Below are 72,089 nucleotides of genomic sequence, written 5' to 3'. Positions count from 1 at the left end.
GTTGGAAAGAAACAACCTGTTAGGTTAACGTTTCCATTTACTTTTTCTGGAAGTGAAAGAACAGATGGTTTTACAATGATCATTGTTATTTGCCAATATAGTAACTTGAATAAAGGGTCTGGTGTGTGTGTGTGTGTGTGTGTGTGTGTGTGTGTGTGTGTGTGTGTGTGTTTAGTCCGTTCAGGCTACTATAATAAAAATACCCATAGACTGAATGGCTTGACTAGAAAATATTTATTTCTCATAATTTTGAAGACTGGAAGTCGAAGACAGAGGCACTAGCAGATTCAGTGTCTGACGAGGGCCTGGTTTCTGGCTCACACCTGGCTTTCTTCTTGCAGTGTCCTCACGTGGCAGAAAGGAGTAAGAGCTCTCTGGGATCCCTTTTATAAGGGCACTAATCCCATACATGAGGCTTCACCCTCATGACCTAATCACCTTTCAAGAGCCTCACTTCCTAATACCATGACCTTGGAGGTTAGAATTTCAACACATGAATTTGGGGACAACATAAACATTCAGTCTATAACTGTATGTGTGTGTGAGGGGGTGGGTTTGTGTTTGTGTAGGCCAGGGGTTAGCCTCTTTGTCAATGAGAAGTTGGTGGGGATATAAGAACTATTGATCACTGAGAAGTTTATCTGTTGGTACCTAAATATACTCTGTCTGTGAAAAAAGTTTGGATCCCAAGGACTCTTCTCAGTAACTGGGGTACACAGGTCAGTTGAAAAGAGGATGGTGATCGGGATAGGTTGTTACTATTATATTAAAAACTGGATGTTTTCATCCTAAGACAGAAATATACAGTCATCAGAAATTTTGGAATCACTCAACAGGAATGTTTATGTTTAGTCTGCTGCTTACTAGATATGGGACCTGGGACGATTTACTTAATATCTCTGGGCCTCAAAAATCCCATCTGGAAAATAGGGATAATAACAGTCCTGATGACATAGAGTTGTGAAAAAATTAAATTACAACAGTATATGACACATTGAAATGAATAATTATGTATTATGTTCATCTGGAAATACAGTTCACCTACTAAGAATGACTCTGACTTTATAATGTAAGAGAGATTCTTAATTGTTTTTATAATAGTGATTTTTTAGCAATTTAACATCCCTTAAATAATTTTAGTCTAGAAATCTTTATCAATGTAATAAATATAACATTTGAATTATGTTATTTTTTCTACTACATAAAGACAATTATACTTTTTTAAAGAAATAATTCCCCTTCCCCCTCTTTTAAGTTCAAGTTCATCTTCTGGCACAGTATTTGCATCAAAATCATGCAAAAATAGTGCAGTCTAGTAATCAATAGTTTAGGCTTTAGAATAATAGTAATATTTATTACAATGCTGTGGTTTGCTCATTAGCTTGGTGATCTCAGATATTAAACTTTCTGTGACTCAAATTCCTTATATACAAGTTAAGATAAAAAGTGGCCACCTTATATAACAGTTTTGAGGATTAAATGAAATAATATCTGTAAAAAACTATACATCTTACTTTGAGCATAGAAAAAACACAAAAAATGATGGTTTTGAAATCATTAATAGGGACCAGCCCCACTGTAGTATTCACATTACTGTAAAATACCTGGATAAAGTAGACATGCAAATATACATTAACTACTTTGGGGTACTATGAGAGTTTTAGTCTAGGAGGGAGGATATGGCTCTTGCCCTGAAAAGAAAGGTATTAAAAATTTATAATATGCAACTCTCTCATTTGAATTACTTCATATTCTTCATGTCAACATGTTCCATCTCTAATAAACTATATAAAGGTTACATTAAATCAATAACAGAGAAGACTGTGTGGAGCATATTTCAGACTTTGTAAAGAGTTTTATCCAACTGTAACCTTTGCAGTAGTGATATCTAAAGTGTCAAATGAATTGAACAAGATATAAAAATGTAGACATTGAACAACTACTTTAACAGAGCTAGATTAATTTAATTCCGAACTTCACGTAAAATAAAGCATTCTTGTGCAGTTTGCCTGTCAGCACATTGACATTGCAATCCTGGTTTATTTCTATGCATGCCTGTGTGTGTGTGTGTGTGTGTGTGTGTGTGTGTGTGTGTGTGTATTATGTTTCTTAAAGATGATCAATATTACTAGATAAAATTTAAAAACTGGGACTGCTAAATATAAAAGTAAATGCATTGGCAGGGCGCAGTGGCTCATGCCTGTAATTCCAGCACTTTGGGAGGCTGATATGGGTGGATCACTTGAGGTCAGGAGTTTGAGACCAGCCTGGTCAATATGGTGAAAACCTGTGTCTACTAAAAGTACAAAAATTAGCCAGGTGTGATGGCAGATGCCTGTAATCACAGTTACTTGGGAGGTTGAGCCATGAGAATCGCAGAGGTCGCAGTGAGCTGAGATTATGCCACTGCACTCTATCCTGCGTAACAGAGAAAGACTCCATCATAAAAAAAAATAAGGGAGGCCGAGGTGGGCAGATCATGAGGTCAGGAGAGCAAGACCATCCTGGCTAACACAGTGAAACCCCGTCTCTACTAAAAATACAAAAAAAAAGTAAATAGTATTAAAATATGTATATATTTAGAAGGTGTAATCACACAGTAGAGATAGTATAAATACATACAAATAAGCAAGATGGTGCTTTTCTTCTATGTGTTTATGAATGGCGTGGTCTAAATGTATCCCCTCTATATTTATCCATTGAAACCTAATCCCCAATGTGATAGTCTTAGAAAGTGGGGCCCCTCAAAGATGATTATGTCACAAGGTCTCTGCCCTCATGAATGTGATTAGTGCTCTTATAAAAAAGGGCCCAGAGAGCAAGCTAGCCCTTTCTACTGCATGGAGGTTCATGGAGAACGTGTGGTGTATGAAGAAGCAGGCCCTCACCAGACACCTATCAGGCTCCAGAACAGTGAGAAATAAATTTCTGTTGTTTATAAGTAACCCAGAATTTTCTATGGCAGCCCAAAGAAACTGAGAAACCTATAATTATACTTTTTATGATAATGAATTATGTGTCTTAATGAGAGTTTCTATCATATTAAAGAAAACAAATCTAATTTAAAAATTAAATTTACCTAAAATGTGTGAATTTATCTAAAATGAAAATCAGATGTATTTACTTACCTATTTATTTAGTTTCGTATCTATACACACATTCAACCAGAAGGAATTAAGCTGTTAAAAAGTTTTATTTAATTAATGTACAAATTAGAAATAAATTTCAATCACACATCAAGAAATATTTGCTATAATATTAATTGAAAATTTTTTTATGCATTGTACTGCAAAACTTTAAGATTCTATAACCCCTCGTTGGACCTGAAGTTATTAAGAGGTAAAACCCAGGCAATCACAATCAAAGAGAGTGTTAAATAGAACTATATAAGAAAAGTAGTGGCATGCAGTTATAAATATCTTAAATTTAATGTATAAAGCTTCTTTCCAGAAGAGTTAGTTATATAACCTCAGAGGACTTTCAGAATATGAGATTAGAAGCAGCAACATCACGCAGGGAGTTGACAAGCCTGCAGTCAGTCATTTGTCTGATTCCACTTTCTAACTTCACTTTTTCTACACAAACCAGTTTGATCTGGATTTTTTTTCCCCAAGACAGCAAAAAATATATACCTTATTAAAGTGCCAGTGATCTGTATTTTGCCAAAGTCAATGGTTGCTATCTGTTGGACACAACCAACTCCTTGGAAACCTTACTTCTCTAGGATACTGTGATACTACCTTAGCTGGTTATGCCACACCAATCAGACTCCACTACTGGTGGCTCTCCTTTACTGCAGATTCAGTTTCCGATCTGCCAATCCTCTAAATATAGGAGACTTCTTCCCCTCATCTCTTCTCTTTTCTCTCATTAGGTGCTTTCATTTACATCTCACTTAAATCATTCTAGAAATAATTTTACATGCTAATCAAGTCTATATTTTTGCCCATTACCTGTCATTTAAGTGCAAACCATCATTATCCCTAAACTTTTGCTCCCTTATAATCTACTTTCTGCAAATCAACCAGACTAATATTTCTAAAGCTTTAAATTATTATTACTCTCCTGCTTAAAACCCCTGCAAGTTATTCCTATCGCAATGAGAATAAAATCTGTCTCAGATCAAATATCTCCTTCAGAAAGATATACAGCACCCCATCCACCCACCTGTGCACACATCGGGGTAAATAAGCATGTGTAAATGCTTTCTAAACTGGAAATTATCTTCGTTGTGTTAGCAGTGGTGGTGGTATCAATGATGATAAAGATAATCATGACACAATGCCCTAATTAGAAACTTTGCCCCAGGGACACCACCAAACCAAAAAGACTAAACAATGTGACACAAAACTTCTACCCAGAACTAAATAACACTGTATTCTTTCCACAGTGGCCTTTGTCTGTAAGAGATAATGTGCCTAAAAATTCTAGGTTCTATTAAACACTGTATAAAATATTTATAAGTACTAAATGCATATGGATTTATCACCAATATATAGTGTATTGGATGATTTTGGAAACTTGATTTAAATAAGCAAAATTAATACTCATTTGTGCTTTGCTATTTTCCCGGGCCGTTTGTGCAGGATGTGATTTAGATAGGTTGCCCAGCGAGGTATCTGTCTTCCTTTCCTTTCACCAGTTTCTCTTCTTAGTTTATTTTTCCCCCCTAAATAATGGCAATTTAATCTGGAAACTTAATTACTACAAATTTAATAGTAGAAGTTAAAAAATCCTAATTTGATCTCCAACCAGTTATTATTATATACTCCTTAAAGGTACTACATCTAACTCATGGTAATGTTTCAAGTAGTAGAGATATTTAGCAGTCCCCACTGAGAAGGTACAGGCTGGCTTTCCAGTTTCTTCCTACTATATCTGGTAATATGCATCCATCCTAGGAGAACCTAATATTGCTGTAATAACCCCATTTAACATGGAAGTATAATACATGGTGAATGGAATGAGATACAGCTGGTTTTGAACATTGGCTGTGACTCTTTGTTGTAGGGAAAAAAAATAGCTCTATGTGACATACTTTTTTTTTTTGTAAAAAAAACTCTTATCTGCATTTTCTCAAACTCATTTTTTATTTGTAAAATAAGAATAATTGATTTTTTCATTGGCTTATTATGGGTGTTGTTGTAATATTTTATGTGCCACTGTAAGAACTGGTACAGGTAGTTAATTTTACTCTTATATTGACTAAAGTAGATTATTGAACTTTAGCTCTATCTTGAAATATACTTAGTCATAGCAATTGTTGAAAATGTGTCTGGGTTTACATTGATAGGCTTGTCTAACTATTATAAAGTACCACTCTCCCCATAAAATACAAGCAAAATGAGAGAAAGCCCTTGAGACCTGATGAGTAGCCCAGTTCTATTCTGATGCTCTCATACTTCAAAATTGGGGCTCAGCCCAGGAGGGTTCTTGACTTTGCTCAGGAAAGAACTCAAGAGTGAGCTGACAGTGAAAGAAAGCAAGTTTATTAGATCAAAATGTACAGCAAAATGGCTGCTCCACAGACAGAGCAGGACTGTCTCATAGGCAGAGTCACCCAGAGCAGCACTGGTGGCAGCAGTTACAGCAGAGTGGCTGCTCCACAGGCAGAGCAGGGCTATCCTATAGGCAGAATCACCTAGGGCAGCAGCAGCAGTCTAGAGCAGCAGTGGCATGCTGGCTAGGTATATTTATACCTAGTTTTATTTATATGCTAATTAAGAAGCAGATTATTCAGAATTTTCTAGAAAAGGGGCAAGGAAGTTATTGTAACTTCTGGGTTATTGCCATGGCATTTGTAAACTGTCATGGCACTGGTGGGAGTGTCTTTATGCTAGTGAGCAGTGAAGGCAACTAGAGGTCACTTTCCTCTATCTACTGGTTTTGGTGGCAGGTTTTTCTACTAGGTTCTGTTTTGATCAGCAGGATTGTGATCAGAAAAGAAGTCCTGCTGATCTCCTATCTCAATTCCATTCAGTTCTATTCCATTCTATTTTTCTACCCTTGCTTAGTTGACATTTGTTTTTTATATATTTTGATGATTGCCATCATGTTTTGGTCACTCTGTGCCCTCATGTTTTTCTAGAAAATTTATATATATATATATATATATATATATATACACACACACACATACATATATATACACACATACACATATACATATATATGCAAACCTGTATACATACATACACACGTAGACATATACAGATATAGATACTAATAATTTTCCCTTTGGAAATTTTTGTAAAAAATTGATTTTTAAAAAGAGTTTAAAAGGTATAGCATATTGTATAAAGATTTGAGTTTGGTCGATTTCTTTTTAAAAAGCTGTTGTAAGGCCGGGCGCGGTGTCTCACGCCTGTATTCCCAGCACTTTGAGAGGCCGAGGTGGGCGGATCACAAGGTTAGGAGATCGAGACCACGGTGAAACTCACTCTCTACTAAAAATACAAAAAAATAATTAGCCGGGCATGGTGGCGGGGGCCTATAGTCCCAGCTGCTCGGGAGGCTGAGGCGGGAGAATGGCGTGAACCCGGAAGGCGGAGCTTGCAGTGAGCCGAGATCGCGCTACTGCACTCCAGCCTGGGTGACAGAGCGAGACTCCGTCTCAAAAAAAAAAAAAAAAAAGCTGTTGTAAATAAAGCTGAGGTGGAACTTACAGGTCCATATTCCCTTTCATTATCTCAACCTTGCTTCCTCTGTCTACACGAAGACCTCAACAGCTGTAGTCATAAACAGATTCTATACTTTGGCGAAGGTCAACTTCTCCTACTGCTGTTCTGGATTGACATGATAATTGGAATCCTGTTATTAGGCAGACGAAGCTTGCAAAAGATACTTTTCATATTCATAGCCCATTTAATGTCAACATTGTCCTGATAAGATTATCATCTTTTCCCATTTCCTCTGAATGGCCCTGCAGTTTTGCAGAAGTTGATAACCATATGTATATTTCTGTGGAAAATTTTATACCTAAAAAATTCAAAAGAGTAATATCTTGCGCACTTGTTTTTCTATCACCTGCTTAAAAATAAAATATTTCAATTCCTTTTAAATCTCTTCGAAACAACAATCACTATGTTTAATTTGATATTCTTATATTTTGGCAGATATTACATTTTATAATGTATATATTTTATCCCTAAAGTACATATTATATTTTATTATATTAAGGTTTATTCAAATGTTATGTTGCCTACATTGTTTTGCAAATTGCTTATTTTTGTTCAATATATTTTTGAGAATAATACACCTTGGAAATATATAGCTAGTATGCATTCATTTCCCAGCTATTAAATAAATACAATATATGTATCTGCTTTTCACTTTGTGAAAATTTAGTTTGCTGATAAATTTTCTTTATTATAAGTGGTTCTGTGTATGTATCTTTATGTATTCATGTTTGTGTACGATTGCCTCCCTAGAGAAAAACTGCTGGGTCTTACAGTATGTATATCTTCAGTTTATTTAGCTTGCCAATTTACTCTTCGAATTGGTTGTAACTAAATTCCCACTAGCAGGTTATAAAAAATATTTTGCTCCACATCCTTGTCAAAACATGTTATCGTCAGATTTAAATGTTGCCAGTCTCTGAGTGTGAAGTAGTTTCTTTAACTTACATTCCTCTTATTGCTAGAGTAAACCTTTTTACACACAAGTCACATTTCTTTGAATTTTCCATTGCTGTATTTTTTCCACTTCGTTGGAGTGTTTTTATTTATTTTCCTCCCTCTCTGCCTCCTTTCTTCCCTCTTTCCTTCCTTTCTTTCTTTTTTTCTTTTTCTCCAGGTACCATAGTTTATTTTATATTTAACATACTGCTTCTTTGCATGTCTTATGCCATGGAGGTACATCTCCAAGTCTCTGGATTGTGTGTCTGTGTGTTTGTGTGTGTAATTTAATGCAAGTACTTTTACAAAGTATATTTTATGGTTTGTACTTTTAAGGAAAGACACTCTTATTCTGAGGTCACGTTTAGGATACAATATATTTATTATTTATTTATATTTATATCAAAATATAACATTTGCTTTTCAGATTAAAGTCCTTGTGTGAAGACTTGATTTTCTTTGTATGAGTGATGACTTTTTCCAGTACCTTTAGTTATTAATAAATATGCCATCGTTTCATCTATCATCAGCAATGGCACCTATTTAAAATCTTTCCATATATTGGTGGATCTATTACTAAACACTTTGTTATCAAATTCTATTCTATTCTCTTCTATTCTATTCTATTCCATTTCATTCCATTCCATTCCATTCTATTCTTGCCTATCATATCACATCTTACCCTATCTTCATCTATCCTAGCATATCTTATCTGATCTTTTACTGTATACCAGTGTACCCTTACTTATCCCATTCTGTGATAGCCTAGTCATCTGTCACTGAGCCAATACTTTCTAAACTATTTCTAAATTACTATATCTTTATAATAATTTAAATTTCTGTTGTTTTTATCTACTAGAATCACCTGTAGTATTCTTGGTCTCTTCTATATTCTTTTTTTTTTTTTTTTTGAGTCAGAGTCTGGCTCTGTCCCCCAGGCTGGAGTGCAGTGGCACCATCTCGGCTCACTGCAAGCTCCACCTCCCGGGTTCATGCCATTCTCCTGCCTCAGCCTCCCGAGTAGCTGGGACTACAGGCGCCCGCCACCACGCCCAGCTAATTTTTTTGTATTTTTAGTAGAGACAGGGGTTCACTATGTTGGCCAGGATGGTCTCGAACTCCTGACCTCGTGATCCGCCCACCTCGGCCTCCCAAAGTGCAGGATTACAGGCTTGAGCCACCGCGCCCGGCCTCTTCTATATTCTTGATCTCTCCTTGGTCTCTTGTTTTTAGCCACCTTTCTCAGTTTCTTAAAACACTGTGCTAATTGACATTGCATTTAATTTAAAATATTAATTTGGAGAAAAGTGACATTTTTAATACTTTGAGCTTTCTTATTTCTAAAATCTTCATGTATTATGTCTTCCTTTAATTAATTCTTTATTAATGTCTTTCAATGTAAAATTTATTTTTTTCTAGAGTTTTTATCCACATTCGGTAGACATAGTTCTATGTATATTTTATAAGGGGCTAAAATGAAAATTGTCTTTAAAATTATATTTTCTAATAGACATAAAATATAAAAATGATATCCAGAAATTTTATTGTACAGTCTTATTTACTCATAACTGTTCTGTGGAGTCTATTGGTGCCCTGTGTAATTGTACCATTTTCATTTCTTTTTTCCAAATCTTTGTATGTATTTCCTTCTTTATTTTTAGGCAGGTACTTATTATTTCATGTGTATATATTGAACATAAACCAGGATAATTATTATCTGTATTTACTTTCCAATTTAAAAAAGTGGATTATAATTTTCATCATGGAGTTTTATTTATACCATTATGTTGTTGCTGTTGTTTGTTTTGGGTTTTTAGGTATCGTATATCAGGTTAATGAAAAAGGAAAGCTCCTCATTTACTTACTTTTCTTATTTATTTATTGTGCATTCATATTGAGCTTTATGAAGTTCCCAGGCTGAACCTGACTTTCACTTCTTACTTTTAATTCCCTAATAAACTCAGTTTGAGAATATTTTGCTTTGGACACATACCTCTATATTCATGAGAGTGGTTGGAATTTTTCTTTTCTAATCTTGTCCTATTTTGGTTTATAGAACAAAAATACATAATGTGTGATGTGTGAACTGATGCCAGTTTTGAACTGTTTGTTACTGGAGCACACACACACACACACACACACACACACACACACACACACGCAGACTTTTTGAGCCAGAATTTAGAGAGAATTTAGACTTTGAGCTGCCATCATAGCTCACTGCAGTGTCAAACTCCTGGGCTCAAGTGATCCTCCGACCTCAGCACACAAGTAGCTAGGACTACAGGTGTGCAACCACCATGCCCAGGTATTTATTATTATTATTATTATTTTGTGTAGAGACAGCATCTTGCTATGTTGCTTAGGCTGGTCTTGAACTCCTGGCCTCAAGCAATCCTCCTGCCTTGGCCTTCTAAAGTGGGGTATTACAGATGTGAGCTACCATGCCGTGCCTGCAGTTGATATTTTTGGAAGCAAGACTTTCTCAGTGAAGGAAACAGCAAACTGATTTACATTCTAGTGCAAACTACTTATCTCATTGCTGATCAATAACAAATAGCTGATTGACTACTTTGAGTAGCACTATTCTATATCATACTATCCACAAAATGAGTTCGGTAACAATCTTCTACTTTCAATAGAGTTCTATTAAGTTTCTCATTATCAGTTTTTTGAAAGTTTTGACAATTAAAATTTTAAATTTTCATTTTTTTCTAGTTGTTGTGTAAGTATATATGTGTGTTGAGGATAGATTTTAAGCTTCTGATGGAATATTTTAATAGTTATTGTTGTATTAAAATTTTCTTCTTGAGTTAGTGTTGTTCAATTACACAAATCATATAACTTTTACATTCATTTGAATAAAAAGTTACTGTATTTTAATATTATTTTAAATCGTTTTTATACTCCTAGTGTCATGGCTAATTTTGTGTCAACTTGACTGGATTATGGAATGCCCAAATAGCTAATAAAGCATTATTTCTGAGTGTGTCTGTGAGGGTGTTTCCAGAAGAGATTGACATTTAAGTTAATTGAGTAAAGAATATCTTCCTCAATAAAGTGGGTCATCATCCAAAGTGTTGAGGTCTCAGTTGGCACTAAAAGGTCAAAGAGAGGTAAATTTTCTCTTTGTTTTCTTGATGAAACACCCATCTCCTCCTGTGCTTGGACATCGGCGCTCCTGTTCTCAGGCCTTCTGACTCGGGGACTTCATCAGCAGCCCCCTGGTTCTCAGGACTCCTCATTCTGCCTGATTTCAACACTGGCTTTCCTGGTCTCCAGCTTACAAATGGCATATTTATGGGGCTTCTTGGTTTTCATTGTCTTGTGAGCCAATTCCCACGATAAATATCCTCATATATCTCTTTATATATCCCATTGGCTTTGTTTCTCTAGAGAACCTTTACTAACACCTAGCAATATTTCCTTTTTCTGGGCCCAATTATATTCAATAGCAACATTTTTTTTCTATAATAGTCTTGCTAGAAGTTTATCTCTTCTATTGAATTTTACAAATACCTTACCTTTGAATTTGTCCTATTAAAAAAATATGTATATTAATTACCTTCCACTCTTTTTATTTTTATTTTCATTATTTCAGCGTATTTTGTTGTTTTCATTTCTTAAGTTGACTACTTATGTATTTAATTTTAAAAACTTCTCATTTACGACATAAATTTAATCTATGATTTTTTCATACAATTCCTAACATTTCACATAGATAATAAGACACAATGTAAAATAAATACCTATACCTTCCAACAAAACTATACAAGAATCTTAAAGCATTTAAAATTATTTATTCATTTTTGTTGCCCAGCATTTTAGATTTCTCTTATATTTACATTCAAATTGACTATTATTTTTGTTATTTTTAAATCTAAATTTTATATTTTTAGCTACATGTTTACTAATTTTCTTGGTGTTATTATTTCTTGTATTTTATCTTTATCCTTCCAAACATAATTTCCTTTGTCCTGAAAGACATCTTTGAGATTTCTCTGAGGCTTGAGTTTTGCCTCTCAGAAAATGTCTGAATATGATTTTGTCCTAAAACAATACCTTAGCTATGTATAAAATTATGGTTTTTAAATTTTTTCTCATAATTTGAAAGATATTATTTAGTTTTCTTCTGAAAATGACTCTTCAGAAGCCTGCTATTACTTCTAGTAATCTTCCCTTTCTCTCTAGCTGCATTTAAAATCTCCTTGATATCTTTTGTGTTCTATAGTTTCAGAATTATGTGTTGAAGGGTGGGGTTTTCTCTGTCTTTATTTGGCATCTTTTGGAATCTTTGTGGTTCCCCCTTGAATGGAATTACTTTAATGACTTGTAATCTTGGTTACATATTTAAAGTTTGTTTATTCTGTTTTATTCAGCTTATTTTGGTGCCTTTATTGAGAATATTTTCAGGACATCTAATTTGTGTTATTGGCAGAAACTAAAGTTTCAATCTGATCAAAACCTAGAAATTCTTTTGTTTGTAAAACGTATCTAAAACTGTAATATAACAAAGGCAACCAAGGAAAGGTTATGCTACAAAATCTAAAACAGAGAAGAAACAATATATGTTTTACAATAGGCAGCTGAGAAAGCAAGTGTTATGTCATCTCCAAGAAGACAGTATCTTCAATTGGACATTAAGCAATTCAGAAAGACAATTTGATAAGTTTTACTTTCATTTTGTGAGAAATAAGTAGAAACATATTTGATTTTCTTTTGCAATAAAAGGAAAATTATTAACTATTGAATAGGATATGAATATAGCATAATCTTTTGTTATTCAAAAGTAAACATCTGCCTTTAAACTGAAAGAGAAAGCAGAATGCCTCTTTACAGTTAAGGTTTCCTGGAAGCTTTTCTGGGTCAGAAAACAAGGAAATTAGACTAGGGAACAAAAAACTTATCACCGTGCCAAGGCTGTAATACATACTATTTAGTTTTCCAAAGATAGTAAATCCTTTTAGTCTATTATTAATTGCTGTACTAATTGGAGGATAAATACCTAAGCACATTTCAAATATTTTTTGTAACAAAAAACGCCTTTTTTGGTGTTAACATTTCCCTTTCTGAAGGCATTTAGTGAGCATTATGTTATAGATTTCCTGTGCTGAGGTACCATGCTGATTCACACAGGTGGAGACAAAGTATCACACCAGGAGGTGTGAGCCTCTGGGATTTGAGAAGACAGTATTTTAACAAGACATATCAATGAATTTTTTTTTAGTGTAAAAATCTCTTTTATTATTTTTTTCTATATGACTCTTCTGAAAAGTATATGCCAAAAGCACCACTGAAAAATTTACACCTGGGGTGCAAAAGTGAACAGTCCAGATGAAAATAGATATATTTGATCAGTATGTGTTGGAAAATTTATATCATTCCTTTTTTTGAAAGATTTTAAGTATACGTATAAACTCTAATTTTAAAACTGATATATCTTCACAAAAATTATTTAATATTATGTTTATTATCAAAAGTGAGTAAATCAGGATTTTGTAAGTATTTTATATTAAAAATGCAATACTATTGTGGAAAGGGCAGAAAGATTAATTGTGAAGCTTGAATTTTAATAATAGAATTAAGAAACTAAGAATAATCAAGGAGAGAGGAAAGGGAATGGGGTGGTATAAGGGAACTGAATTAGTATCTCACAGCTGAATGTTAGAAAAATCTCAACAGAAAATAATCAAATTGTATTGGTATCTAATGAATATAAATTATGAAGGTACAGTACAAACTTGATACAGAGGATTTGGAAGTAAACATAAGAAGACTTGAAAAATGAAACAGTGTGTTTGCCTCTTAGAAGAACTATGGCTGAGGCAACAGCCAGACGGATGATTCTCATTAAAATCTTTTATATGGAACCATTTTTCCTTTCCTTTTGTTGAAAACCATGTTTCTACATCATATGGGAAACTACCAATAGGGTGTTATCTGTTGGCGATTTCTACCTTAGAGCCCTGCTAAGTGTATAAGATAGCATTTATTACTTTGGGGTTTTGAGGAAGAAATTAAGTAGGAAATTTTTAGTCAAGCCATCACTTTTCTATTTTCAATATTAACCTAATTGAAGATTTTGTTGTTGTTGTTGTTTCTTTGGTATGAGAGGTAAGTAATTATTTCTGTGTTAAAGTATGTGCTACATAAAGCGTTTTGGGTCTTTTCAAGACAGAGTTCTTTCAGGGACATTATTTACCTGGTTTTGTCTATTGTGATCATTACAAGCTTTACTGTAATAAACTGGTAAATTTTATTCAATGTAGTTGTTCTACATAGAATAATAAGTGGAAGTTTTCTTTAACTTAGTACTTTTATATATAAATATATATTATACATTCCCTATATAGGGATATATGTATGTGTTTATACATATACATATTTACATATATACATGTATACCTATTCATTTTTATATTTTTTATAGCAACGCAAGCAGAAATATAGAATTTCAATAAAGTTACACCATACGCTTCTAATATGCACATGCCCCATGTCTGTTTTATTGTCATTTTTCTTTCTGATTTTTCTAGGGGTCTCCAATGACATCTTTGTACATCCTATTTTGGGCCTAAATTGTCAATTCTAGATAAGGCTGCAAAGTATTTTTTGACACTTAGAGGCTACCACGCATCTGGTTAGACATCAAACACTTGGGTTAACATTAGGTGAATATGATGATATTTTCTGTTATTGATTGCTGTGTAAAAAAACTATCTCCAAAGTTAAATAGCTTAAAACAGCAATCCTTTAATACAGTTCGTTAAGAATTGGGGGAGAGTTCAGCTTGCTATTTCTTCTGTTTCTCATGGTGTCATGCAATGATACTCAGCTAGGGTAGGGCTGGTATGTAGGGTCCTATGTGGTCCAATGATACTCAGCTAGGGTAGGCCTGGTATGTAGGGTCCTATATGTCACATGTCTGGCACCTGATGAGGATAGCTTAAAAGCTGGACGTAGCTCACACTGTTGACCTACCTGTGTTCCCTCCAATGTGGTGGTCTCAAGGTAGCTAAACTTCTTACATGGTTGTGGGCTTGGCCCAGAGCATGCATTACAAGAGGTCTTGATGGAAGCTAAACGCCCTCTTTGCTGTGGAAATCCCAGAATATCACTTTGCCATGTTCCATTTGCCAAGCTAATTAATTAGTCCAATCTTCATGCAAAGGGGGGTAAATTTTCCCTGTACCTCTCAATGGGAGGAACAACAAAGAATTTTCAGCCATCTTTAATCTAGTACAATCATGTTGCAAAATTCTTTTTTCATATAACTATCCTATGGAGGGACTGTGGTCAATGTATATCTGATAAATCATAAAAGCCATTAAAACTAGTGCTTCTAAATTTTTGAATTTTGTAATATAAAAATGAAACAAAGCAGCTACTTCCTCATCATCTTCCACCCACCCTTTCAGTTTTTCAACTTGTATCCCTGTTAAAAGCATGTACTTATTAAACTTGAAAATGTAAAGCTGTGAATATGTATTTCACACTTTTATTTTTATTCTGACATTCTAAACATTTTCCTACAGAAAGTTTAAGAATTGATCTTACAAAAAAAACATTAAAAATAAGTAAATCCAAATAAACATCTGTGTGAAAGATGCTGAAGGACTGAAAATTTTCCACTGGATGTATCAAAACCTTAGCCCCCAATTGTTCTTCTCTACCCCATTTGATAAACCCAAACTGACCAAAAAATAGCAGCTAAACTGGACCCCCAGGCTTGCTGTCTCTGTATTCCATCCTGTGGCAAACAACATTGGTTTCTTCACACCTTCTGAGTATTTTACCACTGAATGACACTGAGCTAGGTACTTTTTCATGCATGCGTCATGTAATCTTTACAAACCTTATTTTCTATTTTGCCATCAAAACTATGTGTGAATTTAGTAGTGGAATTATGTAAATAAGATAACAATTTATACCTGGAAACAATCTTAGAGCTATTCTTTCTTGGCATTCTTATTTTTCAGATATTGAAACAAAAGGCTAGAGAACAGGGAACATTGAAACAACAGCATGTAACCATATTATGTAATAGAAAATGGTTTTTGCCCTAAAGAATTAGAATTAGGTGATTCTAAAGTAAAATATTATTATATTAATTATTATATTATTTATTGCTGCATAACAAGTTGTCCATGATTTCGCAGCTTAAAATATCACACATGTATTTTTTCACAGGTTCTGTGGATCAGGAATCTGGGTGTGACATACTTGCATGGGTCTTTGGTTTCAGGGTCACCCACAAGGCTGCAATCAAGATTTTGGCTGCCACAGTCATCTCAAAATTCTATAGGGGCAGGATCAGCTTTCAAGCTCTCTGGGTGGTTGTTGATAGGATTGTTATCTTGCAGGCTGTTGGACTGAGTTCCTTGCTGGCCACTGATGGAAGCTTTTCTCATTTACTTGCCACTTGGGCCTCTTCATAGGACAGCCCAAAACATGGCAGCTGGCTTCATCATAATGAGCAAGAGAAGCTCCAACAAGATAGAAGTCATAGTCTTTTATAATCTAATATGAGAAGTGGCATCACAACACTTCTGCAGTATTCTGTTTATTAGACGCAAGACACTAGGTGTATTAGTCCATTTTCACATTGCTCTAAAGAACTACCTGAGACTGTCTAGTTTATAAAGAAAAGAGGTTAAATTGCCTCACCGTTCCACATGGCTGTAGAGGCCTCAGGAAAGTTACAGTTACAGCAGAAGGGGAAGAGGCACGTCTTACGTGGTGGCAGGAGAGAGAGAAAGCGAAGGGGGAAGAGCCACACACTTAAACCATCAGATCTTGTGAGAACTCACTCAGTATTACGAGAACAGCATAGGGGAAAACCGCCCCCATGATCCAGTCACCTCCCACCAGGTCCCTTCCCTAACTCATGGGGATTACAATTCCACATGAGATTTGGGTGGGGATACAGAGCCAAACCATATCACTAGGTCCAGCCCATACTCAACTAGTGATTACCCAAGGGTACACTCAGAGGCAGGGATCACTGGGAGCCATTTGAGTAGCCTTCCATCACAATTATATACATATTTAAAATTTAAAAATTATTTATCTATCTCTAAATATAATGTATTGTCAACTTTTGCAAGTTTGACCTGTCAACAATTCTGACCTCATTGAACTATGATCAATATTACAATGGGTAACTGTAAGGGTGTGGTTTCTGTTTTGGTTTTATTTCGTTTGGGTTGTTTTGCACCTCACAAACACCAGAGCTAGCTGAATCATACCTTCTGCATTATGATCAGTGTATATCAAATTGCAAAACCACTTGGAAAATATTTTTTAAATTTATCCCAAATCAGGTGAAATAGAAGTGTTCCTTTGCATCCTAAACTTGCTTGCATTTGTATAACAGAATATACAGCAGTTCTTTAGATATATCAAGTGTCATTTATGGCAAGAATGAAAAACATATAAATATTAATATGATTCCAGAGCAGGATACACATATGAACACTTAAGTTGAAGCATATGAAAAGCAAATTCTATAATATGACTGCTTCATTTAGTAAAATTTTTATGAGAAAGGTGTAAAATAGAAGTTATAACTTTTAGTAATTATATGAAATTTAAATTTGTGCTTCTATTAATTATTAAATTTCTGCATTTTACTAATTCCATAAAATATGCTGCTGACAATATAGTATTACATAAATTAGAGAAAAAAATAGGATATATATATATATATATGTATATATATACACATACACACATATATATGTGATGATTTTTTTTTTTTTTTTTTGAGACGGAGTCTCGCTCTGTCACCCAGGCTGGAGTGCAGTGGCACAATCTCGGCTCACTGCAAGCTCCGCCTCCCAGGTTCACGCCATTCTCCTGCCTCAGCCTCTCCGAGTAGCTGGGACTACAGGCGCCCGCCACCACGCCCGGCTAATTTTTTTTTGTATTTTTAGTAGAGACGGGGTTTCACCATGGTCTCGATCTCCTGACCTTGTGATCCGCCCGCCTCGGCCTCCCAAAGTGCTGGGATTACAAGCGTGAGCCACCGCGCCCGGCCTTATGTGATGAATTTTTTTAAAACAGAGATTGACATGGCTGGCTGTCTTATTGGCACTTTAAATAATGTTTCAATTGTTAGGTTTTCCACCATTCCTTTACTTCTCAAAAACAAATCATATGGTCTTCTTTAATAACCATATAGAGGATATTAGGTTATATGAAGCCTAATGGAAAGTTTTGAATTTAAATATTTTGAAATATTCGTGTATATATTTAATAGTTTAGACATTTCTATTGATTTACATATATATAAACCTTATATGCTTTAGAAATCTACAGATTTTTATGAAAAGCATGATTGATTTTGCCCTTTTTCTCTTTTGACATTGTTTTAATCATTCTTGGCTTTCAGGGGTTTGCCACCTTTCCTAGGGGATAGTGTTCCTATATTTCCACCACATCCCAGGGAAACAGAAATGCTCTTGAAAGGATACAATTGCTGATGAAATTGTTCATGGCAATTGGGAATGAAAAGATTATATGGAGAACAAGAAAAATGCCAAAGGTCTACATGTAAATTCATTAGCCAGTAAGAACATTATCATAAGACTTCTAAAGTTGATGTCCTTCATTATATAAGTCTATTTTATGTCATGCTACATTAAAAAGGTAAACACTAGAAAAAAATTGTATTAAAAATAATCACAGTCTTTTTCTTGTTTACAATCCTTTGGCTTTCATTATGCTTTTACTAAGATGTAAGTTGCAATATTTTATTAATGTACTGCATCATCCTTAGTTAGACTCTACTTATAACTTTGATTTTTAAAAAAGCTCAATCAAATCAAAACATCAGATTACTACTCAAAGGATTCTATGTCTACAACTGTAACAGCTAAATGAACTTACTGTATCAATATCAGTTTTGGTTTTCTTTTTATAGGTATGTAGGTAGCATGACCCATACTACCAGCCTGCCATACAAATACTGTAATAACTTTGATTTCTCTAGTTAACTGTTGTTGTCACCATTGCTCCAACTGATCAGGAAATCTTGTACCTTCTTCTTCAAGCATCCTTCCTGATCCATAACTTAACCTCTGTTAAAGACTGAATGTTTGCGTTCACTCAAAATCAAGGTGTTGAACTATTTGGTACCTGATCCAGATCTGTGAGAAAATAAACCTCTTTGTTTAAGCCACCCAGTCTATGGTATTTTGTTATGGCAGCCCTAGCACATGAAAGCAGCCCCTGCCATTTCACTTAGTACACAGGCATGCCCTCAACTTCCTAACTAGAGAATCCAAAACTAGAGAGGGAAATAAGTTACTTTTCTCTTTCCTTCTTTACTGCCATTGAATTCCTTATTGGAGCTGGTACAATAAGGACAACCTTATTGGTAAGTCTAAATTGGTAAGTCTAGTTTAGTGGTTGAGTGTAGGACAGCTCTCGGTTCACAGCTATCATGATGACCTGGGTAGCAATGCCCTAAAGATTGCAGTGGTGGGCCATGCCCAGTGGCTCATGCCTATAATCCCAGCACCTTGGGAGGCTGAGGCGGGTGGATCACGTAGTCAAGAGATCGAGGCCATCCTGGCCAACATGGTGAAACTCTGTCTCTACTAAACATATAAAAATTAGCTGGGTGTGGTGGCGCGTGCCTGTAGTCCCAGCTACTCAGGAGGCTGAGGCAGGAGAATCGCTTGAAACTGGGAGGCAGAGGTTGCAGTGAGCTGAGATCACACCACTGCACTCTAGTCTGGTGACAGAGCAAGACTCTGTCTCAAAATAATAATAATAATAATAAGAAGAAGATTGCGGTGGTGGTGACCCACACTTAAACCCCAAGGTATGGTAGCTCTAGTATTTTAGAGATGCATTTTCAGCAATTTTTCTTATTCTGTAACTGCTGCACTGGGGTATCTGAGACAGGAGGGTTCTTTGAAAAGGGAATTAGCACTACTAAATGAACAATTAAGTCTTGGTAGTATTGCACACAGGTCACTAGTCCAGACCCTCTCCTTTTCCCCATGCATTTCTTTTCATTGTTTTTTCTACCTGACAGTCATGGTGAGAAGTATAAAGAAGAATAAAGCATACCTGTTGTTAAAAAATGGAACTTAAATTTTTTTTTAGAAAAAGAATTTTTTCTGTTGTTCACACTGGAGTGCAGTAGCATGATTATAGCTCACTGTAGCCTCAATTTCTGGCTCAAGTGATACTTCTGCCTCAGCCTCTGGAATTGCTGGGACTACAGGTGTGAACCACCATGCCCACCCTGAATTTATTTATATTTTCAATGAGATAATCAGTGACCCATGCTCAGATAATTTTTGAAAACATGCAAAATATGTGTGTATGAGTATATATGTGTTCTATATGTACATATAGTTAAAATACATGTAAATTTTACAACACTCAGTAATCATAGAATGGCTGGATATTTTTGGAGGTAAGGGAAGATTTCGTGACAGTGATTTAAATGAATCTACTTCCTAGGTAGATACTTGATTGCATTAAAAGGATTTTAAAGATGTAGGTCTACCAAATTACTCAAGAGATACACTTCAGAGAACAATCAATGGAGAAGTAAAACTATTAGGGAGGTGGAGTATACTAAAACAATGCGCACAATAATTATTTCTTGAATGAAAATGAATTTGACTTATACCTTTCTGGGAATATCCTATCACTACCAAGTTAAATAATACTTAATAGTGTGTTTGAAGAACTATGACTTCTTAATTTCTAATTCTGGTCTATCTGGCCTAGACTAAAATATAAATGGCAATCAGAAAATGGAGTGAGAAAATGATGTGGAAATTCACATGTCATTTGATATCAGTGAACACAGAATTACCACTGTGAGGAATTTAAATAAACCAAGCTGGACATTCAAAGATTGAATGAGCCTAGAAGTCATATTCATATTTCATTACATTTGTGTTTTATTTTAGCAAGTGGATAGATTTTTACAGGATTATCTTCAAAGCAGCTCTGCATGCGGACTTCTGAGCCTTACTGATCTTTATAAAGATCCAACTTCTATAATTTTTCACAGTGAAATTGGGGTAAAAATTTTTAATCTATCAATTTACTCAGCTGTGAAATGGGAGTTTTGTATGGATGTCTCAGAATTATGTTGAGCATTATGTAGCATAAGTTTATGCCTTAGTAGAATCCTAGAAAACAAGAATTGTTAGTTGATATCAGGAATACTAGCTTATTGAGTCTGATGTTTGTTTCTGAAATAAAGAGACACACGTTAATGCTTCAAGTCAGTATGTGACTGTTCCCTCACTCATTCTCTTGACTCTGGAGCACCCCTTTGGTTTGTACCTTCACACTATATGTTTTTTCAAGGCCTGGCTGCCATTCGACCCTGTCTTTCATGGCTGAACTGGTAGTCTAATTTAGAGGTTGAGTATTAGATAGTCCATTTTTGCATTGAATTATACCATCTCCTCCAATTAAGGGTTTGTCACTAATCATGGTATTTTAATCTTTATTTTCCTGTTGTCTTGATCTTTTAATCACTTCCACACTGATTTGTGATAAAGGTGCTAATTTTGGGGCCCTTCAAACACCAACTTTAATGCTAATACTAATACAGTCATGCACCATATAATGGCGTTTTGGTCAATGAGGAACCATGACTATTCTCTCATAAGATTATAATGGCTATACCATATAGTCCAGATGTGTAGTAGGCTATACCATCTAGATCTGTGTAAATATACTCTATGTTTGCACAACCACGAAATTGCTTAAAAACACGTTTCTTTGAATGTATGCCTGTCATTAAGTGATGCATGAGTATACTTGTATTCTTTCTTCTTATATAGATTAAGGAACAGAGGATACAAATCAATACCTAAACACACAAACACATGTTTGTGTGCATATTTTCTCCTTGTTATTGATAGATTCTCTGTTTGTGAATTCTGATACTCAATAAAATTTATTTGTAACCCAAAAATCAATACTCACAGTGATTTTATGTTATTCACTAACATGCATATAGAGTAGTAAAAATTTTGAGTGAGTTGCCTAAGGAATATATTCCCAGCTGAGGTTGAGCAAGGTGATGCTCTGTCTTTCATATCAGCTCTTGTACTGATATAAAAGTGTGTCTTTTTATAATCTATTTAGTGCCACATTTTGCAGGTTTTTTCTTTTTTTGGTGGTTTTGTTTAATGCGACCCCCAAGCACAGTGTTGAAGTTTTGTCTAGTGTTCCTAAGTGCAAGAAGCCTTTGATGTTCCCTGTGGAAAAAATACACATGCTTCCCGGGTCACAGTGGTTTAATTTACAATGGGTTTATCAGGATATTAAATGCAATTTCCACTTACAATTTTGACTTACCATGGCTTTATCTGGACATAACTCCTTTACAAGGTGAGGGGCATTTATATATATGTTAAATAAGGTTCGTCAGGCATGAGTTATAGCGCTGTTTGCTGTAAATTCAATGTTAATGAATTAACAATATATATTAAATAAGGTGTCTTTAAGTAGTAATACACACAAAACAAAGTTATTGGTTTGTTGATAAAATGTTGTGGCAAGATGCTTATGGGAACCTCATCATGTATTTCTGCCAGGAGTAATGATTCAGTATTCCCTAATTCAGTATTTGCATTGATTTTATAAAGTATAATTACCATGAATAATGAGAATCAACTGTATATGCATATAAAACAAAATTTGAGACAGCTTTCTACTTTCATATCAAAAACAGCCAGATTTCAAATCCAATGCTGCTACTTACCAGGTGTTTAATTTTTAGAAGTTAATTTATCTCCCTTTCCTTTATTTCTATTATATTTAAAATGGTGCAATAATACCTTCTAAGTTTCTGTGGATATATTCAAGGTGCACCAGAATATACAAAATACTAGAACACTATATCCACATCCTTGACCCTTTGAATAAGTAGAGATTCATCATTCTTTATAGACTGACCATGTGATATTTCTAATGCTTCTAAATGATTCAGAACTAAATGGGAATTCTTTCCAACTAAGGGAAAATAGAGTTCAATTCTCTTGAAAAGAGCAGGGAGGTGCCAGCCCTGTGCAACCAACGTAGGTTTAAGGAATACATATCCCAGAAGAATATAGACTCATATGGAAGATGAATCTGATGTCCTTTTTCCTTTCTTCTCAGGGGCTATGAAGTTTAGCTCTCAGTTAATTAAGTAAAATGAAAATATCTCCAAATTCCTTGTCTTAAGTGAAAAACATTGTGATTTCTCTAAATGAAACTATAGAAGAACAGTGTAACAATTTAACTTATATAGATCTGACCAAGACAATTTACTTCCCAACATCTAGCTGGCTTTATTAATCTCTCTGAGATACCCTTTTCTGTAGTTGCTGGGTCTGGGTCTGGGTTTTCCTGTCACTCATAAATGTAGTCAGATAAAAGTATAGAATGGTCAGAGCTCTTGATAATGAGATAATGTGCCTGACAATGGTTTGCAACAGAATGACTCTAAAATAGATTTTGTAAAGTCACATTTTACAGTTCATGATCACTTATCCACCTGGACAGAAAATCATTCTTATTTGGTGGGATCTTGACAGATCTCAGAAACATCACAGATAGGAACCAGGATTATTACAAACTAAAAATGTTTATTTTGGACTTCGCAAAATCACCAAGGGGACATAAGGACGCTTAGTTGGATGGCAAAGGTGCTAGGAGATAATTTCACATGCAAAAACACAGAGAAAAGCATCTTAGGATAAAAGATGAGCCTTTGTCTTCCATTGAAAAGTAAGTCTCCTTCTACCTTTGATGACAAGAACCAAAACTAGTTTCTACGATAAAATGTACCTTTTATGCCACTGTGTCTCTATAAAAAGGGAGCAATACATTTTGCTTATAAGTGTATTTTATTTGAACTGTCATAACTCTAGTTTTGTATTGTTTTTCAAGAAACACATAGAATTTCAGTTTAGGAAGGACTTAAGCTCTTGTGCATTACTGGTGGAAATGAAATATATCAACTCTACAGCAACATTACATTTGCATTTGGCTTTGACCTAGGGGTTCTACTTCTGGGAACACATCATGTACATATACATGACTATGGGAGATGATTTATAAACACTCAAATATTCACTGCAACGTTGTTACAGCAAACAGTTAAGGGGAAAAACAAAACAAAAAAACCCTAAGTATCCATTTATCAGAGATTGGTTAAATAAACACTTTGAAATACTATGCAGCTATAGAAAAAAATGGCAAACCATTACATTTCTAGGTCATTTTTAATTGAAAATTTCAAGGTAAAATACAGTTTATATAGTATGAGGCCTCATATTAAAAAAGGAGTGTGTATTCATATTTGCTTGCTTTACATATAAGAATTGCATGGAAACCTATAAAAGAAACTAATAAATGGTGTTACCTACACATTTTTAAGAAAATTCCCACTTCTTTATAATTTTATTGTTATTGTTCAAGTATAGACCTTTAAAAAATAAATTTAAATGAAAGAGAAAGGGAAAGGCAAAAAAGGGAGCTGATGCATTGGCTAGACTAGCTTCATATTTACAACGAATGAAATTGAGGACCAACACAGATAATTTATATGAGTGTGCATCTCCTTCATCCCGATTGAAATTCTGAGCCCTTTAGAGAAAGATTATATTCATTTGTCTTTATATTTCTAGTGGTCTTTAATTCAGTGCTTTTATTCAATAAACAATAGTTGATTGATTGTCATTTAAAAATATGCTGACTGCTTATTTCAATTGTTCATATCTTAAAATATTCTAACACATTAAATATCTCTGTAAAATGTCTTTTAATGATTGACAAGCATTCTTAATCAATACTGCTTATAATGGACTTATTAAGATTGGCATGGTTGTGTTCCATTTTGACACATTTGAGTAATACCTTTTTTATCCACTGTACTGATTTTTAAGCTGCAGCAATCTTAATGGCATGTCTGATTCACCTTTTCTCTAGCTTAATGCAACATCAAATAGAGGACATAATGAGGGAAAATGTATTTAAGGGTACAAATGAGCCCCTAAATTATTCCATTCTATCACATTTGGTAGTTAAAATCTGTTCCAATTAAACTCTTTTGAGATAGTAATTTATGGTAAAAAGACTGTGAATATTCAAAAATAGTTAAATGCTCAGAAGCTTTATTCTAATAATAAAAGCATAAATGTCTACAAAGATTTCAGAACATAACTACTTGAAGTGAATCTGCCCATGGTAGGGCTTATTAGTAACACTAAGATTGAAAAGAATATTTATACTTTAAAAAATATTGCTAAATTATATATTAAACAACCAAGCTCTTTGGTTTTTGTGGGATAGGTAGATGATATTTTTATACAAATAAATATGAGTATGATTGAAAGATTTAGCGGTTTCAAACATTTTCAAGTTTACGTAAGATTTTTTATACACATTTACATTTATTCAAATCGTGTTGCATATGGATTATGTAAAACTATTTTGCCAGAATGGACAGTTTTGTTTAGTGGAAATATGACTAAATAAGATAAGGTTGAAATTGTTTTATTAGTTTCAGAAAAAGCTTAGATCCACATCGGAGTGAGATTATGTAATATTTGATTTTCTGTTCCTGGTTTATTTCACTTAATGTCCTCCAGGATCATACATGTTGTCACAAATGACAAGATTGGCTGAATAGTACAATTACTATGTATACATTTTAAAAGAGGAAATAAGAAAATGGTTTAGAGCTGTAGTTTCCAAAATGAGCTCCATGAAGTGTTAAGTTTATGTAAACTCCTCATATATTGAGTCAATGTCTTCTCAGCACCTACTATGTGCCTGACAAGAAATGAAACAAAGTGATCACCTTGTGAAGGTAATGTTCTGTTAAGGGGCTCAGATCTCAAAGTAACACATATACATAATATGTCAAATTATGATAAGTACTAGGAAGAACTAGCCTGGGAGGATAGATCACAATGGTATGAGGGATGCCCTTTTATACAGGATATTCTGAGAAGTCCTCTCACATAAGAGGTTATTTGGGCAGAGATGTAACGCAAGATGAAGGAACCATGGGGCTATCAAGTAACTAAGCAGAGCAAACTCAAAGACAAGGAGGTGTTGATGTCCTTCGTAAACTGCAGGGAGGTCAAAGAGTCCAGTGTGGCTTGAGAGGAAAGGAGAAAGATAGATGATGAAGCCAAAGATATTTGGAGTGTGGGAGGCTTACTGACATGGCAAGGACTTGGTGTTTCTTTTGAAAGAGGAGGGTTGTCAATGGAGGATTGAGAGCAAAGAAGTAAAATGTCATTCAATGATCACTAGTCATTATTATGTGTAATTTCAAAGTGTTAATTTTATATTAAATACATATTAAAATGTATATAACATATGTATTATTGGACCTATTGGATATTTATTACAAATTAAACAAGCATCAAATTTTGAACATTTTTCTTAGCAATTAAACTCCATATACATATTATACTTCCTACTTACGTTTTATAAATACATTGTACATTTCAAGGTATATCAGGAAAAAATCTATTTGTGAAAGTCTGATCAAGAGAAATGACTTGATTCTTTCACTGAGCATCTACAATTTACCAGGTATACGCTTATGGATAGAATTAAGAGAAGAAAAGGGTGTGAACTTATGTTCAGTGTGCTTATTTTTTTTTTTCAGGTAAACAGGATTTTTTAGATGTAAAAATATATGATAGGGTTTGAAGAAAAGTAGATTAAGTACGTACAAGTTATCAGGACAACTCTAAGTATTAACAGGTTGGCAAAGTCCCAACTGAGAAAATTTCATGGAACAGTTTCTACAGATATGATGCATGAGCTGAGTTTTGAAAAGCAAATGGGAGTTTTAGGGGTAGACAAATTGGGTGAGTGCATTAAAGTAGTAGGAATGGCCTATGCAATTATATTGATTTGCAAATCAGGAGAGCTCTAAGTAGCTGGATTCCAACATTCAGTTTGCTTTTTCATCTATTAAGTGTAAAGCAGCTTGGAAAAATACAGTAGGGAGTGGTGGGACCTATGATGAACTGGAAGGTTTAAAATCATCTTAAATAAGTATAAATATATTTATTATGCCATACATACACACACACTCTCTGTGCATACATGCACATATATACACTTTGCAATAACCAGATGGAATGCATCATTAGGCCAGGTTTATTATATTTGCTAATTTGTGTCATCAATTTTGGTGTAAAGTTTGAGGAAAGTAGTAGCTAGTAATAGATTGGTAGGCAATTTAGGTTACTCTATTATGATAGTTCAGTGAAAGATGACAAATGTACAGATGTAGCAGTAAGAATATTGAATATTTTTGCATCATCATTGAGGTCAAAAAGACAGAATTTGCTGAGTGATATATGTAGGACAGGATGAATACAGAGAAATATAGAGTAAGTGAGTTTTTTTTTTAGAGGCATAGGAGGGCGTGACAACAGCAACAATCACCGAGCTAGGGGAGAAAGATCAGTGTTAGGAAGAATTAATGTGAGTCTTGCTGTCTCCTGTCTGCTTCCAGAATTCACAAATCTTTTCCTAGATCTTTGAATATTAAATTTGATTTTATAACATTTGTATGATAAGAGAATATATGTGATATTAGAAATATCACAGTATTTGAGTTTTGTTGTATCAAGGTCACATCAGTCACCAAATCAATAACTTTCCAAATTCTGAAATTGAATAAGTTTGAAAATACGATTTTATACAATGTTACTTCTCAAGAAGTTTTTATGATAGTTACGATAATCAAAAGCTTATAGTACATAAAGCTAGAAGTGTCCTTGGACACCATCTAAGCCTATACACTTCTTTTATAGCTGAGAAAACCAAGACACACAGAAATTCAGTTGACTTGCTCAAGATTGGGCAGATAATTAGTAGCAGAATCATACAATTTAAACCCTAAGGAAAGAATCTAAGTAAACATAACAAACTTACTAAATATTTTATTAATGTGGATTTAAGAAGAAAATGGGGGTTTATGATACCATGAAATGATGGCCAGAAATTTCCCTTGGAGCATACATTTTTATTCAATGCATGTGACAAAATAATTCTGCTGTATACATAGGTCTAAATGTAACTTTTACTGTATGTTCATATCTATGTTTGGCATGGTCAGGGTCCAATAGGCCTAAAACCTGTTTTTTCTTTAATTAATTTAGAAAACATAATAGCACATGCATGGCTTAAATTATAAATAACTTGACAACAATGTTTTTTTTTTTTTAACTTTCTGGTGGATAGCACAGAGACAACATGTAAGCTGGGTAAAAAATGTTTTTAAAATTGTGAAACAAAACGTTGATTACAAACATTCTATGTTAGCTTTCATTGTTAGTGTATTTGACATTTGCTGAAGTGAAATTACTTTGCAGCTGATCAGCGTAAAACAAACAATTCTATTTCTCTTATAGTTGTGATAAATCTGCCTCTGCAGTAGTTTATTATTTTCTTGATAGACAGTTAATTTACATTCTGTAAGTTTATGAAGTCTATTCCACAGACAGTCATCTGGATTAACTTCTGTTAATTACCACTGAAATGTTGGATTTTCGGCATAAACTGTGAAATGATCCTTTAGAGAATATATGAAAAATGACTTTGCAGCTTTTGCTCCTGCCAAACCCTTTGGTTCTGTGGTGCAACATTTAGCCTCTTTGTAATTTAATTTTCTACTTTGAGATGTCACTTCCCAAATACCAATACAGCTCCCCTTACTCTACATCCAAAAATCATGCCATAAATGTCACATATGATAAGAAATTGATTACTTGGATTTGCAAGTAGGCTTGGCGAAAAATCTCAGAGATACAATATTATGTTCACTCCATGCAACTGTGTATATGTTTTGCAAAATAATTCTATTTCCGTAATGTGCACTACACCCACAGATCTCTGTTATTTCAATGTGGTTATGTATGATTCAGGTGAGCTTTCATATAAGCTGAGAACCCTATATTTAAATTGTATTTCAGCTGAAACTTAACCTAAATCATATCCTATTTTTGACAGTGATTATTGGTATAAACTATTGAACAAATTATCACTTTATTTTTCTACAATACTGATTGACTTTCGAAATCTTTCCAGTGCTCTGATTTCTTTTGGAAGTAAATAACACTGTAAAGTATGACCTATTCAGAGGTCAATTGCTATTCTCCAAAGAGTGACTTTAAGTTATTTAAACCTCCAGGGATCCTGAAATAGACTGTAGTATAAAATATTTCAGTGGTGCAATTTTCTGTCAATAAAATCTTACACTCTTACTAAATCAAACAAACCCAAAACAAAAAAAGCAAAAAGCTAGCAGTTTGCTGAGTTTATACATTTCTGTCATATTGCTGAATACATACCATTCCGAAAAAAGATCTCTTGATCTGGTTTTATACAGTTTTCATATAGCTTGATTCTATCTTCTCTTTTCGAGATGAGGTAGCAGTATAAGAAATGATTTGTATGTATGAAATGCTTTGTGAATCTCAACTGCCTGCTGCACTTGAATTATACTCTAATTTTTAGTCATTGCATTTCAAAAGTATCATTACCTAAACTCTAGTAACAGAAAAATGTCTTTCATTTAGAACAATCTCATTAGTTTTTTTTCCTGATTACTCCTTAAAGTCTATGTATTGGTGAGTTCTTATCTCTGCAATGTCCTACATTGTTATTTTGTTGGTAGTGTACATGATGCTAGAAACTTCTTCATCATCTCTTCTGAGCTTCAAAATATTGAGCTCTTAGTAGAGTATCTATTATTGTTTTCACTTTAAATATCCAATAAACACCAAGTACAATGTATTTTATAGGGATAAAAAGTTTACTTGGTGGATTTTCTGTCTCAGAGACATGACAGGTAACAATATCTCATCCACTGATTCTCATCTTGACATCTTGACTGACATACCATGAAAAAAAAAAGTTGTTACAACTGCTTTCCAAGGTCCGTGAACAATCAATCCAGTTGATACAATATATATCAGACAAAGTGGGTAGAATATGTTTGCCAAACTCTCATTTTTTTTCTCAGCTATGGTTATACTCTTGACTACTACCTCTATTTTCATCTTAAGAGACAACACTTAACATATTAATTTCAAGAAACGTTTCTGAGTTTGGAATCTTATTTTGAATACAGATTATTTCTATTAGCTGCTTGAATTAAGAAAAAAATTCTATTCATTGTCTTTCTTTGTGAAATTCTTATAATGCATTGCTTGCCTCACATGGTTCTATTTTGAATTCAATAAATAAATCTACTTGAAAGAATTTTCAAAACTGTCAAACACTATATAAATACAAACTGTTTTTATTATTATATTTAAAAACTTTCCAAAATACTGGACAAATCATGAAAAGAAACTATGGTATTTGCTTCCTTTACAGAGTACTAATGAGGGTCCAGAAAATCTTAATTTATCTGGCTTAGAATTAATACTTTGTGCCTCTTCCTCATCTTCCCTCAATGGATAGTCAATTGATGACTTAGTATTTGTATGTATGTATCAAAGGCTTTGGATTGGGCTACATAACTTATGATTGAACTTACGCAATAGGACTTAAGGAAATCAAAACATATGCTGCAATAGAATAAACGAAGATGGTTTGAGGATGGCCACTGACTGCAGTAAAGGGAAGGAAGAAAGGCCCTATAGGACCCAGATAAAACGAACTCCTGAGACTGTTTGAAATTTTTGGTTCTTACCAGCGCTTACTTACAGCAAAGAGATGTAGTGAGATCTAAGTAATTTCTGTAGTTTAGTTTTAAGGAGAAAAATGAGTATGGGAGTAGATACTGGGACTTGGATGTTAATATCAGGGTCAATGGGGATGAGGAAGCTGAACTCAGAAACATTTGGTTTTGTTATTATGTGTGTGCAGGTGTATCTGAATATATCATATAATTCATATATTCTCTCATTTCTCGTTTTACAGACTAGTAGCCTAAAAAAATGAATTGCATTTTTCTGTACTATTGTAGTATTTTTATCACTTAATAATTTACTTTTGCAATTCCAGTAGTTTAAATTATATAAATAATTCTCTTATATACCTCTTTCTCCTTTTTCCTCTTCCTTCCATCATATTATTTTTTGTAGTTTGAATATGCTGACATTCTATGGAGAAGGTGTTGCATCCTAAAATACAAGGCTAAAGATTATGATGGAAGGTATCTGCTTCTTTTAGCATGCTTATTCGACCATTACAATTTTGCTCAACCTTCCAATTGAGCCTAAAGAAAGAATGAGGGCGATGCTATTTTTATGTTCCCTGGGCCATACATAGTCTCTACTCCAGTGGTTCCTAAATTTGAGATGCATAACGTTCAACTGTAATGTTGTAGATGAGCTCCTATCTAGAATCAACCATTTGAGATACCTACCCAGTAGGTCTGGGCTATGATGTGCAAAGCTGCATTTCTAGTAAGTTTGCAAAAATAATTTAATGCAAGAAAACTGTGGACTACATTTTTGTAAACATTGCAAGCTCCAAACACTTTTAACCATTTTTATTCATCATAGTACAAAACCGATGCTGAAAAGAAGAAAAATAGCTCTAAAAACAGCATACCCATGTTTATAAAACTCCTATGACTTGTCCCAATTTTGTGTGTGCTTTAATTTGCCCATACATTCTTTGTAACTTTTCCTTATAAGACATTATTAACTCTTCCTCAAAGGTCTGAAGTAGGAAGATTTGTTTACAATGTCCCTTTGCTTTTCTGGCAGGCTGATGCAATCACCTGTGCTGAGAGATATTTATGCCAAGTTCTCCATGCCAAACTCTTAGGTCTCTGACTCAACACAGAATCATTGCATGCCATTTGAGTAATGTTTTAACATCCAATTGAACTCGTTTTATTGCTGTTGTAATTTTATATGTGTTACTCTGGTATGACTATAGAGCATCACACAGTTTTGTGTCTTCTTGTTGTTTGTTTATTTGTTTTGGGATTAGGTCTCACTCTGTCACCCAGGCTGGAGTATAGCCACATAATCTGGGCTCATCACTGTAGCCCTGACTTTCCTGGCTCAAGTGATCCTCCCACCTCAGCCTCCCAATAGCTGGGACTACAGGTGTAGCACCATGCCCAGCTAATTTTTGTATTTTTTGTAGCGACAGGGTTTTGCCATGTTGTCCAGGCTGGTGTCGAACTCCTGGGCTCACGTGATCTGCCTATCTCAGCCTCTCAAAGTGCTAGGATTACAGGTGTGAGCCACAGCACCCAGCCTGTGTTTTTTAAAATTTATGATTCATGAAATAATTATACATATTTATAAGGTATAATGTAATGTTTCAATACATGGATACATTGTATAATGATCAAATCAGGATAATTAGCATACCCATCACCTTAAACATTTATCATTTCTTTGTGATGAGAACATCCAAAAATCTCTCTTCTAGCTATTTTGAAATATACAATACATCGTTGTTAACTACAGTCACCCTATTGTGCAATAAAACACCAGAACGTATTCCTCCTATCTCACTGTAGCTTTGCACCCATTGACCAATCTCTCATCATCTCCTCCTTCTCCCTACCCTCTCAATTCTCTGGTTAATCACTATTTTGTTCTCTACTTCTGTGAGTAGATTCTACATATGAGAGTGATCATGCAATATTTGTCTTTCTGTACCTGGCTTATTTCTTTTAACATAATGTACTCCTGGTTAATCCATGTTGCCACAAATGATAGAATGTTATTCACTTTTTATGGCTGAGTAGTACACCATAGTGTATGTATATCACATATTGTTCGTCCATTTATTTAGTGATGGACATTCACATTGATTCTGTGTCTTGGCTATTGTAAATAGTGCTGCAACAAACATATAAGTGCAGACTGCTCTTCAAAATACTGGTTTCATTTTGTTTGGAAGTCTACACAGTAATGACATTGTTAGATTATATGTTAGTTTTATTTTTAATCTGTTTGAGGAAATTCCAGACTGGTTGATTATACTAATGTACCTCCTCTCAAGTAATGCTTAAGTGTTCTCTTTTCTCCACATCCATGCCAGCAATTGCTATTTTTTATTTTTTGATATTAAACATCAACAAATAACGGGGATGGGATAATATCTCATTGTAGTTTTGATTTACATTTACCTGATGATTAGTGATGTAGAGCAATTTTTATATATCTGTTGGTCATTTTTATGTCTTTTTTTGAAAAATGTCTGTTCAGGTTTTTGTTCATTTTTAAATAGAATTGTTTTTCTGTGGTTGACTTTTGAGTTCCATATATATGTGTATTATATACATACATTATATATGTGTATTATATACATACATTATATATGTGTATTATATACATACATTATATATGTGTATTATATACTTTTGAGTTCCATATATATGTGTATTATATACATATATATATATATATAACTTTTTTTTGAGACAGAGTCACACTCTGTAACCCAGGCTGGAGTGCAGTGGTGAGATCTTGGCTCACTGCAGCCACCACTTCCCAGGTTCAAGTAATTCTCGTCCTTCAACCTCCCAAGTAGCTGGGATTACAGGTGCACACCGTCACGCCTGGCTAATTTTTGTATTTTTATAGAGATGGGGTTTCGCCATGTTGGTCAGCCTGGTCTCAAACTCCTGGCCTCAAGTGATCCGCCCACCTCGGCTTCCCAAAGTGCTGGGATTATAGATGTGAGCCATTGTGCCCAGCCCCTCATATAGTTTGGATATTAACTCCTTATCAGATGTATAGTTTGCAAAAATAATCTCCCATTTTGTAGATTTTCTCTTCACCCTGTTGATTGTTTCTTTTGCTGTGCAGAAGCTTTTTAATTTTATGCTATCTCATTTGCTCAGATTTGCTTTTGTTATCCATGTTTTTGAGGTTTGGGGCATGGTGCTATGCACCTGTAGTCCCAGCTACTTGGGAGGCTGAGGTGGTAGGATCACCTGAGCCAGGAAGGTCAAGGCTGCTGTGAGCCCTGATTGTGCCACTGCCCTCCAGCCTGGGTGACAGAATGAGACCTTATCTCAAAACAAACAAACAAATAAACAACAAATTTTTGCCTTGACCAATTGAGCTTTACCCCAAAGTTTTCTAGTAGTTTCAAAGTTTCAGGTCTTACATTTAAGTCTTTAATCCATTTTGAGTTAATTTGTATATGATGAAAGATAAGGGTCTAGTTTCATTCTTCTGCATATACAGTTTTCCTAGCAGCCTCTTACTGAAGAGGCTGCCCTTTGCCCATTGTGCATAATTGGCACTTTTGTCAAGAATCAGTTGACTATAGATGCACGGAATTTTTTTCTGGGCTTTCTATTGTGTTCCATTAGTCTATGTGTCTGTTTTTATACCAGTACCGTACAGTTCAGTTGCTATAGTTTGTAGTACATTTTGAATTTGGTACTGCAACGTCATTGGTTTGGTTTTTTGCTGAAGATTGTTTTGTCTATTTAGGATTTTTTTATGGTTCCGTAAAAATTTTAGGGTGTTTTTCTATTTCTGTGAAGAATGTCATTCATATTTTGATAGAAATTGCATTGAATTTATACATCACTTTGGGTAGTATGGATATTTTAACAATCTTAATTCTTCCAATCTACAAACATGGGCTATCTTTCCATTTATTATGTGTGCTTCAATTTATTTTATCAGTTTTTTAATAGTTTTCATTATAGAAATGTTTCACCTCCTTAGTTAACTGTAATTCTATGTTTTTGTTTTGTTTTTAGCTACAGTAAAAGGGATTGCTTTCTTGATTTCAACTTCAGGTAATTTGTTATTGGGATATAGAAACACTACTGATTTTTGTATGTTTATTTTTTATGCTGCAACTATACTAAATCTGTTTAATAGTTTTAATACTTTTTCAGTAGAGTCTTTGTGGTTTTCTATATGTTAGATTATGTCACCCATATACACAATTAGGGACACTTTGACTTCTTCTTTTTCAATTTGGATGTCCTTTATTTATTTATCTTGCCTAATTACTATGGCTAAGATTTTCAGTATTGTGTTGAATAAAAGTGGTGAAAGTGGGCTTATTTTAGATCTTAGAAAGCTTTTAGCTTTCCCCCATTCAGTACAATGTTTGCTATGAGTTTCTTATACATGGCCTTTATCATGTTGAGGTTCATTCCTTCTATACCTAATTTGTTATGAGTTTTTATCATGAAAGGATGTTATGTTTTAGCAAATGCTTTTTCAGCATCTATTGAAATGATCATATAGTTTTTTCCTTCATTCTGCTAATGTGATGTATCAAACTTATTGATTTGCATATGTTGAATCATCTTTGCATTGCTGGAATAAATCCCACTTGCTCATGGTGAATAGTATTTTTGATGTGCTGTTAAAATTAAGTTTGCTAGTATTTTGTTGAAAATTTTTGCATCTATGTTTATCAGAAATATGGGCCTGTACTTTGCTTTTGTTTTGTTTTGTTTTGTTTTGTTCTTGTCTGGTTTTGTTATTAAGGTAATTTTGTCCTTGTACAATGAATTTGGGCAAAGATCGTCTTCTTTAATTTTTTGGAATAATTTGAGAAGAATTGGTGTTAGTTCTTCTTTAAATGTTTGTTAGAATTCAGCAAAGAAGCCATCTGGTGCTGAGCATTTCTTTGATGGGAGACTTTTTACTACTGATTCCATTTTATTACTTGTCATTGGTCTGTTCAGCTTTTCTATTATTCATGATTTAATATTGGTCAATTTTATGTGTCTAATAATATATCCATTCTTCTAGGTTGTTTAATTTGTTGGCATATAATTTTCCCATGATAGTCTCTAATGATCCTTTGTATTTCTGTGGTGTCAGTTGTAATGACTTTTTTTCTTTTTTTCTTTTTTTTTTTTTTGAGACGGAGTCTCGCTCTGTTGCCCAGGCTGGAGTGCAGTGGCGCAGTCTCGGCTCACTGCAAGCTCTGCCTCCCGGGTTCACGCCATTCTCCTGCCTCAGCCTCCCGAGTAGCTGGGACTACAGGCGCCCACCACTATGCCCGGCTATTGTTTTGTATTTTTAGTAGAGACGGGGTTTCACCGTGGTCTCGATCTCCTGACCTTGTGATCCGCCCACCTCGGCCTCCCAAAGTGCTGGGATTACAGGCGTGCGCCACCGCGCCTGGCCGACTTTTTTTCATTTATGATTTTATTTATTTAAGTATCCTCTTGTATTTTTCTTTTAGTCTAGCTAAAGGTTTGTCAATTTTGTTTATCATTTCAAGAAACTAACTCTTCATTTTATTGATCTTTGGTATTATGTTTTTAGTTTCTATTACATTTATTTTTGCTTTGATATTTATTATTTCTTTTCTTCCACTGATTTTGGGTTTCCATTTGTTCTTCATTTTCTAGTTCCCTGACTCACAAAATTCAATGTTTTATTTGAGGTCTTTCTATTTTATGAATCTAGAATTATTTCTATAAACTTTCCTCTTAGTGCTGCTTCTGCTGTGTTCCATAGGTTTTGGTATGTTGTGTTTCCATTATCATTTATTTCATGACATTTTAAAAATCTCTCTTAATTTTATCATTGACTCTTTGGTTGTTCAGGAGCATGCTGTTTAATTTTCCTGTATTTCTATTGTTTAAAAGTTCTTCCAGTTATTGATATCTAGTTTTATAATAGTGTGGTCAGAAAAGATACTTGATATAATTTCAATTTTTTAAAAATTGTTGAGACTTGTATTGTAGTCTAACATATAATCTACCCTGGAGAATATTCCTTGTGCTATTGAGAAGCTCATATGTCTGGAAAGGAGTTTCTCTGTAATGATAGCAGCATATAGTTCAATACACTGCAAGTGGTCTGCACTCGAGTGTATGTTCAATCTAGGAATGAGAATGACATCACTAAGAGCATTCACAAATTAAAGTAAGGGCGATTTTTGAATGAACTTAGAAATTGAAAACGAGGGCCATTGTTCTACAATGTGTAAGATCAGGTAGGAAATGTTATTTTTAATGCACACTATACATGTAGCATTTTAATTTCCAAAGTATAAAGTTTTAGAAATCAGACACTGAAAGGTAAAAGGTAAAATCCAAAAAGGCTCAATAATAAAGTAGTTATATTTGTTGTTTTACACTATTGTTTTTGTTATAGATTATTAATAGCCAGTGGAAAACATTAAGTTTTCTGTGGATATGTAAAACGTGAAGGTACACAATTCTCTAATTATATATCATAGTTTTAAATGTTGCTAATCAGAGGGCCTAAATTCTGAAGCTAAAACCCAAATGTCTCTTGGTAACTAAGTCATTCTCTGCTATAATAGTATGATTGTTATTTGGTGATTTGTTCTTCAGCTCCCTAGCTCAGCAATGTTACAAGGTATTTAAAGTCTCTCTACTTCAGTTTGCTCAAATTAAAAGTGATATGATATTAGAACCTCATCCATAGGGTATTATAAGAATAATGAGTTAGTTTATTTAAAGCAGGTAGGACACAGCACAGCCCATGGTAAACACTACAAAAATGCAGCAATGTATAATATTATATAGTTGAGATGGAAGTAAAAGTTATTCTATCTACTTCAGAGTGTAAGAAATATTGCTAAAGGTTATTGCTTGACATTTCAGAAAGAACATATGCTCTGATTTTTTGTTTAATTTCCCCGATAGAAGTTTCTTTTGTGTTATATGAAATTACCTGTCTCACTAGTAGCTTAGAGAAGTTATCCTAAATAAAAATATAGGTAAATTATTTAACCTAGATATCAATTAATTACATTTTTTTCTTTCTTTTTTTCCTATCTGACCATTGTTTTTAAATTATAGGATGCCTCATGGGTACATATTTCCACTCTTGTTAAATGATATCCGTGTTTATGATATCCACGTTAAATGATAAATATATGAAGTTTGAAACCTCAACAATACTGAGATTTCAAATCTCAACAATCTCAACATATCTCATATCTGAGGGTAATGGCTTTAAATACAATAACCCTTACTCAAATGAAAAATATGAGAATTGAAAATTACTAAATAACATAAAAACAACTTAAGAAGCTCTAGATAAATTTATATTAATGGACTCATTAACTTAATTCTGAAATAATATAGTATTTTGTGAGTAATGCATAATCAAATTGTAAATTTACAATAATATTTAAAGGGATATAAAAAACTGTATTTGAAATAATCACTAACTAATGTTCAAGGACTGGCATATTTCTGGCAAAAAATAACTGTCAATATTTATCTCACTGCTTGAAAGGAGTTATTAAAAGGGCTCAAGATAATTTCATCTAATGCTGAGTGAGATTTTTTCAGCTGAAAGAGAGTTGGCAAGAAATGTCAGCAACAACTGTACATACAAAACTGAATCCACCTGGGTTTGAATGAACTCCCCATGTAGTCTCCATCTTGCCTGTGGGAAAGCTTTAAATAGGGTAAGAAATTCAGTGTAACTTACTGTCAGAGTCCAAAACAAAAGCCACTGAAATAACTACAAAGGAAGAGCCTAGTAATAAATAATGTTTTATTATTGATTCTGATACCTGATATACATGACATTAGGTTTTGTTTGCCCTATCCTATAATTATCTTTTCTTTTTTTTAATTTTATTCCACAATTTCTTTTTTATTATTATTATACTTTAAGTTTTAGTGTACATGTGCACAACGTGCAGGTTTGTTACATATGTATACATGTGCCATGTTGGTGTGCTGCACCCATTAACTCGTCATTTAGCATTAGATATATTTCCTAATATTATCCCTCCTTAAAGATAAGGAATGTTATATTTTTTATGATTTTCCTTATATAAGAGGTATCTCAAACATTTCTTGTAGTTCTTAGTATTTGCTGAATAAAAAAATTCCAAGTGAAAACTATTGAAATACAGGGAAAATTATGCTCAGACTTCCACTTCCACAGAGCCAGAGAAAACATCACCCAGCTAAGTCCGTGTTAGCCCACAGTTCCTCCCAAAACAATGCAGAAAAAAAAGGAAAACAAAAAAATAAATATTCAAAAGTAATATGCTCAAATACAGAAAATCCCCAAATTAAAAATTACCTATAAATTAAAAAGAAAAAACCAGTCACCAAATCTCAGCAAGTAACAGCCACACTATATCTATAGCAAATAGTTATAGATATGTTGTGCACACACATACACACACAATGCACATACATACATGAATATGTTTTCCAACTCTGAGAGTTCCGAAAGGCAAAAACATCCCACTGTCACTGAGCAAACATTACACACAGATTTTTGCTTCTAAGTATTATTCTCTCCCAAAAGGTATGCAGGTATCCTTGTAGATATGCCTGATTCTAAGACTAAAACATGGAAACTATAAGATGTACTTAGAACATTTTGTGGTGTTAGGAAGTGAAAAACAAGCTCAGAAAATGATGAGGACATGTAAAAAGAACATAAGGGCCAGCTTGAAGTCTCTCCCATTGACCAAATTTGGAACAATTTGACCAATGAAAATCACAATAATAGTAATGGAATATAACACACAGAATGTAATGAAAATCAAGGATTCAATGCTGAAGCGAACCAATACATGAATAAATGGGGAAAATGAAGAGCTCTTACTGTAGAATGTCAAGTAATAACTGTAAAAAGAATCATGGAATAAGAAAAATTGCCATTTGTTTGCAATCACAAGAGTAATAGATTCAGACAAGAATATCAATGGATAATAGGCAAAAGTATGACAACAAACTGAATATTCACTTGATAACATCTCTTTATAAGATGCTTACTAACTACAAAGGAAAAAAATAGTAAATCTGTAGTGGAGAAACCTGGCAGACACAACCTTAACTGCAGATTTAAAATGCACATTATCAGCAATGGGACAAATCAATACCAGATGCCTCCTAATAAGAAATACTGAGAAACACACATTATCGCATCTGCTGTATTCCTGCAAAAATTTTATAATGTGCATCTAATAGTTAGAAACCATTAGTCAAACTCAAAATGAGGGACAGTCAACAAGATAATTGGCCTGATCTCTTTAAATATGTAAGGTAATATTAAGTCTGACAGAAATGAAAACTAAAGATAACATGCCATTCTGTATTGAATTCTGGAACAGGAATGGACATTAGTGGTAGAATTGGCAAAATCTGGTTAAAAGATTTAGATTAAACAATGCTGCTTTATCAATGTTATTTTCCTCCTTTTAATAACTGGATTCTGGCTGTGTAAGAAATGTCCTATTTTTGGAAATATACTGAATTTATAAACACACTGAAGTATTGAGAAGTAAAAGGGTATTTAAATGTAAAATCTGCAACTTACTTTCAAAAAAATGTATTAAAAAACAAAACACACTAGTGTCTTAGCCAGTTTTGTGCTGCTATAACAGAGTAATATAGATGGGTAATTTATAAACAGTAAAAATCCATTTCTCACAGTTCTGGAGGCTGAGAAGTTCAAGATCAAGGTGCTGGCAGATTTGGTGTCTGGTGAGGATCCAGTTTTTGCTTCCAAGATGGTGCCTTGAATGATGCATTCTCCAGAGAGGAGGAATCCTGTGTTTTCACACGGTAGAAGAGTGGAAGACTGGAGAGAGAGCTCATTCCTGGAAATCCTTTTATTAAGGATTTAAATCTACAGATGAGGATGGCACCTTCGGGTCCTAAAACCTTGTAAAGGCCTCACCTCTAAATACAGTTACAATGGCAATTCAATTTCAACATGAGTTTTAAAAGGGACAAATATGCATAGTGTAGCACACAGACAAAAAACAGATGATAGAGATGACACATGACAGATAGATAGATAGATAGATAGATAGATAGATAGATAGATAGATAGATGATGGATAGAGAGACAGAAAGTGAAGAGCATGATAAAGCAGGTATGAAGAAAATGTTAACATTCATGAAATTTAGGGGGAGAGATATGACAATACTTTGTACTATTTTTGTACTACTCTGTACTTTTTACTATGCTAGTCTGAAAATATTTCAAAAAAAATATATGTATATAAAGTGTGTCTTCCCAAACTCTTGCTCAGTTCAACCTTAACTGGAAGCATACACATTCTGATAATTAAATGTTACAATATGAGAGTTATAAACCATGTATCCTATTTATTTCCTTATTTTATTACCACTTTGTGATATGAAGTGTTATGATACCATTGAAAAATAATTAGAAAAGTATTATTTAAAAAAAATTGGCCAAGCTAATAGGGCAAGCAAAAACTAATCTGAAATTTGTCATAACTAATGCGTATTCCTTAGCACGGAACAGGGAAAGTAGTATCTTTAACAACATTGAATTGTCAGAGAAAAAAATCATTTTGACAGATTTCGCTGTTTTGGAGATAAAGCCTGAAACACTGGAGCTATATAGAAAAGAGAGCAGAAAGGGACAGCAAGGAGGTGGCTTCTTGTCCAGTGAGGGAAGGCAGTGTCTTCACAGATTATGGACTTTGCAGACAAACAATGGCTGCATTTACTGGGCTGCTGTATGCACGCTTATAGTGCTTGTAATTGAGGATGATTATGGTTAATGACTCCAGTAATGTGCACTTTCAAACCAGCAGGACAATGTAATTTGTATCAAACCTATTCAGTATCTCTTCAGGCATTTTGCCTGGTTTAATCCTAGCCCAGCACTGGCTACAGAGTGATTCTCTGGAAGCTTCACAGCTGTCTCAAATTAAAGATATCATGCCCTCCCCGACCCCCAACCCCTTCAGTATATTCAGAAGTAAATAAAGCTGTTTGAGTCTTCCTATCAGTTGGAAAGCTCAGGGCCTGTCATAGTTTAATGTGACAGGAGGAAGATCTTTAGTATTGAAAGCACTAGGTTTTAGTGTGCAGATAGGAAGCAGAACATCTGTCTGAAATTCACTGATGAGGCGCTAGCCAACATCAGCTACACTTCTTGGTAAGAGGAAGCCGTTTTTACATTTTAACGTAGTGTGAAACATAATATTCTGTGACGTTATGAGATTTCTCAAAAGATAAGGAAGAAATAGTTAATAGAGAAATATGTGCATTCTCTATTTCTACAACTACCAGGAGGAAATACCTGATAACCAAATTGCTTATGGAATCAATTCAGGAATATATTCTATTTAGAAGCTAGCCTATTATCTTAAAGCTAGTGCTAGATAAATTATGTAAGTGAAAACCTTTTTAATTTTTAGCTATGAGGTTAAGAGGCATAAACATGCTTTTCTCTTTTTTTCTTTTTTTTTTGTTTATTGTCATTTCAGGGAGGGTTAAGGGGAAATTTCTAACACTTGTGTCTGTAATTTTCAGACTTTCTTCACAAATACTGAAGTATGATAGAGTCGTTTACACAAACGAGACAGAAAAATATGTGAGGGGCCTAAGGCTCAAGATAATTATAATTCTGACATTAAAAAAAAAAGCTACTGTGTTCCACTCCTCTGTTTTGTAAGTTGAGTTTTTCTTTCCACGCAAAAGAATACAAACCACTGCATTTCGTCAGTTCCAGAGGCAACATTTCAGTCTAAACAAAAACGCCTGTCAATGTTAACAGTAGGACAAGGTTGAAAAGTGAGGTTAAAGTTCAAGCGTATTGTGGTCTCAGTGCTAGGTAAATGGCACAGGGAATGACACGTTAAAAAAAACAACAGCTTTTGGATGGCAAGTAGTTATAAGCAAAAGAGAAATGTGAATAGCTCAGGTGATTGTGATACCATGAAATTTTTCATTCATAAATGTAAAGGTGCATGGCTATATTCCCAGCTACTTGGGAAGCTGAGACAGGAGGATCTCTTGAGCTCAGGAGGCTGTAGTGTGCTATGATTGCACCTGTGAACAGCCAATGCACTCCTGACTAGCCAACAAAGCAAGACCATATCTCTTAAAAAAAAAAAAAAAAGTTTGCTAAATTTTATTTTTTAACTATTTAGAAATCAAACTGGTATGCTCTCAAATGTTTACTTATGTGTTATAAACTTTAAAATTTTTGACAAGTACCTCACATCACATTGTGGATTATGTTATTAAGTTCCTGTAACAAATAATTTTGAATGTAAAAATACAGTTGTTTTATTTCAAACGCCTCAAGTTAAATTGACAATAAATGACCACATCCTGTCTAGCATGGAAATGCTGTTGTTCCTTTTATGAAACCAATTTTAAAACGTAATTTGGTATAAAGACTTATTGGCAGGATTTACCAATTTCACCAGCTGTTTTCTTTCTGTATCACATTCTTAAGAAAATTAGTTTAAAAATGCTACAATTTTAGAAAGTAAAAGGACACCTATTATAATACAGTATAAAATAAAACACATAATTTTTGGACTGGTAGTAATTCAGCTAATCTATGTAATCTATGAGAGATTTATAAATTCAAACTCTCAAAGGATTAAAAGTATGACTACAATTCCCCTAGAATCTCTTCTAATAATTCCCTAATCTTTCTCCAAGATTTTGATGCTCATTCCATTTTGACTTCTCTTTATGAGTGTCAGTGACTAATACTCTGGATTAACTCAGAGTATGGAGTATTAAAATTACATATCCCAGATTCCTTTGCAGCTGGTGCCCTGCATGTAACCAGAAATTTAGTAGCAGATGCACTAGTGTGGGAACTGGAAAGGGAAAAGCCTTTCACAAACATGATCATGGAGGGATTTCACTTTTCTTTCCTGTATAGCTGTGGCATAGATCCTGGCTTTGTGGCTCTTGACTAGCAAGCAGCAGTAGTAGGATTTCTGCTGAGTCAGTCCTGTGATATAGTTAGGCATTTTTCTGGCTTCCTTGTTTTAGGTTATGTAATTTATAAGTTGAAATGTTCTGTAATAAACCAATTTTTGTTTAAACCAGCTGGCATAGACTCTGTAGTCTGAATCTTAAAAACCTTATTAATAATATGTGAAATTGAAAAAGATGTTTACTTCCACATGCTTGAATCCTGTTATTTTTCTGGATGCTATGTTTCATAGGGAAGCAAAATCAATGTCACCATCCCTCAGTAGTGAAAGTGAGTGTATCTTCTATGTTTTTATAATTTGTTGTCATTTTTTTCTTTTTTTTTCTGGACCATTATGCATGACTGAATAATTCAGCTGTTATTTCAAATGTATCTGGTCACAAAAACATTTGTGCCAGCAGTTTCTAGCATGGTCTGATCAATTGGAGTGAGACATTTTTGCAAACCTATAACTGAATCACAGTAGCAGCTCTTTATCATCAAATTATTTGCTCTTCTGAGCACTAGTCAGCTTGAGAAACATTCAAATAAAAGAGATGTGCACTTTCATGATGCTTGATTTCTATAGAATTACCCAGCATCTCAATACCTTTGTCTTGGCCAAGTTAAAATGAACTCTCTTAGGCTAGTGTAGACCTGCTTTCTCCTCTACAGGAAGGTGAATGGAGCTTCTGTGCTTCTGGTCTAGTTCTTCCTGGATCATACTCTGTTCATTGCCCCTCACTCTAATATTTCTTGAGCTTTTCTTTTTTCGAATATCTCCTTACAGCAGTCTCTTTCCTTCGTATTTCCTAACAGCTATCTCTTTCCTTAGAATTATTTATATTGTATAGCATATTTACAATTTCTTCCTCTTATCTGTTTCAATTTTATAGAACTTTCTAAAGTTTTAGATTGCCAATCAAATACTGACCAATGCTGGAAAAATATTGTGGTGCAACATCTGAAAATATTCTGCGCCAGCCATCCAATGCTTAAAATCAGTAGATATGCATCGGTATTTGATGTTTTGCTGAAGCAGAGGTAAAACTGCTACTGTCTTGCCTTTAACTGATCTTTTGAAAAGTCTTCATTATTGATCTTATGAAAAGTCATCATTAGATTCCAGATATGTAGCCATTTTCTATGGATTATGCCAGCCCTTTTCACGTATTCTTGAGATATCATTAGGAGTAACAGAGGCTTACATTTTGGCAATCTTTGGGATCAAAAGTCATCATAGTAGGTCAAAGGAGAGGAAGCTACCCTTGGTCTTTTCATAATACAAGCCATCCTGGGCCCTTGAAATGAGAGAATTGATATGTTAACTATAAGAACATCATAAGAGTGGACTTTGATGATGTATGGGACCGAAGAGTTCAAGGCACATCTGTCAGGCTTCTGAGTATATACTGATAGAAAATAAAAGGTTGGCCTATCTAGATAAAACTTATGTTTCCCAAACATTTGAAACTGGTACTATCTTCTCCCCCATTTACAGCATGTCATGTTTTATATGATGTTTAGTTGACATACAATGGTAGTAAATAAAATACCAGACACTTATAGTAAGACTCAGTCAGAAATTTTTAATCTCTTATCAGGAAGACAATAAATATATCACTTTTCTTTTCCTTTCCTCTATGTTTTTACTCTAGAGAATGAAAAACAAACAAAGCAAAAAAAAAGCGGGGAGTTTTAAATAGTCAGTAATTACTTGGATATTTTTGTGCTATTACTTTTTCAGATTGAGGTCTATTGAAATAATTTCATTAAATATAGAATAAAACTAAATTGCAACAATGTTTTTCTCTTGGAAAATTATTCTTTTTTCTCTAATCCCAGTTGGTAATCTTTCATTACCTGACACCTTATGTCAGGTAAATAAAAAATCAATTTATTTCCTGTTGACCTAATTCAGACTGAGTAACATATTTTATAGTGTAAAGGTATAATTGCCAGCAGTTACTTTTGTTTTGTTTTGTTTTCAGTATTAAGAGGGAGTTTTGTCAACATTGGAATCCAAGGAAATTTTGGAAAATCTGAGTTAGAAAACAGATTTTATGCTCTGCATCTGGATATAGTAGAAAACCTACTGTTTTGTTTACTTGTTTTCAAGAAAAATACATATATAGAAATTTTAAACCATCTCCGATATAATGTTCTGGATAATAGCAAGTGAGTCCAAAACATATGGATTGTATTTTCCTTTATCCCAAAAGGCTGAAAACTTAGTGTCTGAAATGGTTGATAAAACTTTCCTTCTTCTTTTTGCAATTTTAAGGCTGATAGTAAAGTAACAGAATCCAGAATGCTAAAACAATTACTGAGGAAGTACATTAGTCTGGGTTCTCCAGAGAAACAGAACTAATAGGATATGTGTGTGTGTGTGTGTGTGTGTGTGTACATAGAGAGAGAAGGGAGAGAGAGAGGGAGGGGAGAGAGAGAGGAGAAGAATTTTAAGGAATTGGCGAAAAAAAAAAAGGATTGGCTCATGTGTCATGTGATTGTGGGGACTGGCAAGCTCTTATTTATAGGACAGGCTGTCAGGTTGGAGACCCAGGGAAGACCTGATATGGCAGCTTGAATCCAAAGGCAATTTGGCAGCAGAATTCCCTCTTTCATGGATGACCTTAATCTTTCTCTCTTAAGGCCTTCAACTTAAAACAAATTTGAGACCCACTCACATTATTGCGGGTCATCTGCTTTACTCAAAGTCTACTGATTTAAATGTTAGTCTTACCTAAAAATACCTTCACAAGGACATCTAAAATTGCTGTTTGAACAAACACTTGGAGATCACAGCCTAGCCAAGCTGACACACAAAATTATCCATTGCATGTGGCATTGATAGTCTGTGCTCACCAAAATTTAAAATTATTTCAGCAAACTGTTCTTTGTGGACATCATTATCTATCAAATTTAGAGGAATATAAATATCCCATATTCCTTCTCTTCAATCCTCTTAAAAATTATATCATTTTAACATGCTTTTATTTCCAATATCCCCTTTCCCTGTGTCTTTTTCATCCTCTCAGCTCTTGAACCCACAATACAACAATGCATGTCAGTTTTCCTGATTGAATTACTCTTTATGACAGGGAAGAGAGAAATCCCCATGATCCATTCCACAATTTTGAATTTCTGGTACCAGTTGACCTGTACTTCATGGCAGGAACTACACCATCCCGTTTCTATCCTCTTGAAGATTAATTTTTATGTGCGCTCCTGTGTATATGTGTATGCTTGTGTTAATTCTCTTCAGATGAAATTCATTTATTTTTGCCAGTCCAATATCTCTAAAGCAGAAGACAGAAATTTTCACAGCTCAATGAATGCAAAGTAATAATTACATATGTGAACATTAAAGAATTACAGAACTAATTATTACTCTTCCAAGCATAGACAATTGTAGGCAGAGGTAAAAACTCAGGAAACCCAGATATAGGACTTAAAATAGTTAGACATTACAGTCATCCAAAGGGCAGCTCCTCTGTAAGATCAGATAGACATCCCTGTTTCTGCCCTTTGTTTCACTGATGTGCATCACTGTCTGAAAGGAGACCCTGTGCTGGAAAGCCTAGGCCGAGGTTGTCTAGCAAATTCTTGTGTCTTCATACTATGCTGCATCTACTGACAATATGCTCCTTAAAGCAAATATTTAGGAAAAGATTTACTTTTATGTTTTAGGACAGCACAGTCTACTTACAGCTTACTGAGACTGAGCCTCAGAAAATGTATTATAGTGTCTGAGTAGAATCCTCTTGTTACGGAAAATAACAGTCTTCTGCCTAGACATATCCCATATGGAAACCAATAACAGTTGATCTTTTATTAATCATGTTACATTTTTCAGACTACTGTTTCAAATATTTTTACAAGGCCACAAAAGCCTCAGAACAAAAATGAGTACATAGTTGCCAAGGTACATTCCTGGGCAAGTGGCCAGAGGGGCAACCAGGTAACCCCAGCCAGACATTTTGTGATGATATGTGACATCATCTAAACCATTTATCTTCCTTTTGTTTGTGCTTTGCTCATTTGCTAGTCATTGTCTGACATTTATTACCTTTTTCTCCTCCATTGATCTATATTTAGAACAAAGCCCTCTGAGCGGGCACTGCAGGCTCTAGTAAACATAATTTTTCTTTTACTCATAAGGTGAACTTCACCCCCAGCTATGAGCTCATAATTCTGACATGAAATTCCATTATCCAGGAATTGAGATGCTGTTTATTGATACCATCTGCACATTCATTGTTCATATGTTAGGTTATTTCCTCAACTCCTAACTCTCAGTAAGACTATGTGATGACAATGCCATCTGTGCTGCCAAGTTTTTCATCTTCTTACCAAAGAAGGTACATTCTTAAGGTGTGGTTCATGTCAGTATGGGTCAATAGAAGTGCTATGTGGAGATCAACATGGATGTGTCCTTGAGAAAGGTGACACCAGCCCTAACTGGCAGCAATCCATGTTCAGTCATTCAGAAACTATTAATGAGAAATCATGAAACAACATCCCTAGTTTCCTCTTTTAAGGTCCAGGTTGTCTTAAACTTCTTTGTTCCCTTGAATTCTTTGTGGACATGGTTTGTAAAGAATCATTCCTTGTTTTCATTGGACCTGAAAACCAGTCTTTTAAAGCATAGGTCTACTCAAACCATTATCTTTCAGATGGTTTCCTGTTTCACCCCCAGTTTTTGCACATATGGGCCATAAACTGTGTAATATAAAGAGTAATAGATTGAGCTAGAATCCAGGTGTTCTTATTTCTAGTTCTAACACTGTAAATAACTTTGTAGTATTGAGTGCACATTAAACTATCTTTAGGATTCTATTTCCTCATCTGAAACACTAGTGTAATGGGGTGGTAATTGTATAGCATCAGGGTGTCAGTTGACTTTTAAGTAGGAATTTATCTTTTCTCTCTTTTATGTAAGTAAGATAAGAAATGGCATTTAGAAAAATGTTCACTGAGTTTTGAAAAAGAAAACACACTGCTTTGGTTTACTTTGTCTTTTTTAAAAGACAACATTTCACCATGATGTTGAATTACATTGCATGTTCCCCATAAACACTTAGAAGTTATAATAATGTTATTCATTTAAAACCCCTGCAGAGCTACCATGTAGGTAATATTTAAAGATCATTGTTCTGAATCAATGACATAGAATGAGTTACTGAGCTATCAACCGCCTGCATTGGTGACAAACATAATTGTATATAAATGTTTTATATGATGCACAGATATGAGTATTTGATGAGGACATGCCATTAAATACAAATGTATTTATCATTGCTGTTCTGTGCAAGGATTTCATGTAATTTAAATATTTCCCTTGCATGAGATTTTCATTGTAAATATATTGCATTTATAAAGTCTTATTAATTTCACAGGCTCATGGTTTTACTATTTTCCTTATTAAGAAAATTGCCATTTCCTCATTTTTCCTCATTATAATAACACTTTAATTCAGAAATTATCACACGAAGGATTTGGAATGATGGCAGACTTTGTTGCAACATTTTGCTTCACACAGCACAGCCTTGCTTTCTGCAAGAATTGTACAGTGACAATGTAATGACCTTTAGATACCACACATCTGCCTAGGATGGAAGTATTTTTGTTTTCTTTTATCCCACAGTTTTTTGAACATGTAATATATTCCAGGCCCCACGATAAGCACTAGAAATACAAAGACAAAAAGGTACAATTGCTGCCTTTCAGTAACTCACTGTTTCATGTGAGAGGTGGATTCATCAGGGCAAGACAGTAGATAAAGCACTGGTACGTACCTACTTCCACTTTTTTCAGGTCCCAACGTGCAAGTAAAATAAAGGTAAAGAAGGTAAATAAATAAGTTGACAGCTGAGAGCAGGGTGGGGGCATGAATTAAAGACAGGTTTAAACACATTTCTGACAGACAAAAAGAGATGAATGGGTGAGTCACTAATCCAAGAACAGAAAGACAAAACCTAGAACACTTGAAAAGAAAGTTGCAGCTAATGAAAAGCGGACTTCTTCAGCAGAACCCCCAAGCAGATGCAGACTAAGAAATGCCAATGCTTTGATGGGTACAAGGAAGAAATAGGACTAAGACAAGATGAATAATGGAGGACTTACATGGCAGATGTAGATCAACCACATCTCTTTCTCCAACTCCTTGTGCTCAATGCTCAACATTGAAGCCCTTTACCCCAGGGACAAATACAAGTTTGACAAAGCCATCTGAGGAAAATAAGGTTGGTTAGTTTAAGTAACAGAGACCTAGAGTGAAATCGTCTTTGTACTTTCTTGTCCTGTTATATATGAGTCCTGCAGCATAAGATTCACCCCCATGATTTCTTTCTCCAAAGCATTTTCTGCTGGACACAGTCTCTCTATCAATCTTCTTAGACCCTTATTGTTAAGTATGGTTTGACTACCATGACTCACCGTAAGTTCATAAAGGTACTGCAACATGAAATAGAATGATGAAGATATATTAAGTAAAAACTAACCCTGAGTAAATAAGAGTAATTTAGGAAACCAGAATAATTTTTAAAAGTCTCCTCAGGCGGATTTGAGGTTTTGGCCATGAGAGTTAGAAAAAGAAAGAAAGTAAGAAAAAAAAAAAGAGAAAGGGAAGGAAGGAAGGAAGGAAGAAAGGAAGGGAGGGAGGGAGGGAGGGAGGAAGGGAGGGAAGGAAGGAGGGAGGTTAATGAGGAGAAAAAATCTTGGAAGTTAAAGTCATTATTGAAATAACATATTTAATAGGAAAGTTGGAAAATAAATATGAAGTTAATTGCTCATTTGATATAACTACAATAACAATAAAGGAATGTGGAAGAGAAAAAAATAACATCAGTTCAGGATGTCTAACACTTGGCTAAAAGAAGTTACTGGTAAAAAGCATGAAGAGAACAAAGATGAAATGATCAAAGACATGGTACCAAAAATTCTTTAAAAGCTAAAAAGAGAAACCAACCTAATTTAAAAGGCTTTCCGTACCTTAAAATATTTAGACACATCATTGTGAAACATAAGAAAAAAACCTAAAATCACCTGTAAATGACATATAATCAGACTATCATTCATTTAGCATTATAGATATAAACGGAAACATGCTTTCAAAATTCTCAGCAGAAATGATTTTTGATGTAGACTTACATACTCATGAATACTTTCACTAAAATGTTAGGAATGAATAAAATATTTTTGAAATCTGAAAGAACTCAGGAAGTATGCTTGAAAAAAATTTCCTTAGGAAATTAATTGTGGTCATATTCCAGCAAATTAAATGAGTAAGAAAGGAAAACGTGAAAATCAGGAAATAAATACAAGAGAACAAATAGGGAATCTCTGACATGTCACTTTGTAATTGACCTATTGTCTAGTTTAGATCAGAAGGACCCTAATAGAATATAAATATATCAGTATATCACAAAGGAGAAGATGTAATCAACACACTACCTGGCCCTATTCTAAACTCTAATTTACATTTGCACCATACTTTTATGATAAACCTATAGACAGATTATGAGATAATTAACTTTGCTTTAAGATAAGGATATAAAAGCAAAAATGCAGGGAGTTAATAAAGATAAGTTGGAGGAAATGGGTGCACCAATGCCCTCATCTTAGAAAGTGGGTGTCAAGGCATAAAAGTTAAGGTTCATAGACCATAAATAATCACTTGAATTTGCAGATGGGAACAGTGAAGATAAAAACGGAGAATTATGAGATAATTATTGGGAGTGCAGAGTGGATACATGGGTGGTGAGTTAAAAGCCTGGCCTTTTAGAGTGAGATATTAATAGACAATGGGTAAATTTGAAAAATCTGAAAGAAAGTTTACTTTTTACTTGTTTAGGGTGTGTTACTGTTGATAATTCTCAGGGTATTCATTGACAAATTAAATTTAGAAATCTTTGTAAATTGTTGCTTCTGGATAAGGGAGCGGGGTCTGAGGAATATTGAGGTGTTTATGTTAACTTTATTGCACACCCTTTGGTAGTATTTAGGTTTTTTTTTTAATCTTATGTATTATTTTAATAAAAAGTAAATAAAAGAAATAATTGTGGTGTGAAAAATGCTAGGATATTGATATCTACACAAGGGTTTGTGTAAGAACATTCAGAGAGTGATGGTCAATTCCAGTTGTTCTCGCTCCATATCCATTTTAGTAAACTATTTAAAATGCCAGGTCATGGATTTGGGCCTTTTGCTTGGGGGAGGCTAATGAACTTGCTCAAATGCATTTGGTCTAGGGATGTATTTACACACTGATCAATGCAATTTAATAAGTCTTATTGTTCATTTACCTCTCTTATGGGAATATCATTGTTTATTTTGCTGTTAATTGACTATTATTCATTATTTATCATTTATTAATACTTGTGTGACTTTAATGTATTGTTGGCTTTAATTTCCCTTCTAGTAATAATTTTCTTCAATTAGATTTATTTCAATGGCTTTACACAGAAACAATAACATTATTTTCCTAGATAAATTTAAGGAGAGATTTAAATTTTAATGCAAAGTTATCATCCTCAATGCCATTTCAGACATGCTGGTCCATGCTCTAACCAAATGCTCCTGAGATAAAGTTCAATTATTTTATTGATCAAATGTATTAATGCATTGATGTTAAGTAATTAAATAACTAATGCAAGATATCTCTATGTAGAGGAACCACACAGCTGGAGTTTGTAGATAAGATCCGAAATATTGCTGTTTCTCTGACTACTTAATGCTTTAAGGGTTCAGACTTTAGCAACTCTTCTTTTAAGCACTTTGTCTACATGGGTACTGCCTACCTCCTGTTGATATTGTAAAAATTAATTACAACTTTTTAGGAATCATGTGTTTCATAATTGGTTAAGTAGAGAATCATAGATGTGAGCCCTATTTCAATGTCTTTGTAAGCTAAAGATTAAAGATAAAGGATAAGTCCCTACAGAATAACTGTTATCTTATTAGTTTCTGGTCTTATCTGATGTCTAAAACAACTACTCTGCTATACCTTTCCTAAAATGATCATTAATTATACTATCTAATTCTAAGTCTTTTAAATTTAGGGTACTTGTTTTTAAGATTCATTAAATCTTTTGCAGCGGTAAAACACTGTAGTGGTAAAACACTGCAAAAGGGATCTAATTTGAAATAGAACTTACTTTTAGATTCGGGTGCATGAGAATTAAGATGTTTTAAGATAGTTGGCAGATTTGGCATCTTCACTGGTAAAATGTGTTTTTATTTCTATATAATTACAAAAAATATGTAATTTATCCTTTCAAGCAGAGACTATAGCTGGAGATTGGAGCATAGCCAAAGTGTTGAAAATCTTGCAGAAGGGAGTGAAGGGTAATCCAAAAATTATACACTGGCAACTCTCACCTCTGCACCTGGAAAGCTAGTTTGAAAGATCTTGGAAGGTGGAACACAAATCATCTGGGTGAGCAAAATTCTTTAGGAATAAATCAGCCTGGGCTTTGCAAATGTAAATCATTCCCTCTCTGCCTTGAAAGGATACTTTATGATGCTTAACGAAGAGTAAATAAAGGAGGTTTGCCAGATGTATTCAATTTAGACTTTCAATGCCTCTTAAAAGAGATATTTTTATCCTGAGTATCACCTGACAGTGGGAATCTGTACCTACATTTAGAGAACACACAAGAAGCTTTTTTGCCATCTGGCCTATCTACGGTCCAGCTTTACCAGAGACCACAGAGTTAGCTTCTGCCCCTGGACAAATCCATTTTCTGTTGCACGTCAATTCCCAAGAACCTGTAAATTCTTGGCAACAGAAGGAGAGGGAAAGTTCTGTTCGTGATTAAAAACTGGATTAATTACAAAAGGCAGGATTGTGAATATTGCCTTGCTGCTGTAAAAAAAAAAAAAAAAAAGAACTCTATGCTTATTGGAACAGAGTCAAATATTTAATTCATTATTTAGAATAGAAGGAGGTGAGCTTTTTATGTTGAACTGCTAGGGACAAATACTTAGAGGAGATGAAGAATCCTGAGAAACTAATGCAAAGAGAGTAGACATACATGCACCCTCCCCTACTCCCTGTGACCCGTATTCTTGTCTACAGGAATATGAAAAAAAGAAAACATTTATGAATTAGTACCTTTAACTGATTCATGATCTAATTAAGAAGATACGGCTAACTGTGGTGGCTCACACCTGTAATCCCAGCACTTTGGGAGGCCTAGGCAGGTGGATCACTTGAGGTCAGGAGTTGGAGACCAGCCTCGCCAACACGGTGAAATCCCATCTCTATTAAAAATACAAAAATTAGACTGGCGTGGTGGAGGATGCCTGTAATCCCAGCTACTTGGGAGGCTGAGGAAGGAGAATCGCTCAAATCCGGGAGGTAGAGGTTGCAGTGAGCTGAGATCACACCACAGCACTCCAGCCTGGGCAACTGAGCAAGACTATGTCTCAAAAAGAAAAAAAAAAAAAAAAAGGAAATGCTACATGTAAAATGGTCATTAGCCTTAAAGTCAAAGGCAAGAGGCAAATGATTGACACAGAGAGGAAGTAAAAGCAGATTTCAAAAGAAAGAGCAAACACTCTTATTTGAGTTGGTCAGTGCAGATGTGATTTGTTCCTAAAAAGGGGTGCATGCCAGACATTGGGTAAGACATTTGTCCAGGGTGGAAAATGTGGGCAAGGAAGACAGAAAAATTCAAAGTGATTTGTGCAGTATTTAATAGCCCACATGCTAGTTAAGTACTGATTAGCCAAATGTCTCCATTAATGTTTGTTGAATGGGAAACAACCATGATCAAAGCAAACTTTTGAATATATTTGTTATATATTATACAATATATGAAGAATCAGTCACATTCATGAGTGAGAGGCCTGAGATGCAAAGGGGCTGGAATGAGCCAGGTTTTGAACACTTACTCTGTTGAATAAAGTTAACTTTTCTAAGGTAATTTATATGAATAATAAATATGAGTCAAATGCAAGCACGCAAGTCCTTTTTAAAAATACAGTGGAACTAGACGAGCTAAATCAATACAAACTTCTAAGGAAAAATAAGTAAGAAAGTACAGCAAGAAAACTTAGAAAGAAAGCACAGAAGATAAACTAGCCCTTCAAGATTTTAAATGCTTTCAATAAGTAAAACAGTATACTACTAACACATGAAGAAAAAGAAAGCCCAGTGGGAAAGAATAGAAAACTCAGAAACAAACTGACTTTATAAATAGATTAGGGAATAAACGATGTGGAAACAAGTAGCAAATGGTGTGATAAGAATATTAATTAGCATTAACACATCACATCAACTACCAGGATACAGTCCAACTAGCTACAACATTCAAATATATAAAATAAAGATATAAATATAGCTGAAGAAAATACAGAATTATTTTATCACCTCAAATGGAAGGAGACTTTCTTATACTATTTCAAATTCTAATACACAAAATATTTTTTAAATTGTTAAATTCAACTCCATAAAAATAAATCTATACCACAAAAAAATAAGCAAAGCTAAAATAATAATAATCCAGAAAACTATCCACTACTCATATAATAGACAAATTACCATATTCTTAATACATAAAGCGCTCCTATGAATAGATAAGGAAAAGATCGACAGTCATAGAGAACTATGTAACACAATAAAGACATTGTTTACAGAATAGAAAGTAATATGACCTTTAAACATTAACAAAATATTCAACTTTGTTCATAATTAGAAAAACACAAACTAAGCCTTTACTGATTCTTTTACCTTTCTATTTGGCAAAAATTCAATTTTACTGATTTGCTGAGTTGCAGCAGTGCTGGTGGCAGTGTAAGAGACCCTATCGCTGTTGGTAGAATTTAGCACCATACTAAATGTATAAATGCATCTACTCTTCAACCCGATAATTCCATTCCTTGAACTTTATCCAAAAGATATACTCTCACACATTTGAAATGTTATATGTGCAGGGGTATTCAAACAGCATTTACAACATCAAAATAAAAGTAACACTTTTATGTTACTGTCCTCAATAAATGAAAAACTTCCAAATACATTTTATTTATATAAAATTTTCTTTCAAGTAAAAGAATGACAGAATGATTTCATCTTTTGTACCAGAAGAGAGCATTACCAAAAATTTTAACCCATTCATCCACCAAATAAAGTTAAATCCCATCATTTTCCCATGAAGTAAAAATCAGAGAAGGGGGAGAAGCATTAATGAACACATAGAATTGTTCAGGAATCAAAATCCCTTAAAGGTTGATTTAGGTAGTTAACTATTTTGCAAACTTCAGGGAATATTAAAATCATAATAATAAAGGCTAACATCCTGCAGTATTCCAAAATATACTTTTCTGTCTCTCCAAGTACACCTATGTACTGCTGTTAAGCCCAGCATGTGTAGCTGTCAGACAGGAGAAACCCTATTCATTGTGAATCAAATAAAATGCTGTCTGCTACAAAAAGAAAAGTGTTTTCCCTACTCTTGAGAGTGCTTTCCAATTTTAAGAATGTATGAGACTTCTGTTTTAAAAATAGAATTTGACTTCATTTCAATTAATAACTGTAAAATTATTTTCAGAGACTTGATCTTTATGAGGAAGCAGACATATTTGCAAGAAAAAAAGTAAATAAAAATTAGGAGTGTTAGAGGATAAGGGCAAGAAACCTCAATGCTAAATATTCAACTCCCACATTGGCACCTTCACCTTAGCCTTCTGTCAGAAACAGTGTAAGTGATGGAAAAATGAAAAAGTAACAAGTAGCGGCCTTGTTTTCAAAGTTGGAATTACTGGTGACTGACAAAGGAATCTACCATCTATGTCTGCTTGTCACTCTGGGAGTCAGCTGTTACTGGAAGAATAATGGATGCCCAACTTCTGATATACCTTTCTTACCAAAGATGTGGATGACTATATTTCTGAATAATCATCAGCTCTTCTGTCATAAGTGATCATATTTCCACATTCAAGTTTGTTTTGTTTTTTCTTTCCCAAATCATCATGTGCCTGGAGAGTCATAGAATGGTCTCTCATGAATTCAAAGACATAGATTGTTTACTGTGGGGTTTAAGAAATTTACACGAATAATTTAGGTAATCCTCTTACCCTTTTCCTCTCCATGTCCAGAAGCAATTGAGAAACAAGCACAGGAGTCAAATGAGTATTCAAAAATTAAGTTTTAAAACCCAATAAAACCTGGATTGGAAGATGAAACTCAGCCCCAGACCGGAACCGTGTTTCTACTTCCTCCCCATTCCTTGTCCACAATGTTCCTTCTGCATTCAGAATCCAGGGGTGATGCCTGCAGTGCAAAACACACCCTAGAAGATGACTTCATAATAGAGCGGTAAATATATGGTTAAGGATCCCAGAAAAAAAAGAAACTAGGGAACACAGTTTTTTACTCACTGGATAAATGAGTCTTCCTTTGGAAAAAATGAGTCAGAGAAGCCAGAGTGGGAGTATGAGATCCTGGATCCTGAGTCACTCTTGAGTGACTCAAGCCAACAGCAGAACACTATTAAAGTGCAAATATACGCTGTCAATTAAAAGCAACCACTTTTAATTCATCAGCATCTTCTCAAAGATAACAGCAGATGATCTAGCTGATACAAAGAACTACTGTCAAAACTGTAATACTCAGAATTGAAAACTTCAGATGAAAAAATTGGAATATAGAAGGTATGGTGAGGTACAGGAGAAGCAGGTCCATGTGAAGGTCATAGTTCAAGGTGTCTGGTGTCTGTGCTGCTGCATAATAATTCTGGATTTGAACACAAACTTCAGCTGCTATTTTGCTTTTTGCTAATCAACTTTCTAAGATAAAGATAGCAACATCTAACATCTCTGTTATACTATCATCTAGAATCAGCAAGGATATACTATTTCTCTTCTACTTTTCTTTTGGGGCCACTTTATTGAGTTGCTAGTGCAAGCTGAACAGGATATATTAATTTTTACCTTTAGTGGCATTATAAACAACCTCATCTACACTAAATATTAACAATGAACATAAACATTTGCTGACCACATCTAATTGTACTAAGCGTCATATCTTAGCCGCTTGGCAGATATTACTGCATTTACTATTCATAACTTTGTGGGTATTATTAAACCATTTTACAATGGACTCTGTTTCTATCTGAGAGTAAAACTTTTTCTATTGGGTGCAATCCCTTAAACAACTAAATAATCACCCAGGCAATAAGATAAGTGAACTTATTCAACATTTGATACTGCTGAACACTGTATTTATCAAATCATTTTCTTTTCCTATCAAGAGAGAACTTTGTATTATTAATTCAGCTAGCACTCATGGACCCAGCAGTGGGCACCTACCTGAGGAAAACAGCAGTGAACAAGGCTCATGCTAGACTTCCTGTCAAGCCATCATCTAGGTGGCAAATGGTTGACTTGACACAGCTGAATTTTCTATTTTTTCTCAGAAGGCTAATAGACCTAGTAAGAAACGATGGAGTGTTAAGAATGTAAGAACCCGAAATCTAATGGAGCAAATGGTCTCCTCCAGTAAAGTATTATTTACTCATATCCGTATTACCTAGAAGTGGAAGAAAAGAACTGGAAGGGAACATTGCTATGGATTACTGTATAATCCGCTAAGCATTCTCTGTGAATGAACTGCATTCTTGAGTGAATCACCACTGGCATTATTGAATAGTCTGAATTCCAGGGCTCTGAGCTACAATTTGGATGTTCCACCAACAGTGAGATACTGGAAAACTAATATGAACTCATTAGACTATGAGAAACTGAAATGAACAAAAGGAAAAGTTTTTATTAACAGTCCAACATTAGTGAATTGGTCTTTATTTGCTTTTTTGTTGTTGCACCAATAGGGGATTTTTGACAGTTGTACTTTCATCAACTGGCTGAGCAAAATAATTTTTTAAAAGATATTTAAAATGTATAAAATTTGCGTGAGTACATAGCAGGTATATATATTTACGGAGTACATGAGATGTTTTGATACAGGCATGCTATGTGAAGTAAGCACATGATAAGGAATGGTGTATCTTTCTCATCAAGCATTTATCCTTTGAGTTACAAACAAACCAATTAAACACTTTTTATTATTTTAAAATATACAATTAAGTTATTATTGATTATAGTCACCCTATTGTGCTATCAAATAGTGGGTGTTATTTATTCTTTCTATTTTTTTTGTACCCCTTAACCATCCACACCTCCCCTCTATACCCCCATAACCCTTCCCAGCCTCTGGTAACCACCCTTCCACTGTCTGTGTTCACAAGTTCAATGGTTTTTATTTTTAGATCACACACATAAGTGAGAACATGTGATGTTTGTCTTTCTGTGCCTGGTTTTTTTCACTTAATGTAATGATATCTCAGTTCCATCCATGGTGTTGCAAATGACTGGGACTCACTCTTTTTTAATGGCTTAATAGTACTACTCTATTGTATATATGTACCACATTTTCTTTATCCATTCATCTGTTGATGGACACTTAGGTTGCTTCCAAATCATAGCTGTTGTAAACAGTGCTGCAACAAACATAGGAGTGTAGATATATCTTTAATATATTGATTTCTTGTCTTTGGGGTATAGACCCAGCTATTGGATTGCTGGATCATATGGTAGGTCCAATTGTCGTTTTTTGAGGAACCTCCAAACTGTTCTCCATAGTGGTTGTACTAATTCACATTCCCGCCAACAGTGTACAAGTGTTCACATTTCTTCACATCCTTGCCAGCATTTATTGCCTGACTTTTGAATATAAGCCATTTTAGCTGGGATGAGGTGATATCTCATTGAAGCTCTGGTTTGCATTTCTCTGAAGATCAATGATGTTGAGAACCTTTTCATGTGCTTGTTTGTCATTTGTATGTCTTCTTTTGAGAAATGTCTATTAAAGTATTTTGCCCATATTTTGACCAACCTGGTCAAAATTAGACTATGTAGGATAGAGTTGTTTGAACTCCTTATATATTCTGGTTATTGATTCCTATAAGGTGGGTAGTTTGCAAATATTTCTCCCATTATGTGGGTTCTTCACTTTGTTGATTGTATCCTTTGCTGTGCAGAAGCTTTTTAACCTGATGTGATCCCATTTGTCCATTTTTGCTTTAGTTGTGTCTGCTTGTAGGGTATGGCTCAAGAAGTCTTTGTACAGACCAATGTCTTGGAAATTTTCCCCAATGTTTCTTTGTATTAGATTTATAGTAGTTTTATAGTTTGAGGTCTTAGACTTAAATCTTTAATTCATTTTGATTTTATTTTTGTATATGGTGCTGGATAAGGGTCTAGATTCATTCTTATGTGTTTGGATATTCAATTTTCCCAACACCATTTATTGAAGAGACTATCTTTTCTGCAGTGTAGGTTCTTGGCACCTTCGTCAACAACGAGTTCAGTGTAGGTGTGTGCATTTGTTTCTGGGTTCTCTATTCTGTTCCATTGGTCTATATGTCTGTATGTTTTTAGGCCAGTATCATGTTATTTTTACTATAGCTCTGTAGTATAATTTGAAGCCGGATATTGTGATTCCTCCAGTTTTGGTCTTTTTTCTTAGGATAGTTTTGGCTATTCTTGTTCCTATTCTTTTGTGGTTGTGTATAAATTTTAGGATATATTTTTCTATTTCTGTGAAGAAAGTCATTGCTATTTTGATAAGGATTGTATTGAATATGTAGATTTCCTTAGGTAGTGTGAACATTTAACAATATTGATTCTCCCAATCCATGAACATGAAATATTTCCCCATTTTTTAATGTCCTCTTGAATTTCTTTCAACAGTGTTTTATTGTTTTCATTATAGAGGTCTTTCACTTCTTTGGTTAAGTTAATTCCTTGGTATTTAATTTTATGTGTAGCTATTGTAAGTGGGATTACTTTTGTTTCTTTTCTTACGTTGTTCACTGTTGGCATATAGAAATACTACTGATTTTTGTATGTTGATTTTGTATGCTGAAACTTTACTGAATGTATCACTTCTAATCATTTTCCTATGGAGTCTTTAGGTTTTTCCAAATACAAGGTTATATCATCTGCAAACAAGGACAATTTGACTTCTTCCTTTTCATTGTGGGTGCCCTTTATATTTTTCTCTTGTCTGACTGCTCTAGCTAGGAGTTCCAGTACTGTGCTGAATAAGTGGTGACAGTGGCCATCCTTGTTTTGTTCCAGATCTTAGGGGAAAGACTTTCAGTTTTTCCCCATTCGGTATGATACTAGCTGTAGCTCTGTCATATATGGTTTTTATTATTTTGAGGTATGTTTCTCCTATACCATGTTTTTTGAAGGTTTTTTATCATGAAGGGTTATTTAATTTTATCACATGTTTTTTCAGCACCAATTGAAATAATCATATGTTTTTATCTTTTAGTCTATTGATATAATCTACCACATTGATTGATTTGTATATATTGAACAAACCTTGCATCCCAGGGATAAATCCCACTTGGTCATGATGAATGATCTTTCTAATGTACTGTTGAATTTGCTTAACTAGTATTTTGTTGAGGATTTTTGCATCAATATCCATCAGAGATTGGCCTGTAGTTTTCTTTTTTTGATGTGTCTTTGTCTGGTTTGGGTATCAAGATAACACTGGCCTCATAGAATAAGTGTGTAAGTATTCCCTCCTTCAATATTTTTTGGAATAGTTTCAGCAGGAATGGTATTAATTATTTTTTAAATGTCTGGTCCTAGAATTCAGCAGTGAAACCATCAGGATCCAGGCTTTTCTTTACTGGGAGACTTTTTATTATGGCTTCGCTCTTGTTACTTGTTATTGGTCTGTTGAGGTTTTGGATTTCTTCCCAGCTCAATCTTGGTAGGTTGTATGTGTCTTGGAACTGGTTTATTTCTTCTAGATTTTCTAATTTATTGACATACAGTTGATCATAGTATCCAGTAATGATTATTTGAATTTCTGTGGTATCAGTTGTAATGTCTCCTTTTTCATTTCTGATTTTATTCCTTTGGATCTTCTCTTTTTCTTAGTCTGACTAAAGGTTTGTCAATTTTGTTTAACTTTTAAAAAAACCAACATTTTGTTTCATTGATCTTTTGTGTTTTTAAATTTAAACGTCATTTATTTCTTCTAAGATCTTCATTTATTTTCTATTAATTTTAGGTTTTGTTTTCCTGCTTTTCTAGTTCTTTAAGATGCATCGTTAGATTGTTCATTTGAAATTTTTCCTCTTTTTTGATGTAGGCCCTGATAGCTATAAACTTCCCTCTTAGTATTGCTTTTACTGTATTCCATAGGTTTTGATATGTTGTGTTTCCGTTATCATTTGTTTCAAGAAATTTTTCAAATTTCTTCTTTATTTTTTCTTTGACTTACTGTTCATTCAGGAGCATATTGTTTAATTTCCATGTATTTGTATAATTTCCAAAAATTACCTGGTTATTAATTTCTAGTTTTATTTCATTGTGGTCAGAGAAGATGATTGATAATATTTCAAATTTTTGAATACTTTTAAGACTTATTTTGTGACCTAACATATGATCTATCCTTGAGAACAATCCATGTGTTAAGGAAACAATATATATTCTTCAGCTCTTGGATGAAATGTTCTGCAAATAGCTATTAGATCCATTTGGTCTATATTGCAGATTAAGTCTGTGGTTTCTTTGTTAATTTTCTACCTGGAAGGTCTGTCCAGTGCTGAAAATGGGGTATTGAAGTCTCCAGCTATTATTGTACTGAGGCCTATCTCTCTCTTTAACTCTTATAATATTTCCTTTATGTATTTGGGTGCTCCAGTGTTGGGTGTACATGTATTTTAAATTGTTATATCCTTTTGCTGAATTGACCCATTTATCATTACATAGTAACCTTCTTTGTCGCTTCTTATAGTTTTTGTCTTGAAATTTATTTTGTCTAATATAAATATAGCAACTCCTGCTTTTTTTTATTTCCATTGGCATGAAATATCTTTTTCCATGTCTTTATTTTCAGTCTATGTTTTTATAAGTGAAGTGTGTTTCTAGAAGGAAACAGATCAATGGGTCTTGTTTTTTCAATCATTCAGCCACTCTATGTCTTTTGATTGGAGAATTTAGTCCATTTACAGTCAATGTTATTATTGAGGAGTAAGGACTCATTCCTGCTGCTTTGTTATTTGTTTTCTGGTTGTTTTATGATCTTCTCTTCCTTCTTCATTTTCTTCCTGTCTTTCTCTAGTAAAGGTGATTTTCTTTTGTGATATGATTTAGTTTCTTAATTTTTATTTTTTGTGTACTCATTGTCTTTATTTGCTTTTGATGAGAAAATATATCACAAAAGGTTGAGTTACTGAGGTGTTTTTGAATTATTTATTAACATGGCTTTGTCAGGTGAATTTAGTGCACAGGTGGATAATTTGGTCAAAACTGGACAATAAGAAAATTCAAAACTAAAAGAATAAAAGTACCAGAAATGGATGGTCACAATCAGATGACGTTTGAGAAGATGTTTTACATAGACCTGGAAGAACTGTTCACTGGAATCACACACTTTGATTAAAAAAGAATTATTTTGGGAAGCTTACCTTGTTTCTCTTTTGTCAGCTGAACTCTCCTAAATGTGTTAGCCTGATTGGTACTCTGACAGTTCAGGAGAAGGCAAGAAGACCATTATTACCTTTCTTTAATCTTAAAATTCAATCCATTCATGCATCTTAAATACTAATCCTTTATAAAAGCAATTTTGTGACTCTCACATTAGATTTTTTTTAAGAGAAGACACTGCCCTCTTCTCCCTGACTCTTTACTGCCAATGAACCAGGAGGTTGGACTAAATATATAAAACTGTAGACTTGAAGAATTACGTCAAAACTGTAAGACAAACCTGCCATCAAGCATTAGAGAAACAAATACCAAAGTCATGTTCAGTATGATAATACCAGATATTTACAAATACCATCCTTCACAGTAAATATTTTGATTTATTGCAGTGTATTCGGGCAGAGGCCAAATTATTAACATTTAGAGGCTGGACTTTTCAAAATGTGAGGATGGGATAGTGAATGGATATGACAGTAAGCAGAATCTCTCTCTTGGGTGCTGTGGGGTGGAGAAAAGTTAATGTACTCAAGTAGTTGACACAAAATGCTTTGATTTAATAAAGTTAACATGCTTTCTTTGGTGAATACTACATTTCAGTGCTTGCACTAAGTGCCGGAAGACTCATAACACAACTTCTCATACAGTTATTATTTTTATTGTAATTTACATTGTGACAGAAAAGTCAATTCCTATACTTATCCCAATATCTTTGTGTATTGAACTTCAATATCCATGTCTTATTAAACTAATAGTTAATTTTTGATTAAATAATTTGTTTTGTCTAACATGTTATTTTCATGTGTGAGTGATTTTAAATACTTCAATTGCATAAAGGAATAATGCAATGCCATCTGTTAAATATTTTTGAATAAATTTCTGTTTCATCAACGTCCTGGCACCCTTGAGAGCTGAACTATTTAATACCAAAGAAAGTATTTCATAAGGCCTCTACTATTCTGCATCCAATGTCTTGTCAAAATGCTTTCAATATGCTTCGTGATGCTGTCATATTTTCTTTAAGTTATAGAAGAAAGTGACTTTTTTCTTGGTATAAGAAGTAATGTTTCTTGACTGGTGTGATGTCAAAATTCTAATATATTAGACTGTATTAGTCTGTTCTCATGCTTCTGATAAAGACATACCCGAGACTGTGTTATTTATAAAAGAAAGAGGTTTAATTGACTCACACTTCAGCATGGCTGGGGAGACCTCAGCCATGCTGAACTTACACCTTACAATTATGGTGGGAGGGGAAGCAATCATGTCCTTCTTCACAACAGGCAACAAGGAGAAGTGCAGAGTGAAGGTGGGGAAAGCCCCTTATAAAACCATCAGATCTCATGAGAACTCATCCACATCACAAGAACAGCATGAAGGTAACGGCCCCCATGATTCAATTACCTCCCACTGGGTCCCTCCCTGATATGCAGGGATTATGGGAACTACAGTTCAATATGAGGTTTGGGTGAGGACACAGCCAAGACTTTTTTCTTGGTATAAGAAGTCATGTTTCTTGACTGGTGTGATGTCAAAATTGTAATATATTAGACTTTTCCAAGTTAGAATAGCTAAACAAATGTTTTCAGTCATAAGCAAGTGTGTTCCAGGCAAAAATTTGTATTTACGATGAAACTGGATTTATGTCCCTTTGTTAGACTCCATAAGTGACTCATTCTCATATGAAAGGTTATTATCTGCAAGCAGAATATAGTTATCCTCAGATTTTCATTGTTTTCCCATTTATGATTAAATGTTTGTATTCCATCTTTATCTCCCAGTTTTCATTTTTACTGCTCCATCTGGTGATCAATCATGTCTTGTGTTTTTAAATAGCAATTTGTAGAGGGCTTAAAACATGTCCATTTTTTACACTGTCAGTAATAAAAAAAGTATTGCTTACAGTGTCTTCTGGGGAACACATTCATGTCATGCTCATCTGAGTCACTGAAAGATTTATGAAAAGGAAAAGGTTAAAGGGCAGACATTTTTAATGCCGAGAGTCTGATCAATAGAGTAAGGAATTACATTGCTAGACCTATTTATTTTTTCTTTATTCACAGAAACGGAACAAGGGGAATGCAATCTCATAGGATGGAAATAACCTGTGGTGAATTGTTGCCCTCCAGATCCACTTTTAAGTCCACATGGTTCATTCATTTTTGACTAGATCCTGGTACAGCCCAGTGAACTGATGTTCTTGAAATCAGGCACAGAGGCTCTGAAGTAATGCATCACATTTGCATCCATGATTTGCTTAAAATATTCCATTTAGCCTTTCCTCCCAGAAAACAAAGCCAGCAGTATTTGATTATTGAATAGCTCTTTTTGGATGCTTAGTTTGAGAAGATTTTATTAAGATTATGGGAAACTTGAATTTTACAAAATGAATCACGAGTTATATTTCAGTTTTGATTTGTCTCCAAGGGTTGAAATACATAGAAGTCTAGGATACATTATATATTAGCTCTATTTTAGCATGCATTTAATGCAATCACAGGCAAAAATCAAATGCTTTAAAGAAAAAGATTGCATATTTAGAAACGAAAGATGTGAAAAAGGACGAATCTATATAGATAAAAGTGAACTTAGAGTAATAACATGCAACATAGTCTATGTAGATATGCGTATTTTAATTGTATATTACTATTTCTCCCATCACAATAATTGGTTTAAACAATGGTGTATTTATATGTGTAAAACAAAGTTTGGGATGTGTGTGCACACATATACACACACACACACGCACGCACGCACACACACACACACTTTTCTAATCAACTAACATTTAAGGAATACCACTGAAGGAAATATTAATGACAGAAAGAGCTTTTCTGCACACAGAAAAGCACGCACACTCCTATGCAGCATAAAAATAGGTAAGAATACATATTTTCCCTAAAAGATGAGCAAGAGACCAACGAAATAAACCCCTTTACTGGATTCCCATGCACACTCCTATGCAGCATAAAAATAGGTAAGAGTACATGTTTTCCCTAAAAGAGGAGCAAGAGACCAACGGAATAAGCCCCTTTACTGGATTCCCATAGGGCTGAATGGTCTCAATATCTCAGAGTTTAGAACATACCTCAGCATCTCCACATCTCCTCCTACCTCTGTCCTGTGTTGCTGGGACACAGGGGCAGGAAATGGATGCATCCCTTCCCACTCACGCCCAAACAGCTCCTCAACTCAGTCTCAGCCCCATGCCTCTTCTATTCTTCTGTGAGGAAGTGGCTTCTCAGGACCCATCAGAGAGCTCAGCACATGTTAAGTTCTCACACAGGCGTAAGCCAACATAATCATCAACATTAAAAGGTAACAACATAATATTTGGGGGGGAAGATGTTTTCTGTTCATAATCAACAGTGACTTCTCAGAGTGGCCTTTTCTGACCTCTCTATCTAAATAGTACTTTACGTTTTCTCTCTCCCTTCCCTAAATTACTCTGGTTCATTTTTTGTCATATAATTTTTACTGCTTAATAGTGTCATAGACCTATTCATTTATTTATTTTCTCACTCTTCCCAGTAAAATATAAGGTGCATGGAGAAGAAGTTTGTTTTGTTCCCCTCTGTCATATGGGAAAGAACAGTGGTGGCATTTAGTAGATGCTCAATAAATATTTGTTGATTTAATAAAAAAATTCATTTGTTGGGTTTCTTAAGTTGGCTTATCCCAGATGCAGATCCAAAGCCGAGGACGGAGTTGTAAGTGATGCACTAAGGATGTGTTTCCAGGAGCATCCAGAAAGGAGACGGAGACATGGAGCAGGACAGGAAAGGCGAAGGAAGCAAGAGTTTGATTTTAGGTGGACACAGATAGTTCTCATGAGAAGCCCTGAGATGTAAATTTCAACTCTAAGTTTTTCTTTTTTTTTTTTCCTCTCTTTTTTTTTTAATTATACTTTAGGTTTTAGGGTACATGTGCACAATGTGCAGGTTTGTTACATATGTATCCATGTGCCATGTTGATTTCCTGCACCCATTAACTCGTCATTTAGCATTAGGTATATCTCCTAATGCTGTCCCTCCCCCCTCCCCCCACCCCACAACAGTCCCCGGAGTGTGATGTTCCCCTTCCTGTGTCCATGAGTTCTCATTCTTCAATTCCCACCTATGAGTGAGAACATGCGGTGTTTGGTTTTTTGTCCTTGCGATAGTTTACTGAGAATGATGTTTTCCAGTTTCATCCATGTCCCTACAAAGGACATGAACTCATCATTTTTTATGGCTGCATAGTATTCCACGGTGTATATGTGCCACATTTTCTTAATCCAGTCTGTCGTTGTTGGACATTTCGGTTGGTTCCAACTCTTTGCTATTGTGAATAGTGCCGCAATAAACATACGTGTGCATGTGTCTTTATAGCAGCATGATTTATAGTCCTTTGGGTATATACCCAGTAATGGGATGGCTGGGTCAAATGGTATTTCTAGTTCAATATCCCTGAGGAATCGCCACACTGACTTCCACAATGGTTGAACTAGTTTACAGTCCCACCAACAGTGTAAAAGTGTTCCTATTTCTCCACATCCTCTCCAGCACCTGTTGTTTCCTGCTTTTTTAATGATGGCCATTCTAACTGGTGTGAGATGGTATCTCACTGTGGTTTTGATTTGCATTTCTCTGATGGCCAGTGATGATGAGCATTTCTTCATGTGTTTTCTGGCTGCATAAATGTCTTCTTTTGAGAAGTGTCTGTTCATGTCCTTTGCCCACTTTTTGATGGGGTTGTTTGTTTTTTTCTTGTAAATTTGTTTGAGTTCATTGTAGATTCTGGATATTAGCCCTTTGTCAGATGAGTAGGTTGCAAAAATTTTCTCCCATTCTGTAGGTTGCATGTTCACTCTGATGGTAGTTTCTTTTGCTGTGCAGAAGCTCTTTAGTTTAATTAGATCCCATTTGTCAATTTTGGCTTTTGTTGCCATTGCTTTTGGTGTTTTAGACATGAAGTCCTTGCCCACGCCTATGTCCTGAATGGTATTGCCTAGTTTTTCTTGTAGGATTTTAATGGTTTTAGGTCTAACATTTAAGTCTTTAATCCATCTTGAATTAATTTTTGTATAAGGTGTAAGGAAGGGATCCAGTTGCAGCTTTCTACATATGGCTAGCCAGTTTTCCCAGCACTATTTATTAAATAGGGAATCCTTTCCCCATTTCTTGTTTTTGTCAGGTTTGTCAAAGATCAGACAGTTGTAGATATGTGGCATCATTTCTGAGGGCTCTGTTCTGTTCCATTGATCTATGTCTCTGTTGTGGTACCAGTACCATGCTGTTTTGGTTACTGTAGCCTTGTAGTATAGTTTGAAGTCAGGTAGCGTGATGCCTCCAGCTTTGTTCTTTTGGCTTAGGATTGACTTGGCGATGCGGGCTCTTTTTTGGTTCCATATGAACTTTAAAGTAGTTTTTTCCAATTCTGTGAAGAAAGTCATTGGTAGCTTGATGGGGATGGCATTGAATCTATAAATTACCTTGGGCAGTATGGCCATTTTCACGATATTGATTCTTCCAACCCATGAGCATGGAATGTTCTTCCATTTGTTTGTATCCTCTTTTATTTCATTGAGCAGTGGTTTGTAGTTCTCCTTGAAGAGGTCCTTCACATCCCTTGTAAGTTGGATTCCTAGGTATTTTATTCTCTTTGAAGCAATTGTGAATGGGAGTTCACTCATGATTTGGCTCTCTGTTTGTCTGTGATTGGTGTACAAGAATGCTTGTGATTTTTGTACATTGATTTTGTATCCTGAGACTTTGCTGAAGTTGCTAATCAGCTTAAGGAGATTTTGGGCTGAGACAATGGGGTTTTCTAGATATACAATCATGTCATCTGCAAACAGGGACAGTTTGACTTCCTCTTTTCCTAATTGAATACCTTGAATACCCTTTATTTCCTTCTCCTGCCTGATTGCTGTGGCCAGAACTTCCAGCACTATGTTGAATAGGAGCAGTGAGAGAGGGCATCCCTGTCTTATGCCAGTTTTCAGAAGGAATGCTTCCAGTTTTTGCCCATTCAGTATGATATTGGCTGTGGGTTTGTCGTAGATAGCTCTTATTATTTTGAGATGCGTCCCATCAATACCTAATTTATTGAGAGTTTTTAGCATGAAGGGTTGTTGAATTTTGTCAAAGGCCTTTTCTCCGTCTGTTGAGATAATCATGTGGTTTTTGTCTTTGGTTCTGTTTATATGCTGGATTACATTTATTGATTTGCATATGTTGAACCAGCCTTGCATCCCAGGGATGAAGCCCACTTGATCATGGTGGATAAGATTTTGATGTGCTGCTGGATTTGGTTTGCCAGTATTTTATTGAGGATTTTTGCATCAATGTTCATCAAGGATATTGGTCTGAAATTCTCTTTTTTGGTTATGTCTCTGCCAGGCTTTGGTATCAGGACGATGCTGGCTTCATAAAATGTGTTAGGGAGGATTCCCTCTTTTTCTATCGATTGGAATAGTTTCAGAAGGAATGGTACCAGTTCCTCCTTGTACCTCTGGTAGAATTCAGCTGTGAATCCATCAGGTCCTGGACTGTTTTTGGTTGGTAAGCTATTGATTATTGCCACAATTTCAGAACCTGTTATTGGTCTATTCAGAGATTCAACTTCTTCCTGATTTAGTCTTGGGAGGGTGTATTTGTCGAGGAATTTATCCATTTCTTCTAGAACTAGAAAAGCAAGAGCAAACACATTCAAAAGCTAGCAGAAGGCTAGAAATAACTAAAATCAGAGCAGAACTGAAGGAAATAGAGACACAAAAAACCCTTCAAAAAATTTATGAATCCAGGAGCTGGTTTTTTGAAAAGATCAACAAAATTGATAGACCACTAGCAAGACTAATAAAGAAGAAAAGAGAGAAGAATCAAATAGATGCAATAAAAAATGAAAAAGGGGATATCACCACCGATCCCACAGAAATACAATCTACCATCAGAGAATACTACAAACACTTCTATGCAAATAAACTCTAAGTTTTTCACCTGGAAGCAAAGGAAATGTACTTCCCACCAAAAAATACCTAATTACTCAGAGCCCCTGATGGAGAGAGAGGTAGTAAACTTTCCCTCCTAGTTTGTTGTTGCCACACACCTTACTTAACTTTCTTGAACCACCTCGCTCTTTAGATGGTGACAATTAACTAAGTTGAGCAACTCATGTTTCAAAAAGATAGAGGGTCCTCTAGTTTCCTATTAAATAAAGCATATACTTTAAAGTGGCCTAATTTTTACACAGTGTCATCTGGTCTGCGAAGCATTGTCATATGTAGTATTGATATCCTTTGATTCTCAAAACAACCCTGTAAGCTAGAAGTAAAAATGTTCTTTCTTTCTCTTGCCACATTTTCAAAAACTGAGATCCAGATAGGTTAAGTTTTAGTAGTTGAGCCAAGATTCAAAAAGGAGCTTGATTGCAGAAATTATTTATGTTCTTACTGCTATACCAAGCTGTCACACAAAGAGATTATTCTGCCTTTATTTTCTTTATCACTAAGATTCTAAAAATAAAAAACTCCAGGCCAAGTAAGTGGGGAAGAAGAAATCAAACCAGATTAATGAGGGAAATGTTAACGACAGAAAGAGCTTGGAGGCTCTCCAATCACATCGAGCAGGGGCTGCTGATTCCATCTGTGCTGGAGAATAGTGTGACACTGCGCCACCCCCATGCTACCCGCTTCTCTGTTTAGTCCCTCATACTTAACATGTGAGTTGTCTTTATTCCATTGAATCCTACTCTAAATTCTGCATTGTAAGATTTTCAAGATTTCACTAATGGAAAATAATTTGAAAAATAACATTTGAAGAATGGTAGTGGGCTTTAATAGTCAATGAAGAGTGAAAGGAAGTATTTGTTTGGACAAAAACAGAATCCAGAAAACAGCTGATGACCTACATACTAGCTGGAATAACTTTGCCTTCAGGTTATAAAAGCACTTTGTATCTATTTATTTGTCTGGCTACTGTGAAAATAAACACTTCTATGCAATCAAAATCTGAACTTCTGAAAAATAAAGTTTTTTAACACCTAAGTATGTTGGCACTTCACGGGTATAAATACTGATGTTTTTTGGAGCTCTTCTTTCGTATTTAAATATGAGAGGTCACTGTAAAATGTTAACCTATTCTTTACAAATAAACCAAGTATAAAGACTTTGATATTCAACTTGGCTGTGCATTTAAATGTTTAGTGCTAAATTTCACCAAATATTTTTAAAATAATTTGACTACATTGTTAGAAAAGGAAGATGGTTTAAGACTATTTCTTGGCCGGTTTAAGACTATTTCTTGGCCGGGCGAGGTGGCTCATGCTTGTAATCCCAGCACTTTGGGAGGCCGAGACGGGCGGATCACGAGGTCAGGAGATCGAGACCGTGGTGAAACCCCGTCTCTACTAAAACTACAAAAAATTAGCAGGGCGTGGTGGCGGGCGCCTGTAGTCCCAGCTACTCGGAGAGGCTGAGGCAGGAGAATGGTGTGAACCCGGGAGGCGGAGCTTGCAGTGAGCAGGGAGCAGAGATGGTGCCACTGCACTCCAGCCTGGGTGACAGAATGAGACTCCGTCTCAAAAAAAAAAAAAAAAAAGACTATTTCTTTAGCAAAGGATATTATACATAAGAATACAATATTGTTTGTGAAGTAGTTTTTAAGCCATTTTGTATACCTTATTTTATCCTGACATTCTCTTTTAAAAATTTATATTATAAATATACAATATGTTAGAATTGGAGAATTACAGAAATTTAGAGCTCAGACAGATAACTACGAATTTTATTTTAAATAGAGGAAAACGTGGCTCAGGGAGGTTTCTAACATCACAGAGCTCTGAAGTAGCCAGATAGATGCAAGAGCTACATCACAGAGATCACTATTCTGAGCGGAGGCCATTATATACTTTTTCTCATTTCTATCATAACATGTGAAACAACTCTGAATTGGATTGGTCCTTGACCTCTGGCTCCACCGACCTTTTCAGGAACACTGCTATGGATTTCCTGGATCCAAACTGGATTGTCTCAAGTCTCCTCCTCTTTCTTTTATTTATTGATTGGTAGATTTTGAGTCTGGCTGCAGCCCTGGACCTTATTTCTGTCAAAGTCTATTTGTTGAGACTTACCATTAGACCTAGGGGTGGTAGGATTTGGGAATAGGGGTTCAGTACTGAAGTGGGATGAGATGTCTCTGCAACACGCATTACCTACCCATCACTGCCCTGCAGTATATTAATGGATTAAAATGGAGATGTACAACAATGTATTACATGCACATGGTGCATAACATTATTCAACTCATATTATTTTTATATTAACAATTTTTACCTGACTTTG

The 72,089-nt window shown here is 34.6% G+C and overlaps 2 long non-coding RNA genes across 3 annotated transcripts; one reads left to right on the top strand and one right to left on the bottom strand.

The window, feature by feature from the left end:
- Nucleotides 1–46,375: 46,375 nt before the first annotated feature.
- Nucleotides 46,376–56,494, bottom strand: LOC129459010 (uncharacterized). The gene is made up of 3 exons (XR_008649834.1): nt 56,339–56,494; nt 56,129–56,239; nt 46,376–46,554 (listed from the first exon to the last, which is right to left on the bottom strand). It is a non-coding gene; the product is annotated as an uncharacterized lncRNA (long non-coding RNA).
- On the top strand, nt 49,216–66,412 carry LOC134731766 (uncharacterized). 2 transcript variants are annotated; one of them, XR_010114363.1, is made up of 4 exons: nt 49,216–49,390; nt 64,051–64,146; nt 64,831–65,646; nt 65,745–66,412. It is a non-coding gene; the product is annotated as an uncharacterized lncRNA (long non-coding RNA). The 2 variants fall into 2 exon arrangements; XR_010114362.1 differs by having other exon boundaries at nt 49,216–49,500.
- The last annotated feature ends 5,677 nt before the right edge of the window (nt 66,413–72,089 follow it).

This window comes from Symphalangus syndactylus, chromosome 1 (assembly GCF_028878055.3).
Source record: "Symphalangus syndactylus isolate Jambi chromosome 1, NHGRI_mSymSyn1-v2.1_pri, whole genome shotgun sequence".
NCBI lineage: Eukaryota > Metazoa > Chordata > Mammalia > Primates > Hylobatidae > Symphalangus > Symphalangus syndactylus.
The sequence above is the reverse complement of the archived record's forward strand: the minus strand, read 5'-3'. Positions and strand labels throughout refer to the sequence as shown.